This window comes from Acanthochromis polyacanthus, chromosome 16 (assembly GCF_021347895.1).
Source record: "Acanthochromis polyacanthus isolate Apoly-LR-REF ecotype Palm Island chromosome 16, KAUST_Apoly_ChrSc, whole genome shotgun sequence".
Taxonomy (NCBI): domain Eukaryota; kingdom Metazoa; phylum Chordata; class Actinopteri; family Pomacentridae; genus Acanthochromis; species Acanthochromis polyacanthus.
Window position 1 is genome coordinate 24,521,761 of NC_067128.1, and position 52,570 is coordinate 24,574,330.

Consider the following 52,570-nt stretch of genomic DNA (forward strand, 5'->3'; position numbering starts at 1 on the left):
TCACTGAAAAAAAATCCCTTTGAAGAGAAAACATTAATTAATTTGAAATATCAGGGGGGGGGGGGCTTTTTCAGCTTTATTTGACAGGCTAAGTGAAAGAGTGACAGGAAACAGGGGAGAAGACATCCAGCGAAGGGCCACGAGTGGGAATCAAACCCGGGCCGCTGCGTCGGAGACCAGCTCCTATACGTGGTTCACCTGCTTAACCCATTGAGCTATACAGGCACCGTGACCAAGTAATTGTGATCCAAAACATGTCGATATTTAGGATGATAATAGGCACTACTATAGTAATGACTCTCATGTTTCACCTCAAAGTGTTCACTGTATCAAATATCCTTGTTAAGACTGTAATGAACATACTTTACAGATGGGACCACGTTAAATCTGTCTCTCTGCATCTTAAAAATATAATATGCTTTTAATGTCAGTTTAGGGCTGCACAGTGGCGTAGTGGTTAGCACTTTCGCCTTGCAGCAAGAAGTTCAAATCCCGGGGTGGGCCTGGGATCTTTCTGCATGGAGTTTGCATGTTCTCCCTGTGCATGCGTGGGTTTTCTCCAGGTATTCTGGCTTCCTCCCACAGTCCAAAAATATGCTGAGGTTAATTGGTTACTCTAAATTGCCCATAGGTGTGAATGTGAGTGTGATTGTTTGTTTGTATATGTAGCCCTGCAACAGACTGGCGACCTGTCCAGGGTGTCCCCTGCCTTCGCCCGAGTCAGCTGGGATAGGCTCCAGCACTCCCCGCGACCCTAATGAGGATAAAGTGATTTATAGAGAATGGATGGATGGATGTCGTTTTAACTTTTGCATCAAGATCACTGCGTTAATCTCCTGCGAAACGTATTTTCAACTACGTTCAAACACAGCCTTTGCTAACGCAAAAATCCAATTCTGAACATCTTGCATTTCTCCCCATTTTAAGACATGCAAATACATAATGTACAATGACCTAGCTAACTAGAATAGAAATATCAAATCTGGTGTATATATTTAGTTAGCGTTAGCTTGCTATGAACAAGTGAACAAGAAAACAAATAAAGAAATATAGCAGCCCATACCTTGTAATTGTTGTGAGCCAATCCCCGCGTTTTGCAATGAAAAAAATCATGTTTTCAGTTGTTTTCTAACTTATGACAGTTTTCATGTCGCTTTTTTTTTTTTTTTAGCAGGATCAATGTATGAACCTACAGTGCGAAGCTAACGTCAACGGGCCTTGATGCTAACGTCTTGGGTTTTGAATTTAGCCGCCTACACGCTTGCGCAGTAGAGTTCTGTGAAGAAATGTCTTGTCTTTTCTCAATTTTTTCGATTTCTTTGCTTATTTCGGTGACTGGAGTATGTCTAAGTCGGTGCATATTTCTTCACTTTATTAAATGAAGAAACAAAAACACTCTGAGGGCCAGAAATACCAAAAAGTAGTGTAACGTACACAGGAAAAAACGTAGGCAAACAGGAAGTGACTGCGGAGGGCAGGACGGTTTTTGAAATTGTTGTGGCTGCATTTGTTTGACCGTTGGCAAATCTCATTTTCAACGTGCCCATAAAGGTAGGAATTAATGTAGTTTTCTTGAATGAAGTCACACATAGTTGTATGTGTCGGTTATGTTAAACGCTTGACTCTTAGCTCTTAGTGGAGATCATAGCTTCACCCAAAGAAGCATGAGCTCCGTCAAAAGAAAAAAATGTACAAAAATGCATGAAATTACACGGCAGCCATTGTTTTTTTTTTTTAATCTGTCAGTGTGTCTACCTTTATGCTATGCCAATAAGATGTGTAATTTCACTGATATGGAAATGTGTAAGGTGTTTCTTTTTTTTTTCTTCTTCAAAATACACTACTCACAAAAAGTTAGGGATATTCGGCTTTTGGGTGAAATTTCAGGACGAACCTAAAATGCATTCAAACCTTTACAGGTGAACTTAATGTGACCTTCTCTAAGCTTTTGAATGCACATGTCCAACTATATTTCAGTAGTTTTTGCACAAGTTGCTGTTCTCTAACGAGGAGCTTAACGGCAAAAATCACAGCAGGTGTTTCATCCTTGAATTGACCAATAAATGTCCTGGTTCAATTAGAGCAGGTGTTTAAACAGTCGTCCTCATCATGCTGTTCACATTTTGACATCATGAGACCAAGACGACACCTAACAATGGATGAACAGTCCCTTGCCATTGCGATGCTTCAAAAAGGATGTTCTCAGACGGAAGTAGCCACTGAGCTTGGAGTGTCACAGAGTGTCATCAACAGGTTGCAACAGAGATATCGAGAGACTGGAAGAGTCACAGAAAGGTGTAGAAGTGGACGTCCTTTGGCCACATCCCGTGCTGATGACCGCTACATTGTGAACACTGCCCTGAGAAACCGGATGATGAATGCCACTCAACTCCAGGCATGTTTAAGGGAGGTGAGAGGCACCCAAGTGTCACATCAGACCATTCGAAACTGTTTACATCAGCGTGGTCTGCACGCTAGACGACCTGCACGGGTACCTGACCACACCACCAGGCACAGGCATCATCGTCTTGCATGGGCCAGGGAGCATTTACGCTGGACGAGGGACCAGCGGGCTTCAGTGCTGTTCTCTGATGAAAGTCGATTCATGCTGAGCAGAAATGATGGCCGGCAACGATGTTGGAGACGTCAGGGAGAGCGCTATGCATCAGCCACTGTTGTCACCAGGCGAGCTTTTGGTGGTGGCGGTGTTACAGTGTGGGCAGAGGTGTCCAGTTGGTACAGAACTGCCCTACACTTTGTGAATGGTACAGTGACAAGCCCATACTACCTGAATAACATAATTAATCCAGTGATTGTGCCCCAACATGAACAACACAGGCCTAATTTCATCTTCATGGACGACAATGCTCCTGCTCATCGAGGTCGCATCATCAGGGAACGGCTGCTGGAGACTGGTGTACCTCAAATGGAATGGCCTGCACTTTCTCCAGACCTGAATTCCATTGAAAACCTGTGCTGAGTCACCATGTAGAGGCTCGAAACTCTGCACCCCAGAACCTCAATGACCTGAGGGCTGCCCTTGAAGAAGAGTGGGATGCCATGCCTCAGCAGACAATAAGTTGCCTTAGAACAGCATGAGACGTCGTTGTCAAGCTGTAATTGATGCTCAAGGGCACATGACGAGATACTGAGACGTTGAAATTTTTTGTTGTGGTGTAACTACCATTGTTGTTACCTTTTGTTTCAATACATTTTTTGAGATGAGAAATCACCAGTGCATCCTTCTACTTAAATGTCTTACTTTCATGATATATCATTGTAGCATGAACTTATTACATTTTCCATAAATTTCACCTGAAAGCCAAATATCCCTAACTTTTTGTGAGTAGTGTATCTGCATCCATGTTTTGACTTGTGTGTGTGCACACTACCAGAATGTGTATTTGATTATTTTTGTTCTGCATTTAAGCTAAATATCCCCTCTGTCCATCAGCAAGCAGTACAACTGAATGTTTGATGAAAAGGTCTAATTGCAAAAGAATTGGACAAACATCTCAATTCGAGCTGCAATTAACAATTGTTTTTTTGTTGTTATTCACTTTACTGTCATAGAGGAGCAAGGAAACCTGGAAGCTGGAATCCAATACATTAGACTTTATTCTTCTTGAAAAAATGCTTAAACTGATAAGTTGATTATGAAAATAGTTGGCAGTTCTTCAATAGTTGAAATAAGTTACTTGTTGCAGCTTTAATTGTAACTTGATTTGCAATGTAATTCCTTTAAATCCCACATGACTATCACAAGGAGCGAAACATGAACTTGTAACTCCATTTACCCAACAATTTAAACTCTGGGTTAGACAAGCTGCATGTTGTATATCCTAAATTGCTGCCTTGATGATTATTTTAAAACTTCAATCTCAATTTAAAAATTAATTAATCTTTCAGCCCCAGCAAACAGGGCAAAATGCATGCCTTTGTGAAGCAAGTTTACTCTTTACAAAAATAAGATTTAAGAACAACATCATAAATAAATGTAGCTCTGAACATTTATTTCAGAAAATAGTAATCAGACAACTTGATCTGTCAGGGGTGTGGGGTGTGGAGAACCCAGGCGCAGACATAGTAGACAGGCAACCGGGCATGACAATAAATAAAAGGTTTATTTAATCAATAAAACGTTACAACTAAAGACGGGACTGAAATGGCAGAAATCAAAACTAAACTGTGGCAAACAACAAGGCTACAAAAGGTACTTGCACACAAGGAAACTATAACTGAAGGCGGAAGCAAACTGAAGTCCAAATCCAAAAACTACTGAGTCCAAAAGGTGTAAATCCATAACCAGGAGGAAAAGCAGAGCGATCCAGTGAGCAGGTGTAGTCCAACGGTAAGGAGGGAACAGAGACTGAAGCAGAGTGAGTCCAAGACGATAAGCTAGCGACAACTGAGAGAAATGGCAGGGCTTAAATACAGAGGGAAGGACCAGGTGAAATGAGTCTGAGCTTGATTGCATCAGGTGACAACAATCAGAGGCCAGGTGCAGAGTAGGCAGGGAGCAGCAGATAGAGGGAGCCAAAGGGACAAAACAACAAAAGGGAAGACTGGAGCAGAATCCTGACATGATCGTAAAATTAGAAACACTTAAAGGAAATATTTGGGTTTTTTATACGGTAATAGCTTTATCAACTTTCTCTGTGTCTTGCTTTCATATCTATATACTGTTTATGGATGCATTTGTTTATCCATCTAGGGACCTATCACTGCTGGCATTATATCCATTGTGGAAATAGCCATGTCACAAATTCCAAAAGGTGAGTTGAATCAATTATTCTTTCACTTTGCTAGTGGTTTTAATTTATGTACATGATTTAAACGAAGGTGTTAAATGAATAACAATAACCTTTCTTCCGGCGCTCCACTTACCTGCAGAAACAAAAAATACAGGTCATAGACATGAACCCAAAGACAAAGCCACTGTATCCACAGCAGCAAATACTGTCCAGAAATCATATGGTATCCTTAAACCTCAAAAAGAAAATATAGCAAGGTAAGAACAACAACTAAAAAAAAACCCATGTGTTTCCAACATCCCTAGTGACGTAAGAGGGCAAAAGGAGGCACAAAACATAGAGTGAAATGAACTCTTAGACAATCTCTTCTCTTGTCCATTTGTGTAACATTTGGTGTAAAGCAAACAAGCATGCCTGCAAACTTAACTTTGTTCACCTTTTGTCTTGCAGGAAAAATGTTGCTCCTAAAGTTTACAAAAGGTAAGTCATTTATTATAATATACATGCTCAACATGCAGTAAGCTTCAGCCATTTTTTCCACACCACTTTACTGCACTTATTAACAGGGTATCCACCAGGTACGGCCAACAGGCAGAGCTCAAGGAGCAATGTCAACATTTGATGGTTGCAAATGAGGAGCTGCAGAAAAACCTGTCAGAGACACAGGTACAGAAATCATTTACTCGGACAGAATGTAACTAATTTATACTAAAGTTCTATTTTTTAAAAGCTCCTGTCTCTTCATAAAATGCATGTCATATCTGTTGTATAGCATTTATTTATATTTTAACCATGTTATAGAAAATCTAAAATTATTTTTATGTCACAGCAAAGAGTAGCTGAGCTGGAGCTGCAGTTCAGTGACCTCGAAAAGGAGAATGCAGAGGTTCAAAAACACCTGAAGGACTGTCATGTTCTCCTAGTTTCTGCCAAAATGGACCCAGGTGAATTTATTTATGTCCCCACTTTGTTCTTTCATTTTGTCAGCCACATTACTTGTTAGAAATTAACATGTCTGATTTTTAGTTTTAGGAGAAAGAGTCGGAGATGCAGCACAAAAGAATGAGAATCAAAGGAAAGACGTTATGGTACTTTTATTTTATTTAGGTTTATGGTATATGTACAGTCATGCTGAATTTGTTGTAAAAAACTTAAAATCAAATTCACAGAAATAACTTTAGATTGAATATAAGTAGAACTAAAAACATGTTCTTACGAAATGGTTCCATGCTATGCAACCACACAAATGAAGACAAAATATTGTAAATACACAGTTTACTTGTACCTAAACACACACACACACACACAGTTAGCGTAGACGTCCAATTAAACATCTTTACTGTCTTTATTTCAGATTATTTCCTCTGACCTGCTGAGTGAATTAAAGGCCTTTGGTGATATTGCATCACAGCAGCGTGTTCAGCTAGAGGTGAGCCGTATTATGTTCCCAGTTTTTACTGTCCTGTTACTTTAATTTGGCCAATGTAATGTTAATATTTGCCATAGCTGATTTTTGGGTTCACTGTGAATTCATTTTCAATGTGTTTTTTTTACAACCTTTCAGGAGATCCAAACAACAATGACAGACCTCACGGAAGTACGAGAACATATGATGCAGGAAAGGGAAGATTTCTCTCTGCAGGCAACTGAAATGGAAAAAGCTCTCAAAGAAGCAGAAGCCCTCTTTGTGTAAAAGTGTTAAATAATATTCCTCAATTAATTTTTTTTACAAAAGCTTTCTATATATTGGCATGTATGATATTGCTACTGTAACTGAAACTAAACTAAAACAAAAAAAATCTTATTTCCTCATGTTTCTCATTCCTTCATATTTCAAACAGTGAAAACATGGTTTTGCCCTTACCAAGTATTTATGGGTAGAATATGAAACACAGTATTTTAAATAACATCTCATTTAGCATCGCTTATGTGTCATTTCAGAAGAACCTTTTTATTTTTGCAATATATACCCAAAGACAATACAACCCCTGGCAAAAATTATGGAATCACCAGTCTTGGAGGATGTTCATTCAGTTGTTTAAGATAGTAGGAAAAAAGCAGATCACAGACATGCCACAAAACTAAAGTCATTTAAAATGGTAACTTTCTGGCTTTGAGAAACACCATAAGAATCATTAAAGTTTGAGGAAAAAAATCACCCTGTAAATTTGCATTTCCAAAATTAACACTTGCATCAGATTAAATGTGCTTATTAGTCTGCAGTCAAAAAAGAGTCTGGTGCGGGGAGGTATGCAGGGTGCCTCCCCTGTCGACGTCGCTGGGCCTCACCGCTCTGTCCATTTTTCAAGGTTCTGGTGGGGGCTGGGCTTGGGTGGCGGATAGGTCCTCGTGCCCCGGGCTTCCTGGGTCAGTTTTGGCGCACTGGAGGTGTCGGTAGCCGTTCCCTCTTGTTCTTGGGGTCCGTGTGGTACAGGGTGGCCCTGGCGGCTCTCTGGGGGTGCCGCCCTGTGGCTCCTGCGGCCCGGGAGGGAGGGGCACCCTGTCAGCTTGGCCCTGCATTGCCGTGATAGCTGTTCTGGGCTTCGGGGTCCTTCACACTTGGATGTTTGACCAGGTCTGGCCAGCTCCTGTGGAGTTCCATTGTTGAGCATTGATGGGACCCACCAGAATGTGCTGAGACTCTCTTCAGAGTCTCTACGCTAAACTCATTCTCTCTTTCTCTGGTATTTTCTTCTGGCGTAGTCTATGCTATACTGTCAAGACATTCACAATTATGGTGTTCAATACTGTTTCTTTATTTCTTTATTTATTTTCTTTGTTTTGTTGTTTGTTTGTTTTTATTGACGGGCAATTAGTAGTCAGGAATAACACAGCACCTGACACTATTCAGTTGTAATAGCACCACTTGCTAGTTGCTATCCCTGTTGGTCCTGTTTCGTCCTGTCCGCCCTTTGTTTCCCCTGCACATCACTGAGGTGTAGCACTGCCCTCCCTCGCTCCTTAATAGGGAATTCTAATAAAGAATGTCAGCTTAGCTCTCAGGGAGGGCTGGTGATGGTCACACACATGCACTAAATATTAAAATATTTGGCTGCAAGGCAAAAATATGCATTAATATCATAAAATGTTGACACCCCTTCTGTGGAGTTAAACAATGAGAATAAATGCAGACAAAAAAAGGAGTCTGATACCTTGGAGATCTGTTGCACCAAGTGGATTGACACGAATCATGGCTCCAACATGAGAGATGTCAATTGAAACAAAGGATAGGATTATCAAATTTCTTAAAGAAGGTAAATCATCATGTTGTTTCAAAAGATGTTGGTTGTTCACAGTCAGCTGTGTCTAAAATCTGGACCATGTACAAACAACATAGGAAGGTTGTAAAAGGCAAGCATATACTGGTAGACCAAAGAAGACATCAAAGCGTCAAGACAGAAAACTTAAAGCAAGATGTCTTAAAAACAGAAAAACAAAGAAGGAACAAATGGGTGGAAACTGGAGTCAATGTCTGTGACCGCACTGTAAGAAACCGCCTAAAGGAAATGGGATTTACATACAGAAAAGCAAAACAAAAGCCATCCTTAACACCCAAACAGGAAAAAAAACAAGGGTACAATGGCCTAAAGAAAAGCAATCATGGTTTGTGGATGACTGGATAAAAGTCACAAATCTGCATTGGGAAGGTGATGATGCTGGAACTTTAGTTTGGTGCCATTCCAATCAGATTTATGACAATGACTGCCTGAAGAAAACATGCAAATTTCCACAGTCAATGATGCTATGGGGCTGCATGTCAGGTAAAAGGCACTGGGGAGATGGCTGTCATTACATCTTCAATAAATGCACAAGTTAACGTTGACATTTTGGACACTTTTCTTACTCCATCAGTTGAAAGGATGTTTGGGGATGATGACATCATTTTCAAGATGATAATGCATCTTGCCATAGAGCAAAAACTGTGAAAACTTTCCTTGAAGAAAGACACACAAGGTCAATGTCACGGACTGCAAATAGTTCGGATCTCAATCCAATTGAAAATCCATCCATCCATCCTCTATACACCGCTTTATCCTTATTAGGGTCGCGGGGGGTGCTGGAGCCTATCCCAGCTGACTTGAGCGAAGGCAGGGGACACCCTGGACAGGTCGCCGGTCTGTCACAGGGCTACATATACAGACAGACAAGCACACTCACATTCACACCTACGGGCAATTTAGAGTAATCAATTAACCTCAGCATATTTTTGGACTGTGGGAGGAAGCCGGAGTACCCGGAGAAAACCCACGCATGCACAGAGAGAACATGCAAACTCCATGCAGAAAGATCCCAGGCCCAACCCGGGATTCGAACCGGGATCTTCTTGCTGCAAGGCGAAAGTGCTAACCACTACGCCGCTGTGCAGCCCCCAATTGAAAATCTATGGTGTAAATTGAAGAAAATGGTCTATGACAAGGCTCCATCCTGCAAAGCTGATCTGGCAACAGCAATCAGAGAAAGTTGGAGCCAGATTGATGAAGATTACTGTTTGTCACTCATTAAGTCCTCAGAGACTGCAAAGCTGTTATAAAAGCCAGAGGTGGTGCAACAAAGTACTAGTGGTGTGTTGCAGTGTTTTTTCGTTTGTTTGTTTTTCATGATTCCATATTTTTTCCCTTTGCTTGATCTAAAAAAAGCAATTGTTATTGACTTCCACAAATTTTTTTCTTGATTTCTTTTAGTGTTTCTTAAAGCCAGAAGGTTGCCATTTTAAATGACTTTAGTTTTGTGGCATGTCTGTGATCTGCTTTTTTTCTACAAAATTAAACAACTGAATGAACATCCTCCGAGACTGGTGATTCCATAATTTTTGCCAGGGGTTGTATTTTATATAAAAGCTGAAGATTCATTACATAAAATTGCTCAAAACTTATATTGGTTTTAAGATAAACGGAAGCTTTATTCCTACTTATTAATAATCATATGATAGGAAAGATTCCTCTTACCATAGCACGAGATAACAAAACTGTACATCTTGTTGACTTTCAATTGCATTTCTTGCACTTAGAGCTGGCCATGAACTCTTCATCGCTCCTCATTCCCTGATCATTTTTTTGGCCTGGCATATTAATGTAAGGATTTTCTTCACTGTTAAAGCTGTTCTTTAGGGTGATGGTGCTGCCCAGGGGTGTAGTCTACGTGATACGCACGTATACGCCGTATACCCACTAGAAAACTTTCCAAATTTCCGTATACCCACTTAAAAATGGGCAAAGATACACATACCCAGGGGTGTAAACACACAGGTATACGCCATATACCCACTACCAAAGGTCCCAAATTTCCATATAACCACTTAAAAATGTGCAAACATATGTATCAGTATGTTTTTTGACATAACGTTCACTTTCCCGTTCATAAATTCATCTTCTCTGTGTTAGGAAGCGGTGAAGTTGTATGGGACGGGGGGAGGTGTATGGCTGAGAACAGGGCTAACTAAAAGGCGGACCATGGTCCGGGTCCGGACCCACAGATCGCGTCTATTTTACCGGTGCAGCTTTCCAGTGTTTATCATTGGTCTAGGTAGTTGCTAGAGGTACGGACTCATACTTTCCATTTCCCAATCAGATACGCGAGATCTGGTCACATGACTCCTGGTAGACGCTGGAGGTACGGACCGTAGCATCGGTACTACAAAGTAGGGACCCTAAACCTGACCCTAACACTAACCCTAACCTTAACCTTTGCTTACCTTTCAACAGTTTGCAGTGGTTAACAGCTTCTTGACTCGCGAGACTCGCGTACGGGTCCGTATCTGTCTGGCAAATGGAAAGTGCCGTATCCGTAGCCCACAGGCTACGGGTACGGGTCCGTATCTGTAGACACTACCATGGAAGTTCGGCTCTTTTCGGAGAGCTTTTGGCATGGCTTCCAAAGAAAAGCCGGTTCTTTCGGCTCCCAAACGGCTCCTAATTTATTATTCTTTGTAGCCTCATGTTTTATAACTGGCAAATATGAATCATTTGTGTTTTGACAAACTCTTTTTCATTCATTGTTTTTATGAGAAGCCTTATAATTGAATCATTTTGTGCATTTGTTTTGTTACAAAAACAGGCATTCTTACTTTTGTTTAATATTTCAATTAAACTTTTTTTGCACAAAAAACAAATGAACAAAACTCTGCACATGAACCCACAGTACCAGAACAGAAACAGAACCAGACTCGGTATTCAAACAGTATAAATGTCCTCAGTCCAGGTTGACATTCAGAAAAATCAGAAGCCTGAACTTGGATGGGCTGATACCATTTCTTCTTTCAGTGAATATCTGTCTAGAGGACAGACTGTGGTCACCTGCTGACCATGTTTGGCTCAGCATACAGCTGTAAGGCAGCTTTCTCAACTACGAACATAATCAAAACTAAATATTGTTCCAGACTCACCAATGAGCTCCTCTGTTTGAGAATGGCTCTGACACCATTCAGGCCATGATTCAAAACACTGGCCAGACAAGCAGCAGCTCAGTTCTAAGAAACAGAGATATAAAGGGAGTGATATAAGACAAGAAAACAATGTGAAAGGGTTCAAATGTTTACATTTATGAGAGTTAGGTATTGTTAAAGATGTTAATAAGTTGGTTCAGGTTGTTCAGCCACATTTTTTTTGTTCTACACTTTATTTTAAGATATACAGTTACATAAAAAGTTATTTATTAATAAATGTTGAAATGTTTTTGAGCCGTACTGAATTTATTTGACGGTCAGTTTTTGATTACATGCAGACCCTAATGTAACTACCAGGTTACATCAACATATATCACACTAACTCAAGTTAGACATTATGATGTTCTGGACCTTTGCTTCAATACATTTTCTCTGACTGGACCTCTCTGAATTTTAGCTGAATACCCCTGGCTTAGAAGACGCACGTGAGTCAACAACCTCTAATGATCCAACACCAGTCAGTGGAGAAAAAATATGAAAAAGAAAGCAAAGCCAAATGATTCTATTTCAGTGTTTTAATAAGTCTGTTGCTTGTCCTGTGAATACTGCCACTTTAGGAAACACTACAGCTGGAGATAAGGTTAACGTTTAGGAAAGGGAGCCTGATGAAGAGGAAACATCAGCTCTACCTGATGGCAGGAGGAAGAGCTACTGATGCTATAACGTCTATAAGTATCAATAAGCTAAAACTTTTGGGTGGCCACATTTCTGATTAATATTATCATTAACACATATATTGAAATATTTGGAAAATAAAAAATCTTATTGCACCAAAAAAAATCTTTGTGTTCATTTCGCTTGCATTTTGCAAGTGTAACAGAACTTTTGCAAAGCCTGGTAACTGGTAGTTTGAAATAAAGGAGCTGCTGTGCGTGTGCATGAGAACCTGACCTGGCTTTGTTTATGAGGCTGGAGTATACCCACTAAAAAAAAAAAAAACTAGACTACACCACTGGTGCTGCCAGTACTGTAGGAAGAGGTCTTCAAGACCCAAAGTCACAACAGAATCAGAAGACAAGTTTCTGAGAGTCAACAGCTTACGTGATAGGTGACTCACAGGACCACAGCTTCAAACACAGCTTAATAGCGGTCATAGTGAGCAGGTCTCAGTTCCAACTGTGAAAAGAAGACTGAACAGGAGTTGCAGGTTTGACAAGTTAAGTTGAAGCAAGAAAACCATTGCTAAGATGTCAGAGTAAGAAAAAGAGGCTTACCTGGGCCATAAAACACCGTCAATGGACAACTGGAGACTGGAAGAAGGTATTATGGACTGATGAATCAAAATTTGAAATTTTTGGTTCCTCAAGCAAGATTTTTGTAGACTGTCAAGTAGGAGAAAGGATGGTTCCACAGTGTGTGATGTCAACTGTCAAACATGGAGGAAGCATCATGGTCAAGGGTTGTTTTGCTGGATCCAGGGTCAGCGACTTGTACAGAGATGTACCCTGAACCAAAATGGCTACCACAGCATTCTGCAGCCCCATGCTGCAACCTCTGGTATGTTCCAAGGTGGTCAGGGGTTCATCCTACAGCAAGATAATGACCTAAAACATAAGTCCAAGCTATGCCAAAGCTACCTTAGGAAAAAAGAACACAAGCTTGAAAATGACTGGCCAGCAGTCTTCAGACTTAAACCCCATGGAGCTATATGAGATGAACTGGCAGAAGAGTGAAAGCAAAGCAACCTACAAGTGCCACACATTTATGGGAACTTCTGCAACAGAGTTGGGAAGAACTTTCTCAAGGATATTTGATTTCCATTGTGGAAAGAATGCCACGAGTGTGTTCACATGTTATATCTGCCAAAGGTGGCTACTTTGAGTCAAAAGTTTAGAATACATTTTAGGTTTGAAACTGTTTTTTTTTATTCGCTTATTTGTTCTATACTTTCATTACAGAGCACAATGAGACATTAACAAGCATAATTTCCAATAAAAACTGGAAAAATTGGGGTGTTCTAAAACTAGTGTTGACAGGTAGCTTTATAAAAGCTTATCAAACTGGAAATCAAGCTAATGCTGAGGACCCATTCTCAATGCTGCCACATCTGTTATGCAGTTTTCTAATATTGCTAAATCCCCAAAGAAAATAAATTTTGCAAAAAAAAAAAAGGCTAATGTAGCATAGAAAGACTCAGAGTTCTTTAAATAGAAAACACCACCACATAATTTACAGTTCCTGCTCTTTAATAATAAAAAACCTAAAATGCTGCTTAACAAGGGACTGAAGGATTAAAAGAGGTTATATATTTACGGTTAGACTAAAGTACAGGATATTTAGTTTAACACTGCACAAAGCTGCAATAACCCGAGTCAGTCCACCATCTGGAAACTGCACCAGACTAAAGAAAACATTACTGTACTGTTTAATGTGTGAACTGGCCATCATAATCACTAAGAAGATGTAAATTAGCCCTTTAATTGTTGAACAAAAAGTATTCGACTCAACTGTACAACAAATAATCAGAAAATAATTTTTGGTTTATATTTAAAAATATTGACTTCTAGAAGCTTCACTGATGTAGACAAGTTGAAATTGATCTGATTTGATGCATTTCACGGTTAGAAAGTTAATGTCACTTATATTGGTACATTGAAGAATTTTTAACAAAATTCAATACCAGTTTTTCACACTGCTGTATGAGTATTGAGTACACAAACTACAATAAGCAACCATTATGTATTTCAACTTGCGAAAAAAAAAGACTAGAAAATGGCACACTGTACTTTATTTTCCTTTTTTGTTTTTTTAAAAAAAAAGCAAAAAACCCCAAAAACAAACAAATTTTTAACATGAATCGTGTACAACAGAGTATAATTACAAACACCTTGAATCAAAATGCGATAGACGTTATTTCTGGTCTCAACAGAGCAGAGTGGTGTGAATCTTTTTGACAATCTTCGTCAAGAGGTTCCGAGCTGGAATGAACCATGCCACAATATCTTCAATCTGCTGGATCCTGCAATTACAGACAAACGTCAATTATACTTCTGTTTTTTGGATATGTCCTCCCCTGAAAGAAATTGTACAGTATCCTAATGTGCAGTCATAACACATTGCTTTAAGAAACACTTGCTGCATTACCTAGCCGCGCTACAACCAGTTCTTAAAACACAAGGATCTAGGAACGCTCGACACGGAGTGAGGCGGGCTAAAAGGTTGTCTTTCAAATCACTCTGCAGTTAATCAATTAGTTTCTCCTCGATTTCCTGCTGCCGGATTTTCCATCTCAGCCTTTGTTTCCTCCTCCTCCTTCCTTTGCTTCTCGTCCAGGGACAACCAGTCAGCGCAACGAATAGGCTGACGTAGTTCCTAGAGCGCCGGATTGTCCAAATACATCTTTCTTCTCAATGAAACACTTCAGTGCCGTCCTTTGTTTATCTTTCAAGTTGAATTTTAGCTTCAAATCTTTAAGGGCTGTGGCCAAAGCTGAGTCGAAAGACAGCTGTTTATTGTGCGCCGGTTGTTTCTGTCAGAATCGTCACGCCTCTGCCGTCACTTAGTTACGCCCGCCTTCTGACTGTACACTTCATGGTGATTTGTCCGGCCAGTTTTAGGAGCATCCAACCTCGAGCCTTATGGAGGGTAACTAGACCCACCCTGGCAGAGAATTAAATTTGTTGCCGTGGGTTGTCTAGCGCGGCTAGGCTATTGCTGCATTGCTTTTCACCTGAATGACCCAAGAGTCTTCTTCTTTTCATTTTGGCTTTTCCCTTCAGGGGTCGCCACAGCAAATCAATTGCCTCCATCTAACCCTTTCTGCTGCATCATCTTCTCTCACACCAACTACCTTCATGTCCTCATCCATGAACCTCCTCTTTGGTCGTCCTCTAGGCCTCCTGCCTGGCAGTGGGAAACTCAGCATCCTTCTACCAATATATTCACTCTCTCTCCTCTGGACATGTCCAAACCATCTCAGTCTGGCCTCTCTGACTTTATCTCCAAAGCCTCTAACATGTGCTGTCCCTCTGATGTACTCATTCCTGGTCCTATCCATCCTGGTCACTCCCATCTTCAGTTCTGCTACCTCCAGCTCTGCCTCCTGTCTTTTCCTCAGGGACACTGTCTCCAGACCAAACAACATGGCTGGTCTCACCACAGTTTTGTAAACCTTTCCTTTCATTTTACCTGAAACTCTTCTATCACACATCACACCTGACACTTTTCTCCAGCCGTTCCAGCCTGCCTGTAAACGCTTCTTCACCTATTTTCCACACTCTCCATTGTTCTGTACTGTTGACCTTAAGTACTTAAAATCATCCACCTTCTTGATCTCTTCTCCCTGTAACCTCACTCTTCCATTTGGGTCCCTCTCATTCACACACAGACACTCCGTCTTGCTGCGGCTAACCTTCATTCCTCTTCATGCCTCTAGCTTCTCCTCCACCTGTTCCCTGCTCTCACTACAGATCACAATGTCATCTGCAAACATCATAGTCCATGGAGACTCCTGCCTAACCTCATCTGTCATCCTGTCCATCACCATAGCAAACAAGAAGGGGCTCAGAGCTGATCCCTGATGTAGTCCCACCTCCACCTTGAACTCCTCTGTTACACCTTACCACTGTCTTACAGTCCTCATACATGTCCTGCACCACTCTAACATACTTCTCTGTCACTCCAGACTTCCTCATACAAAACCACAGTTCCTCTCTGGGCACCCTGTCATAAGCTTTCTCCAGATCTACAAAGACACAATGCAGCTCCTTCTGACCTTCTCTGTACTTCTCTATCAACATCCTAAAAGCAAATATTGCATCTGTTGTACTCTTTCTTGGCATGAAACCATACTGCTGCTCACAGATGTTCACCTCTGCCCTTAGTCTAGCTTCAACTACTCTTTCCCATAGCTTCTTCGTGTGGCTCATCAGCTTTATTCCTCTGTAGTTGCCACAACTCTGCACATCTCCCTTGTTTTTAAAGATGGGCACCAGCACACTTCTCCTCCACTCCTCGGGCATCTTCTCACTATCAAAGATCCTGTTGAACAACCCAGTCAAAAACTCGACTGCTACCTCTCCGAGACACTTCCATACCTCCACAGGTATATCATCAGGACCAAGTGCCTTTCCACTCTTCATCCTCTTCAATGCCCTCCTCACTTCATCCTTACTAATCTTTGCTACTTCCTGGTCCACAACAGTCACCTCTTCTACTCTTCGTTCTCTCTTATTTTCCTCATTCATCAACTTTTCAAAGTACTCTTTCCATCTTCCCATCACACTTTTGGCACCTGTCAACACACTTCCATCCTTATCCTTTATCACCCTAACCTGCTGCACGTCCTTCCCATCTCTGTCTCTCTGCCTTGCCAACCTGTACAGGTCAGTCTCTCCCTCCTTACTGTCCAACCTAGCATACAAGTCATCGTAAGCCCCTTGTTTGACCTTTGCCACCTCTACTTTCACCTTACGCTGCATCTCCCTGTACTCCTGTCTACTCTCTTCAGTCCTCAGTGTCCCACCTCTTCTTAGCTAACCTCTTTCTCTGGATCCACTCCTGTACCTCCTCATTCCACCACCAAGTCTCCTTATCTCCTTTCCTTCCAGATGACACACCAAGTACTCTCCGACCCGTCTCCCTGATCACATTTGCTGTAGTTGTCCAGTAATCTGGAAGCACCTCCGGACCATCCAAAGCCTGCCTCAACTCTTTCCTGAAAGTCATACAACACTCTTCCTTTTTCAGCTTCCACCATTTGGTCCTCTGCTCTGCCTTTGCCCTCTTCATCTTCTTCACCACCAGGGTCATCCTATACACCACCATCCTATGCTGTTTGGCTACACTCTCATTTACCACTACTTTGCAGTCACTGATCTCCTTCAGATTACACCGTCTACACAAGATGTAGTCTACCTGTGTGCTCCTATCTCCACTCTTATAGATCACCCTATGTCCCTGCCTCTTCTGGAAGAAAGTACACACGTGGACAAAATTGTTGGTACCCCTCAGTTAAAGAAGGAAAACCCCACAATTCTCACTGAAATCACTTGAAACTCACAAAAGTAACAATAAATAAAAATTTATTGAGAATTAAATAATCAAAATCAGCCATCACTTTTGAATTGTTGATTAACATAATTATTTAAAAAAACAAACTAATGAAATAGGGCTGGACAAAAATGATGGTACCCATAACTTAATATTTTGTTGCACAACCTTTTGAGGCAATCACTGCAATTAAACGATTTCTGTATTTGTCAATGAGCGTTCTGCAGCTGTCAACAGGTATTTTGGCCCACTCCTCATGAGCAAACAGCTCCAGTTGTCTCAGGTTTGATGGGTGTCTTCTCCAAATGGCATGTTTCAGCTCCTTCCACATATGTTCAATGGGATTCAGATCTGGGCTCATAGAAGGCCACTTTAGAATAGTCCAACGCTTTTCTCTCAGCCATTCTTGGGTGTTTTTGGCTGTGTGTTTTGGATCGTTGTCCGGTTGGAAGACCCATGACCTGCGACTGAGACCAAGCTTTCTGACACTAGGCAGCACATTTCTCTCCAGAATGCCTTGATAGTCTTCAGATTTCATCGTACCTTGCACACTTTCAAGACACCCTGTGCCAGATGCAGCAAAGCAGCCCCAAAACATTACTGAGCCTCCTCCATGTTTCACCGTCGGGACAGTGTTCTTTTCTTCGTATGCTTGGTTTTTGAGTCTATGAACATAGAGTTGATGTGCCTTACCAAAAAGCTCCAGTTTGGTCTCATCTGTCCAAAGGACATTCTCCCAGAAGCTTTGTGGCTTGTCAACATGCATTTTTGCAAATTCCAGTCTCGCTTTTTTATGAGTTTTTTTCAGCAGTGGTGTCCTCCTTGGTCGTCTCCCATGAAGTCCACTTTGGCTCAAACAACGACGAATGGTGCGATCTGACACTGATGTACCTTGGCCTTGGAGTTCACCTTTAATTTCTTTGGAGGTTGCTCTGGGCTCTTTGGATACAATTCCAACGATCCGTCTCTTCAATTTGTCATCAATTTTCCTCTTGCGGCCACGTCCAGGGAGGTTGGCTACTGTCCCGTGGGTCTTGAACTTCTGAATAATATGAGCCACTGTTGTCACAGGAACTTCAAGCTGTTTAGAGATGGTCTTATAGCCTTTACCTTTAAGATGTTTGTCTATATTTTTTTTTTCGGATGTCCTGGGACAATTCTCTCCTTCGCTTTCTGTTGTCCATGTTCACCTTTTCACCAAACAGCAGGGTGACTACTTGTCTCCCTTTAAATAGGCAGACTGACTGATTATGAGTTTGGAAACACCTGTGATGTCAATTAAATGACACACCTGAGTTAATCATGTCACTCTGGTCAAATAGTTTTCAATCTTTTATAGAGGTACCATCATTTTTGTCCAGGCCTGTTTCATTAGCTTGTTTTTTTAAATAATTATGTTAATCAACAATTCAAAAGTAATGGCTGTTTTTGATTATTTAATTTTCAATAAATTTTTATTTATTGTTACGTTTGTGAGTTTCAAGTGATTTCAGTGAGAATTGTGGGTTTTTCCTTCTTTAACTGAGGGGTACCAACAATTTTGTCCACGTGTGTATTCACTACAGCCATTTCCATCCTTTTTGCAAAGTCAACCACCATCGTTCCTCTCCTGGATACCAAACCTGCCCATGACCTCCTCATCATCTCTGTTTCCTGCACCAACATGTCCATTGAAGTTTGCACCAATGACAACTCTCTCACTTATAGGGATGCTCTGCATCACTTCATCAAAGTCCAACCAGAATTTCTGCTTCTCCTCCAGCTCACATCCTACCTGTGGAGCATACCCACTAACAACATTGAACATCACACCTTTGATTTCTAGCTTCAGGCTCATCACTCGATCTGACACTCTTTTTACCTCCAGGACATTCCTAACAAACTCCTCCTTCAAGATAACTACTCCATTTCTCTTCCTATCTACACCATGATAGAACAACTTGAACCCTGCTCCTAAACTTCTAGTTTTACTACCTTTCCACCTGGTCTCCTGGACACACAGTATGTCCACCTTCCTCCTCTGCATCATGTCAACCAGCTCTCTATCTTTTCCTGCCATAGTTCCAACATTCAAAGTCCCTACTCTCAGTCCTGGACTCTTGGTGTTCCTCTTCTCTCTCTTCCTATGAACACACCTTCCTCCTCTCCTTCTTCGACCAACAGTCGTCCATTTTCCACCGGCACCCTGTAGGTCGACAGCACCGATGGCGGTCGTTGTAAACCCGGGCCTCGACCGATCCGGTATGGAAGTCATACATTTGATTCGTATGATTGATTTGGCCAAAGTTTTACGTCGGATGCCCTTCCTGACACAACCCTCTGTATTTATCCGGGCTTGGGACCGGCACAATAAGACACTGGCTTGTGTCCCCTTGCGGCTACACTGAATGACCCAAGAGTACAAGTTCAAAAATTATTCTAATTCAAAACTCCTAAATCTATTGATTCACATTTGATCTCTACTCACGTTACACTTCCAGTCATATTTTTGAAGCTCTCTACTTGGAGGACATAGAGGTAGTTGGTCAAACTGACGGCAAAGACCACCTCAAACTTGGACAACTTCTTGAGACTGCTGAAGACAATGTGCACTCTGAAAGAAGAAAACAGGGTATTGCTAACATAGCTTTGTTTTTGATTAAATGTCAACTTTCTTCAACTTTTAAGTCCCAACAGGCAACTTCAGTAATACAACAGAGGTGGATCTGACTGGAGAACTCGAGGACATTATACATGTTGATACAGTAACAGCTGGTCGCACAAGGCAACCCCACCCTAAAATATACTCCATTTTATTACTGTTTTACTCTAAATGGGACCATAACTTACAAAATTATATCATGTTGTATTTAAAAAGTGTTGAAACTAGCAGCTGAGACCATAAATTCAATTGGAAAATGCTTACTGAAATAATAGCTCAAGTGTGAAGTAGACATTTAGCCATGAAATTTTATACAATTTTTTTGCCATCACAGGACTCACCCCTTGCTGGCAGTTAAAAAGAAGGCAGGTTTAAGACACTTTCACTGTGGCTTCACTTCGGTCCTAAAGGTTACGTCCATCTTTTATGTATAGTCAGACTGTGGTTCAGAACCCTCTCAAGTCATGGACCTCTCTTCATTGAGTAAATGTCGGTTCACATTCAAGGTTTACTCTTGTTTTACCTCTCTTTTAATTACTGTCATCTTCACCTTCTTTGCTTCCTCAGACAACATTAGTAGTTTCCACTGTTCTGTTGCTTCTGCCACCAGTCCTCTCAGTGGCAGAGAGAACTAGTAGACTAAGCTTACAGGGAACCAGTTTAACTGCAGATTCCAAAACCATGACATTGTTTAATGTACATTTACTTCATAATGGTAAGTTAAAGCAGAAATATTGTAAACTGTTATTTTAAATGACTTAGGGCTGAGCAGGTATCTTTCTTGATGTGATTCTGAGTAAATGTTTGAGACAAAATGTTCCATAGCTGCTGCTGGAATAGGATTACATTACAATATATTCAAGCTCCACTGTCAATTCCAAGGCTGTTTGAATGGTTTTAAGACTGACAACCCCACAAATTCAACATTATCACAGCGGAAGTGATAAGCATGTGCAGTGTATTACAGTTTTGGATTGATATGTACATGATTATTTGATTGAAGGAGAGAAGCATTAGTTATGTTCTGTGTAGGAGATGTCTTACCGAGTGTCCACGCAGCTGATGTCTAGTACATCGAGCTGAAGGCCTCCCCACATTTTCAGCAGACGCAATTCCTCACCCAGCAGACGACAGTGACTCACCACCAAGCTAATGTCATGGAGCAGCTGAACACAGCAGACAAAATAATTTAGTGCAAGTTATTCCAAAAGAATTTGAACTATGATTTGATAACTACGATCAGCTGTTTGTAATGTCTGACACAACAGATTTGCAACTATTTAAATTATCATGATGTCTGGTGACGTAATGGCTTGTGTTTTAGTAATGCTGTAAAATAATAAACAAAAAGCTAAAACTTTTCTCTCTGTGTTTAAGTACAATCACTGTGTACTGGGCTGTGAGTGCTTCCAACACGTGATTTGCAGCTCTTTGCTGCACTGAAACATATCTTGTGTGAGGGAGCACTGGAGCTGCCACTGCTGTGATGTGCTGTGCTTATGTGTGACACTGTTTAACTTTATCTATTTCCAACATGGTGAGCACATAGCTTCGGCGATTAGTCTGCTTCCTTAAAAACAACTTTAAGTACAACATGCGGATGCAACATGCGGATGCAAATGTGCTCATCTCTAAATCAACAAAACAACTCTCCATTCACACCAACCTTTGGAACACGACTGCTTGTTGGGTATTTCTCCACCCAGGCAGATTCTCCCTCAGTGTACTGGGAGAGCAGTTTGTGAACAATGCGGGCATGGAACTGCGATTTCTCATCTGGTTAGAAAACAACAAGTGGAAAATTGTTTTCACACCAACAAAAATGCTCAATATACTCAAAGTACTAAAGAATAGTAAATGTACCCAAAGTGTAAAGAATCATGATTTCTGATCCACTTCCAAAGATTGAAGTTTTAACATGATGTATTCAAGTAGATGACAAGAACTGAGATTTGAACCCAAACAAATGCAACAGATTTAGATAAACCATTACAAATGATAACTCTTGACTGATGAATCTTATTTATTTTCTCACCATCAAGTTCAAATTTGAAAGCGATGTGGGTGATTTTCCGCTCAGACCCGTACTCAGCATCAGTTCCTTCAAAATCAGAAAATATAGTAAAAGATATTAGTGCTACTTAACCCAAATTTACCCTAATACCCCGATTTTAAAATATTGCTAAAGTTTCGGAAGGGCGCAATACTACTGACCAAAATACAAGACTAGACGATGGTAACTGAGGTCTGGTTGAAAGTGCCAACTAGCCAGTTTTTAGCCTTTAGAGAGTGACATTTTGTTTTATTTGCCTCCAAGCAAAAACTATTATGGAAACAGTATTGATGCGGAGTTTATTATGTACCATACATACATACTTGTATTTCTCTGAAATGTAAATGTGTTAAATGGAGGTGGTGTTAGTTCATTAGGAGTTATATATATTAAATTTCAAACCTAATGTTTGACAAGAACATTTCTCATTTACCACATTCATATTTCAGAGAAATGTTGGGAATATACTGACCAGGTACAGAATTAGAAATGACGTTGAAGTCCCAAGGAGGAAATCATCCTTTCGTAAGACAGGCTTAACTATAGGAGTCTCCTAGTTCTCGAACATAGTCATTAAAAATACAATAAAGTGATTCGTACTAAATTTAGCATGCAATCTAAAAACCAGTCTGCCATCAGACCTGCCATGATACATAGTCGTTGCATACTTCTCTTGCCTGCTCTCACTTGTGTTTTGTCTGTTTCAGATTGTGTCCAATTTGGCTTTATGTTTGCTATCTGTAAGGTCATTTTAGAATATTATGCTTTAGCTACCTGTGCTGTCTGGTGTTCACTAGTGTGTTAAACAACTTATTTGAGCGAGCCAGCCAGCAGCAGATGGGTCGCCCTATACGAGCCGGGTTCTGCTCAAGGTTTTTTTCCCATTAAAAGGGTGATTTTTCTTGCCAACGTCGCCTTAGGACTTGCTCTGGGGGTTCAGGCATACGGGCTGTGTAAAGCGTCTTGAGACTATTTGAATTGTAATTGGCACCATACAAATGAAATTGAATTGAATTAAATTTAAATTTGCATTGCTTGTTATACGATACTTTCCATTTTGCTGGCTTATTACTTTGAAGCTTTTTACCAGTTTGTGTTTGCCTTAAACTTTACTGGCTCTACAGTGCTGTTGTTTAATTGTTGATTGAACACTATTAAGACCAAAACTGCAGGTTTGAAAGGTATGTTGTCGGGAAAAAAGGGGGGGCAAAATTCTAGATTAGACCGAAAACTAATATATATATATATATATATATATATATATATATATATAAAATCAAATCTAAAAATTCAGGTAGTATTGAAGCTGTGTTTACACAGAGCTGAGAGGAGACAAGTATAAAAACAAATTAGAGAGCCTGAGATGGAGAAAAAAAAAAGAATTAAATGCAAGGTGTCACAACAGGCTGTTACAAGTTGTCAGCATTTAATGAGTCCCCTCTACTTCTAGCCATGGTTTTTTCCATAGAGGTGCAGGACTTTATGTCGCAGTGAAAAACAAGCCCACAGTGAGTAAAAATGTAATGAGGGCAAAAAAATGCTCAGAAACTTCTTGAGGTTCAGAACGTTAAAGGCTAGTTTAACATCTGCCCAGGGGACAACAGTTGAAAATCTGGTTGAGAATGGCATAATTACAGTGACAGTGACAGTCCATTACAATAAAATCCTTTTACAGTCACCTATTCACTTCATACTGTTTGAGATAATGTGGAAACAGCCTTACCATTGGGCTTTTCGTATGCCAAATGTAGATACACGGTCTCATTGAGAAAAGTGTAGATGGTGCTGTTGTCCCTCCTCCCTTTGAACCTCCATTCATTTACCCTGAAGCAAAGAATATACAAAAAGCTTTCAGTTTCATATCGTTGCGCAATTATTTGGCCCGAAGATGCAAAACCCCACAGAAAATAGGGACTGACATATTTAGTACATCAATGTGACTCTCCAGGTTCCTCGTCTCAGCTTTCAGTCTGCCAAGTTTACTTGAATTCTGCTTCTTCTCCATCTCCAGTTCAGATATTTGTCTGTGTTAGGAGAAAAAGAAAACTTTAAACAAAAAGAGACATTTATGCATTTATAAAAGTTTAACATAGTACCTATAGTAGCTACAGGCTCCTATCAAACTCTCTATGAACAAAAGAAAAAGTAAATAATCTTAACGCACCTGTCATTATCAGCCAAAGTCTCAGTGACTTTCTTCATCTCTGTTAAAGAACAAACAAAGCACACAGACCATTTCACATGAAGCAAAAATACAAAAACAACTGAAATAATCAAGCAGACCCACAAGTTACCTTTCTGTAGTGAATTCAGGCTTGGTTTATCTTCAAAGCCGTTTTCCTCAACTGCAGCAAGTTCTAAAGGAAACAAAAACAGTTGAGGCTGTAGCAGCACATCCAACACCATCTTGTCCCTTTCTCGGACTTATTGTAGTGTCGCTTTCACTCTCAATCATTTATGTCAATTCGACAAAATGCACAAAGTCGATGTATCACAAATTGGCATTTGTCCACTATGGCTATACCCGTTTCCAATTCACGAATGCAGTCATCCAAGCTTTGTATCATCTTGTCTGCTTGCTCAATTGCTTCTCTCAATTTCTGCTGCTCCTCCTGGGAAGATAAAAATGGTAATTATATTTCATCTTTAAAACTTTTTCCAATCTTGTAGCTCAGTATTTCTGTCAAGGTTCTTACCAAATTAGCCTGCACTAGATTTGAGTACAGGACCTCCTTCATTTCATGTGACTGAACTTTGCTCGTTTTCCTGAAGAAGTTATTTCTCTCCTTTAGTTTAGCACCAAATGACTTGAGCTGTTGAACAATGCAGCGTGGGTTAGGAATGAGAGTATATTCAAAGTTTGTTGTCATTCATATTAGATACACATCGAAAATGACACTAGCTAAAGGAAAAAAAACAAAACACATTTTTCAAAAAGTGACAAATACTGAATAATGCAAATTGTTACTTGTGGGACTGCAATAGGAGACATATGCACTTTGTTTTTTTGCAGAGTTCACACCACCCATAAGATGCCATAAAAATGCCACATGTAAAAAACAGGAAAACAAACAGCAGCATGAGAAGGGTCTTGAATTATCCTTTAATACCTGATTTTCTGAAGAATGTTTCATCTCTTCCCACAAAGGTCTATTAACAGTCTTAAGAGGCTTGTCGAGATCCCACATACGGACCTTCAATCTGGAAAGTGGACAAAACAAACATGTGTGCAAGTTTCAATAATAATATTGAAGTTTCAACAGGCAAGTTTACCTTACTAGAAAAGTGTGTGTATGCTACTTCAAGTTCTATTTTGTTAATTCTGAGTTTTAAAGGGATATTTAGAATTAAAGGTGCTTATACCGCCAGAAAGTCAAACTATTCTCATGTAAACAAAACCAAAAATTAAGACAGTTAAATGTGCTAAATGTATCGTTTTAGTCTTATTAATCCTACATATGTTAAATAACATGAATTGTATTTACCTTTCCACCTCTTCTGTGAGAGTCAGGACGTCTGCCTCATAGACCACCTGTTTTGGACGACTGATATGCCTGTCCTTCAATAAATCCATCGATGTTGCATCTGTGTCTGACAAAAGCTGCAACACCAAATGAAATGTCACAAACGTACAGCTGGCCAATGTTTTTTATATATGTATTATTCAACATAAGTGAAGATTAACCTACTCTGTCCGGAAGCACACTTTGTCGAGGATTATGGATGACAAAGTCTATATTGAAGAGTTTGAAGAAATCTAACACTGTAATGCTGCCATCTTCAAGTTTCTGTAATGAAAACATTGAATGCACTTAATAATGAGCTTGGGAAACAATATTTTTGAGATTTTTAAAAGCATAACTAAAAACAACAAACCTTCTGTGCATCACTGGTATAGTCTTCAAGCTGGGATTCAAACAGGCTGTGCTTAATAGCTGAAAAAGTAAATCAAACAGAAAAGAAGCACAATACTTTCAGTAAACATAAAGTTCAAGAAAGAAAAATATTAATTATCTCACCAATTTGAAACCATAAGAACTTACTCGACTCAGATGCAGCCTCACATCTGATGCTGGCTGTGTGACTATTGTTGCAGTAATTCATGGTCTCACACTCTACACCACCAGACTGCAATGCCTGGGAAGAAATAAAACAAACAAAACAATAGAAGATAATTTTTTAAAAACTGCACAAACAAAACTGTAAAAAGAGAAAATTCCCAAATAAAAGCCGCATTATATAACCTTCCACTACTTTCATTTACAAAATAAGTATGTTACAGTACCATCCGTGAAACTACTAATTAACATGAAATTTAAAAACTACTGTAATAAAATTGTTTGGGGCATTGAGGGACCTTTAAATATTAAACTAAAACTTTGCCACAGCTGAAAAATGGATGGTATTATAGTTGGAGAAATGTACATTGCTCTGACTTAATAATACAAGTACACATGGAAGAGGTTTTGTGTTGGCATATGCATTCTTATACTGATAACACAAAGCCATTTTGAATTTTAAGAATCATCTCCGGTATAAATCTGACTTTCTTGTAAGATCAGGTATAATAAGCTAAAAAAAGACATATGCAATTTTAATATTTACAGAACTCCACATCTTCCTTCATTCAGCAGTCAGATCTGACCTACCATTTCAGTAGTCTCTGGAGAAGCCTTCATTCTCTTCTCATCCTCCATATTATTTTCACCTTCAGGCAAAGGTCTCTTTTGTCCATGGCTGGTACTAATAATGTCTTCCTCAAACACATCTTCCTCTAAAGGCTCAATCGCGTTGAACTCACGAGAAGGACTTGCTATTTCAGAGATATTCTCAGGACTCCTGGTATTCAGCGTTTCTGACACATCTTCATAACTACCCAGCTCTTCATCGAAGATGTCACTCACATCATTGTCAAAGTTGCTCAGCTTATGGGCAACATTGCTATAAATTGTCACTATATGTTCCCCAGCAGAACTTCCCTTCTTTGCCTCATCAGGTTTGCTTCTTTGCGGGAGTTTCGGCTTGAACCCTCCCACTGAGAGTCTTGACATAAGTTTAGTCTTCAAACTGAAAGGAGTTGTAGTAGCACTTACAGAAGGTTGCTCTTCTTGTGTAAAACTCTGAACTTTATCTTCAGTGTTTACCAAACCCATTTTGAGTGCTGGCTCCGTCTTCAATTCTGGTAGGGGGATAGTTTTATCTCTTGAGTTTTTGTCCAGGTTGGTGTCCAGCTGTGGGAAAGGTGCTATACAGCTATCAATGGCAACAGCATCAGGGCCTGCATTTATCAGGCGGCTTAAACGCCTTACTCTTGACTGCAGATCGGCTAAACTCTTTCGTCTCGACGTTTGATAACACAATGCATCATCATCTTGGTCAGCAGCACTGGGTGGACTTTCCATCTTCTTTGCTACAAGACAAGTTGCACTTCTTGGTTCAGGTTCTTTATTGGTCTCCGTTTCATTTAAGTATGGAGAATGTGTTAGTTTTGTGATTTCCACATCATCAGGGTTGGATGATCCCTCTTTGCTTGGTGGTAAAGTCACCTCAATTTTTTTCAGGAGTTCAGAACTGTGGTTTTGTCTTGAAGAAGGAAACTGAGGGGGCTCATCTGTGCATGTTTGTTGCAAAATGTAGCCTGTTGGAGCTTCAGTCATATCTATACTTGCTTTGACATCTGGACAGCCCGTCATATTTTTATTTACTGGTTTCTCTGTGAAAGCTGAAACCAAAACTGGTGCTTCATTTTTATCATTCACGTCAGGCTCCTGTGTTTTAAGGTGGACCAGAAAGCCATTTGCATCAATAGTTTCTTGAGGAAATTGTGCATTAGTGTCCTCTTCTTCAGAACAAGCTGAGGGCCCACTCGTCTTTAACTGGGATTTTGTAAATTTTGGATCTGAAGCTTGTACTGATGATCTGTTTCTTTGCGGGCCAGAGGTCTCACTTTTTCTCTCATTTACAGCAGAAGGAAAATCCACGTTTTGGGGGGGAGGCAGAACATGTTGCGACAAAATGGACTCTGATGCCACATTACTGGTGACATTAACAGTGAGGCACTGGGTCAAATCCATGATGGCATCGTTTGTGGTGAATCTCACTGTTTTCTCTCCATTTGTCGGGAGGAAGTCCACATTTTCATGTTTTGGTTTAAAATCAGTGGCAATGTTCACAGTGTGACTTTGTGTTACATCCATACAGGCTTCATTAGTAGGAAACTTCACTGTCTTCTCTCCATTAGTAGGTAATATGGCTCCACTTTGGCGTGACAACCTATTGAGATCAGTGGCGATATTTACAGTGTGACTTTTTGTCACATCCATAGACACTTCATTTGCAGTAAACCTCACTGTTTCCTCTCCATTTTCAGGTAAGTCGACATTTTGGTAAGGTTGTAGGTTGAGATCAGTGGCGATATTTACAGTGTGACTTCGTGTCACGTCCACTGCTGCTTCATTTGCAGTGAACCTCACGGTTTTCTCTGCACTTGTAGGCAGAAAGTCCACATTGTGACTTGACTTTGGATGAAAATCAGTGGCAATGTTTACAGTGTGACTTTTTGTCACATCCATATTTGCATCAGTAGCAGTGAACCTCATTATTTTCTCTCCATTTGCAGGTAAGTCCATTTTTTGCTGTGAGATCATACTGAAGTCAGTGGCAATATTTACAGTGTGACTTTGTGTCACGTCCATACAGGCTTCATTTGCAGTAAACCTCACTGTGTTCTCTTTGCAGTCAAATTCCACATCACTCTCGACCTTAGGAAGACAGTATTACAGAAAAAATTAATCCCCTTCTTAAAAAATGTTTTAATTTACAATCTAATTTCATTAATGTTGAAATATTTTACCCCATCTATAAAAAGACCAAATAAAACAAAAGCCTAGTCAAAAACAGCAATATCATCAGCTACAAAGTATAAAACAAATAAGCAGTCATTTGATCCATTAACAAAATGCAAAAATTGGTGCAGCTATTTTTTCATTGGAAAAAAATACCAAAGTAAGTACATGTTCAAGCTCACCTGATGTATTTGCATCTCAGTCTTTAAAGAAGTCTTCAATGAGGCTACTATACCTAAAATGCAGATGGAAAAATGCAGGTCAAATTTGTACAAAACAGTTATCTCACAAAATTCTCCTATTGTTGCCTTTGCTGTTCATTGTCCATTTCTCATATTAGAAAAAACATTGTATAAAGCAACATCTTAGTTAGTTGTAGTTGTCCTCATATCATCCAAATATATATTTTTTTTTAACTTTTTGTCAAATTTAGTTTGTTTAGAGGTTTGTGTTCTCAGTTTCGTCATTGTCCCGAAAGTGTAATTTTAGATTTGTGACAAGTCTCATTCCAGAGTTTATAGTCTACAGTTAAGTCAACAATTGGGAAGATTTCCATACCTGTACTGTTAGATGGTCCAAGTGCCTCACTGTTCTGCTGAGTTGAAGTCGTCTTTGCCTTCTTCAGATTACCACTTTGGGGGGATGTGTCTTTGGTGGGAAAAAGACACTCAAGAGGATCATCTGTGCCTAGAATTCCTATAATTTGGCCTGTCTGAGTTTCTGTCATATCCATGAATGCATCACCTTCCAAAATGCATCCTACATGAGCTTCAGTCATATCCATGTTTAGGTCATCCGCAGGAAAGATTGTGCTTCCAGACAATGTCGCTGCAGTTGGCATCATTCTTGTCACCTTTACACTGAAGCTGGGGTCACTGAGTTTTGAGTACGGTGGCAGGACGCTATTAGATGCTGAATTCAAACCGTGCGCTGATGAAGACCTGCTTTTAGGTGGACCAAATGTCTCACCTTCTTGTTTCTTCAGAGGAAGACCTGAATTTGATACTAAATTACTGGCAATATCTACAGTGAGGCACTGGGTCATGTCCATAGTTGCGTCATTGGTAGCGAACCTCAAAGTTTTCTCACCACATGTGGGTAAAAAGTCAAAATTTTGGTGCGCCTGCAAGTTGAAATCAGTGGCAATGTGTACAGTGTGACTTTGTGTCACATCCATACAAGCTTCATCAGCAGTAAACCCCACTGTTTTCTCTCTGTAGTTGTCCTCAGTGTCAAGTTTCTGCTGTAGAAAGAAAAGGAAAAAAAAACACAATCACACATATTAATTAATTCAGTGTGTGTGTGTGTGTGTGTGTGTATGCACACACACAATTTCTTGTTTTCCATGAAAACTCACTTTTATTTGTGTTAACATAATTGCACAAGGGTTTTTTAATCATCAATTAGCCTTTCAAAGACCATTAGCTAACACAATGTACCATTAGAATATAAGAGTGATGGTGGCTGGAAAAGGCCCTCTGTACCCCATGTAGACATTCCATTAAAAATCAGCCATTTCCACCTAGAATAGTCATTTACCACATTAATCATGTCTAGACTGTATTTCTGATTAGTTTAATGTTATCATCATTGAAAAAACGCTTTTCTTTCAAAAATAAGGACATTTCTAAGTGCCCCCAAACTTTTGAACGGTAGTGTATATATAACCATTTCACCATAAAGAGACAGTGTTACAGTACAGACCAGGATCAAGGATATTTATTGTCATTGCACTTCTACAACAAAATTTTATTGGCACTTTTAAAACACAACAGTGTAACCAACCACAACAAACAGCTTTATAAAAACAACAACAAAAATAAGAACAACTATTCAGCTTTAAGATTTTAACTTTGTGATTTAGCATTATTCTGTGAGAATACATTAATGTACACTGAAGTACTTTTACATTGATATAAGCATATTATTGTACAAAATTGTTGTAAAGGAATATTTATCTCACCTGATGTCTTTGCGCTTTTGCCTTGAAAGATGGCTTCAATGAAGTTTTCATACCTAAATGTGAAGATATAGAATTACAGAAAAAGAAATCTGGCAAAAGAAATCTCATTTAAAATAAAAAATAAATAAAAATCAAGTGAGCTGTAACAATTAGTTACCTGATCAGTTTCCTGGCAGAACATATTCAGCAACTACTTAGACAATCAAGTTATTGGGTTGATCATTTTTTATGCAAAAACTTAAAATATTTCAAGCTTCTGAAATGTGAAGATGCAGTGTTTTTCTGTTTAAGAGTGAACTTAATATCTAAAGGTTTCAGACTGTTGACTGGACATCACAAAACATTTTAAGATGCAATCTTATATTAGGTTTTAGACATTTCGTAATTTTCCCCCATTTTTTGATATTTTATACACAATGCTCAGTTATATCATTAAATATTATTATAGACAATAGTCTGCCAATGAACATAAATAAAATCCTACATAATTAGTTGCAACCTTAAAAAAAATTGATAAACTTAATTTATCAATTTCTTAAGTAGTTCTTATTACTAATGTTTTGTCAGATTTCTGACATTCATTTTTATCACTCTTTTTGGTCCTCAGTTGACTTGAGTCATGATAATCTTGTGGTTTCCTTACCTTTATGGGTAGGTGATCCCAGTGCCTCACTGCTCAGCAGTACTGGAGTAATATCTGCCATCTTCAGGTGACCACAGTGGGGGTACATGTCTTGTGTGGGAAAAAGAAACTGAAAAGGGTCATCGCAACCAGTGGTGCCTGTAATGCATCCTGTTTGAACTTCTGTCATATCCATGTTCGCGTCATCTTCAGGAAAGATGGTGCTTAGCAACTGATATTCAACATCAGCCCTTGGTGTGTTAAGCTGGAACGGGGAGCTGTTTGTGTTGGTAGTTTCTGCTGAAGACGGTGCAGCAGTAGATGTCATTCTGGCACTCACACAATTACTACTGGGGCCACTTGGTTGAATGCAGCCTGTTTGAGCTTCAGTTATATCCATGCTAATGTCATCTTTTGGACACAGTGCACTTCCATAAGAGGACTCTCTGATTTTCCTGCTGTTATCTAGCGACTTTTCAAGCACAGCGTAAACACAAGTGGGAGCCTGATTTTCTTTATCCACATCAGTCCTTTGTGTTTTAATCTGGGCCAGGGAGCCGCTGGTTTCCTCTGAGGATGTTTCAACCGAAGGTGTCATTCTGGTGATCATGGCAATAGTACTGGGACCACTTGGTTTAGACAGACTTGAAAGGAAGTTTTCAAATCTAGGATCCAGACAAGGCATTGATGCAAGAGAGTTTCTCTTCTCTCCACTTACATCCATATTTCTGCGTGTAGATAGGAACCCATCGGTCATGTTAACAGTATGACTTAGAGTCATATCTGTCAATCCATCACCCACAATGAACATGCCATCTTTCTCTTTGACAGTAGGTAAGATGTCATAGTTTTGAAGGGAAATATCTCCAAGAATTTCTGCATCATTAGCAATGTTTATAGTGTGACTGTGGGTCATGTCCATGAATGCATCATCTGTAGAAAACATAATTGTTTTCTCCCCAAAGTCATCCACAGTGTCAAAGTTGACCTAGAAAAGTTAAATAACTTTGTGTGAATAAACAGAATGTGAAATTGTGATAATGTAATATGTTAGTTTAACAATTTGCAGGCTGTGACAGTGGTGAGAAACACAAAATTAGCAAATTATAAAGTAAAACAACAAAGAGGTCAATATTTACCTTATCCCTTTGTTGAGAAGTATGCAGTGGGGCCTTCAAAAGATTTTCCATACCTACATTTGGAGATCTGAATTTAGTAATAGTCATCTTAGACTATAAAAGATTACGTGAGTATCTGCTGTTTGAAGTAAGTACAAACACAAAACTAAACAAAATAAAACAAAAACAATATCCTCACCCAGGATTTGTTGGCTCCCATCTTCAGCGACAGCCACCTGAATCCTAACGTAGGAAAACAGAGTATCTATATTAAAACAGATTATTCAACTGGATTCACAAGACTGTAATCTGAATTGGCAGACCCTGAAGGGTCATATCACCTACCTGTTTTGTGTGGTGTCTGTTGCTGTGGAATAGCACAGCACAAACATTACAAAGTTGCTTAAAATGTTTTAATTGCATGTGTATACATATTACTTTGTTGCATACCTGCTGTTACTAACTCTTGTGAAGGAGTGTGGCCAGGGGAGGCATTTTTGGCATCCCTTTGAAGAGAAAACATTAATTAATTTGAAATATCAGCATCCAAGTGTAAAAATAAAGTCTGGGCTTCTTTTGAGCAACTCACTTGGAAAACAGGAGAACATCATTGGCAGGGGCAAAGCTGACTCTCCTTGAACTCCTCTTTTCCAATGGCTTGGCACATGCCACCTTAGTTAAAACAAAAACAATATAGATGGTAAGGTAAATAACCACAAATACAGTTAATATCACCCAGTTTTTTTAAATTATTTTTTGCTTAAAAGGATGAGTGTTGCCACAGCCTTGTTCAAATCAGAAAACAATTCTTTTACCACATTTTCCTGTTGCTCTTGGTCAGGGAATCTGGTTGATTTCCGTGGTGCTTTTAAAATCTAAAAAAATCCCAGTATGCAAACAACAGATCAGGTCAGTCATGGTCATTGTTCACAACAGGTTATAAAAGTACTGTGTCTGTGAAATCAGTTGTAACACTTACTGAGGAAATGCGTCTTTTGGAAAATCCACTGACGTCACTGTAACACATTTTAACACAATATGTAAAGAGGTAAATGTATGTTGCTTTGAAATTCAGACACAAAGCACAAATGACTGCTTTCTTTCAATATCAGAATTTCCACTCACACATTCTTGGGAGGATCCAGAGGCTCCATCTTCAACTGTAAGAATGTAAAAATAGCATTTTAAATAGCAGTTTATACAAATAATAGCTTTTGCAGTAACTGAATACTCAAGTCACTACATTCTCAGGTACATATTGGCAAATTTCAGTTGACTTCCATTGACATAACCATGATTGGCCATATTTACCAGGAGAAATACAAAAGCATTGTTTTTTTAGGATTGCAGGTAGATCAGATGTACAAGAGTAAAAAACAGATGTTGTGTAATATCAAAAGGGCGTCTTTGTAAAAGTTTGATATTTCTCGTAACCAAGTAATTTTGATCCAAAACATGTCGATATTTAGGATGATAATAGGCAATACTATAGTAATGATTCTCATGTTTCAGCTAAAAGTGTTCGCTGTGTCAAATATCCTTGTTAAGACTGTAATGAACATACTTTACAGATGGGACCACGTTAAATCTGTCTCTCTGCGTCGTAAAAAGATTATATGCTTTTAATGTCGGTTTAACTTTTGCATCAAGATCACTGCGTTAATCTCCTGCGAAACGTATTTTCAACTACGTTCAACGTTATGCATTTTCTTTTGTCAACAAACACAGCCTTTGCTAACGCAAAAATCCAATTCCGAACATCTTGCATTTCTCTCCATTTTAAGACATACAAATACATAATGTACAATGACCTAGTTAACTAGAATAGAAATATCAACTCTGGTGTACATATTTAGTTAGCGTTAGCTTGCTATTAACAAGTGAACAAGAAAACAATTAAACACAGAAATATAGCAGCCCATACCTTGTAATTGTCGTGAGCCGATCCCCACGCTTTGCAACGAAAAAAAACCCGTGTTTTCAGTTGTTTTCTAACTTAGGACAGTTTTCATGTCGCTTACTTTTTTTTTTAGCAGGATCGATGTATGAACCTACAGTGCGACGCTAACGTCAACGAGCCTTGATGCTAACGTCTTAGGTTTTGAATTTAGCCGCCTACACGCTTGCGCAGTAGAGTCCTGTGAAGAAATGTCTTGTCTTTTCTCAATTTTTTCGATTTCTTTGCTTATTTCGGTGACTGGAGTATGTCTAAGTCGGTGCAAATTTCTTCAATTTATTTAATGAAGAAACAAAAACACTCTGAGGGCCAGAAATACCAAAAAGTAGTGTAACGTACACAGGAAAAAACGTAGGCAAACAGGAAGTGACTGCAGAGGGCGGAACGGTTTTTGAAATTGTTGTGGCTCCATTTGTTTGACTGTTGGCAAATCTCATTTTCAACGTGCCCATAAAGGTAGGCATCAATGTAGTTTTCTTGAATAAAGTCACACATAGTTGTATGTGTCGGTTATGTTAAACGCTTGACTCTTACCAAAACGAAGCAAGCTCGATTATGCTGCAACGATTGTTGTTTGAGGACAGCTAACCGAAATCCACTCAAACTCAGTCGATGTTTATGCTCCAGGTAATACCTAATGTTTATGGCCTTGTGATTTCTAACCTAACTATTAAATCTTTAGAAGCAGTAGTTGTACTAAAGCTCTTAGTGGAGATCATAGCTTCACCAAAAGAAACCTGAGCTCCGTCAGAAAAAATGTACAAAAGTGCATGAAATTACACGGCAGCCATTGTTTTTTTTGTTTTTTTTAATCTGTCAGTGTGTCTACCTTTATGTTTTATCAATAAGATGTGAAATTTCACTGATCTGGAAATGTGTAAGATGTTTCTTTATTTTTTTCCAAATATCTGCCTTCATGTTTTGATTTGTGTGTGTGCACTACCAGAATGTGTATTTGATTATTTTTGTTCTGCATTTAAGCTAAATATCCCCTCTGTCCATCAGCAAGCAGTATGACTGAATGTTTTGATGAAAAGGTCTAATTGCAAAAGAATTGGACAAACATCTCGATTCGGGCTGCAATTAGCAATTGTTTTTTTTTTTTTTGGTTGTTATTCACTTTACTGTCATAGAGGAGCAAGGAAACCTGGAAGCTGGAATCCAATACATTAGACTTTATTCTTCTTGAAAAATGCTTAAACTGATAAGTTGATTATGAAAATAGTTGGCAGTTCTTCAATAGTTGAAATAAGTTGCTTGTTGTAGCTCTAATTGTAATTTGATTTGCAATGTAATTCCTTTAAATCCCACATGACTATCACAAGGAGTGAAACATGAATTTGTAACGCCATTTACCCAACAGTTTAAACTCTGGGTTAGACAAGCTGCATGTCGTATATCCTAAATTGCTGCCTTGATGATTATTTTAAAACTTCAATCTCAGTTTAAAAATTAATTAATCTTTCAGCCCCAGCAAACAGGGCAAAATGCATGCCTTTGTGAAGCAAGTTTGCTCTTTACAAAATGAGATTTAAGAATGACATCATATATAAATGTGGCTCTGAGCATTTATTTCAGATAATAGTAATTAGACAACTTGAGCATGAAATTAGAAACACTTAAAGGAAATATTTGTTTTTTTTATGCGGTAATAGCTTTATCAACTTTCTCTGTGTCTTGCTTTCATATCTATATACTGTTTATGGATGCATTTGTTTATCCATCTAGGGACCTATCACTGCTGGCATTGTATCCATTGTGGAAATAGCCATGTCACAAATTCCAAGAGGTGAGTTGAATCAATTATTCTTTCACTTTGCTAGTGGTTTTAATTTATGTACATGATTTAAACGAAGGTGTTAAATGAATAACAATAACCTTTCTTCCAGCCCTCCACTTACCTGCAGAAACAAAGAATACAGGTCATAGACATGAACCCAAAGACAAAGCCACTGTATCCACAGCAGCAAATACTGTCCAGAAATCATATGGTATCCTTAAACCTCAAAAAGAAAATATAGCAAGGTAAGAATAACAACTTTAAAAAAAAACATGTTTCCAACATCCCTAGTGAGGTAAGAGGGCAAAAGGAGGCACAAAACATAGAGTGAAATGAACTCTTAGACAATCTCTTCTCTTGTCCATTTGTGTAACATTTGGTGTAAAGCAAACAAGCATGCCTGCAAACTTAACTGTGTCCCCTGATACCTGCTGGGCTCTGCTTCTTTGCAACTGAATTCTGTCATTTTGTTCACCTTTTGTCTTGCAGGAAAAATGTTGCTCCTAAAGTTTACAAAGGGTAAGTCATTTATTATAATATACATGCTCAACATGCAGTAAGCTTCAGCCATTTTTCCCCACCACTTTACTGCACTTATTAACAGGGTATCCACCAGGTACGGCCAACAGGCAGAGCTCAAGGAGCAATGTCAACATCTGATGGTTGCAAATGAGGAGCTGCAGAAAAACCTGTCAGAGACACAGGTACAGAAATTATTTACTCGGACAGAATGTAACTAATTTATATTAAAGTTCTTTTTTTTTTTTTTTTTTAAAGCGCCTGTCTCTTCATAAAATGCATGTCATATCTGTTGTATAGCATTTATTTATATTTTAACCATGTTATAGAAAATCTAAAATTATTTTTATGTCACAGCAAAGAGTAGCTGAGCTGGAGCTGCAGTTCAGTGACCTCGAAAAGGAGAATGCAGAGGTTCAAAAACACCTGAAGGACTGTCATGTTCTCCTAGTTTCTGCCAAAATGGACCCAGGTGAATTTATTTATGTCCCCACTTTGTTCTTTCATTTCGTCAGCCACATTACTTGTTAGAAATTAACATGTTTGATTTTTAGTTTTAGGAGAAAGAGTCGGAGATGCAGCACAAAAGAATGAGGATCAAAGGAAAGACGTTATGGTACTTTTATTTTATTTAGGTTTATGGTATATGCTGAATCATATACATATCAGTCATGCTGAATTTGTTGTAAAAAACTTAAAATCAAATTCACAGAAATAACTTTAGATTGAATATAAGTTGAATATAAGTTGAATATAAGTAGAACTAAAAACATGTTCTTACGAAATGGTTCCATGCTATGCAACCACACAAATGAAGACAAAATATTGTAAATACACAGTTTACTTGTACCTAAACACACACACACACACAGTTAGCGTAGACGAACGTCTACGCTAACTGTGTGACAGTAAAGATTAAACATCTTTACTGTCTTTATTTCAGAGTATTTCCTCTGACCTGCTGAGTGAATTAAAGGCATTTGGTGATATTGCATCACAGCAGCGTGTTCAGCTAGAGGTGAGCCGTATTCTGTTCCCAGTTTTTACTGTCCTGTTACTTTAATTTGGCCAATGTAATGTTAATATTTGCTATAGCCGATTTTTGGGTTCACTGTGAATTCATTTTCAATGTGTGTTTTTTTTTTACAACCTTTCAGGAGATCCAAACAACAATGACAGACCTCACGGAAGTACGAGAACATATGATGCAGGAAAGGGAAGATTTCTCTCTGCAGGCGGCTGAAATGGAAAAAGCTCTCAAAGAAGCAGAAGCCCTCTTAGTGTAAAAGTGTTAAATAATATTCCTCAATTAATTTTTTTACAAAAGCTTTCTATATATTGGCATGTATGATATTGCTACTGTAACCGAAACTAAATTTTAAAAAAAAATCTTATTTCCTCATGTTTCTCATTCCTTCATATTTCAAACAGTGAAAACATGGTTTTGCCCTTACCAAGTATTTATGGGTAGAATATGAAACACAGTATTTTAAATAACATCTCATTTAGCATCGCTTATGTGTCATTTCAGAAGAACCTTTTTATTTTTGCAATATATACCCAAAGACAATACAACCCCTGGCAAAAGGCTTTCCCACTCTTGTTTTTTATCTTCAGAAAGAATAAGTCAGTTAAAGAATGATATATTGTGATGATCAGGCACTTGTTCTTATCAGGCATTAGTACTTGAAGATTAAGTCTACTTACAAACAGGACAAATCCACAGAAGGCCCACCAACAAAACCCAGTTCACGCAAGTTCTGCTGTTTCATGTTGTTTCCATGGCATTAAGTCTTGGTCAGGATGTGTGGTCTATTGATTGATATAGTAAATAAATTATATATTTATTCCAAAGTACTTCATCTGCAAAGCCTCTGCCAACACTGCCCTAGTATTTCAAATCTTTCTTTTCTCTGGCTGAAGTCAAATAACCTCGCCAGCAAGTTGATTTCTCGCGATATTTGTGTGTTCACAAATCTCTCAAGAAACCATCTTGCACCGCTCCCGCATTCACTGTTCGTACCAATGACGTATATATAGAGCTCTATATATACGTCATTGGTTCGTACAGAGCCAAGTTGGCACGGGCCAATCACGCAGCAGTATTCGTGTGTGGGGCGGGATATCCGGGTGTGAAGACGACACCAAGCGCCAGTAGACCAAAACAAACATGGCAACGGAGGACAACGGTCGTGTAGATGCTGCTATTAAGTCAGTTTTAGCTGAATCTCCTAAGGAGGAAGAACAACGAGAGGCGCTTTGCGCATTTCTGGATGGTAAAGATGTTTGTGCTTTTTTACCTACGGGTTTTGGTAAGAGTTTAATCTACCAATTGGCTCCGCTCGTTGTGAAGATCCCGCGATTGGCTAAAAACAAACCTGTCAGAGGTGGGACATACTGTTGCATTGTCCAATCCGTGCCTCTTTCCTCCGAACGGATTTACATGGAGCGGTCCCAGATTGATATTGTGGAGTACTATCAAGTACTACACAATTATTAGTCTGGCTATTGCCAGGTTAGAAGTCAAAGCAGTAGTCTACAAGAGGAATAGAAGCGTGTCGCCAGAGGATTATATAGCTGCCTGTAGCAGATATTTTGTCTTACAAATTCACATCTCCTGAATATGTATGACACTAAATGTGGTACTCATCCATGCAAAATAGAAATCCTGTTATGTTTGAAAACATCCTTTGTGTGCTGATAGTGATATTCAAGGAATGAATAGTTGGTTTTTATAAAATGCAATTACATTAGCACATGAAATTGCCTGGGTGACCCCAAACTTTAGAACGATAGTGTATTATTTCACGTTTATGCATCTGAAAACATCATCAGTGATGGCTTTTTTGAGAGTCATCATGTGGTTTCTGTTTTGAAACATCTCACACCATCCCCCAGGTCACCAAGCCACACAGCATGTGTCAAGGAAGTCACCACCCATGGATATCTGTCAAAATAAAGTCAGTAATGTGACTCAGACAGATCCAAATGTGTTTGATTACTGTGTCAGCCTTACTGTAATGTTCTTCAGCAACAAACAAGAACTGAAAGAGGCTGCAGTAAAGGCCTGGAACAGCATTTCTAATGAAAAATGCAACAGCCTGGTGAAGTCAATGGGTTGCAGGCTCGATGCAGTTATTGCAAGTAAGGGTTATGCCACCAAATATTAAATATTATTCACTTTAAGTTAATTTAATAATGTCTGTTCCAATACTTTTGCTCACTTGAAAAGTGAGTGGGTTCAAAGAAAAAGTAATCTTTCCTGGGTTGTTTAACACATCCAGATGTAAATACCACGAAATAAAAGCTGAAATTCTGAACTTTTGTGTCATATTCATCTTTTTATCTGAAACCCAGATGTCTTCAGTATGCTACAAAAACAAAGGAATTTCACTTGCTGTTCCAATACTTTTGGAGGTGACTGTATATATAATGATGTATTTAATTTATAGATGTGTTCTCTTGATTTTTCTGTCACTTTGCCTCTGTGACATTGAAAATTTCCTCTTGTAGGACTAATAAATTATATTCTATTCTATAATAATAATAATAGTAATAAATTAGATATTATTATATTTATTCATTAATCCTTATCCCAAATAACTAGAAGAAATCTAAAATGCAAGCCCAACCATAGCTTGGGTCTGAGAAGGCTGCATGAGTTGTAGTTTTGTCAGACTGTCCACAGGAGGGCAGCACTGGGCTTTTTGCTGCATCGTGTGAAGCCCAATCAAATGAAGAAGATGGTGGCGGAAGTAGATCCACAATAACCCTGCGGCAGACACACTAACGTACGACATTGAGTTTCAGTGAGTCAACTTGCATGTTGGAGGACTAACTTGGGGATTTATTTACTGTAGAGATTAGTCTGTTTCTCTAGTTGTTCCTCATTGATGTTTCTAAGCTGCTGCCTCTAACTGGACAGTTGAAAGTTGCTGTTGATAACCAAACCCAGTGTGTCTATCAAGTCCGTAAACATCCCTGTCAGTTCCAGATTGTCATTTAAAATGTTGTTGTTTAATGTTTGTGTGTTTATTCCACACCCAGACAAACATTATCTACACTCGAAGGTGTTTCATGATTAAGTTAAGTGTTTGTCATTGATTCGGCATTACCTTAATGATGAAATTTCTATTGTGTTGTAGCTTTTACAGTGATGTTACAGAGGTAGTGCTTTCAGTAAAACATCCGAAACCAGGCAATGAAGAAACCCCTAGTATATCCCGATTAACAAAGTAGACATTGACAATACGGAGAAATGTTTTTGCTTAGGGCATGTATGCTTTGCGAAGTGACACACGAGTTAGGGATCTTTTAATTTGACGATTTTTGAATGGAGGATGGTCTGGTGGGGATGGTGAAGAAACTGGAGAATGTTCTCACAGTTGTTTGAACCTGCTGATGATAGACTGTTATCAGTTTGAGGGAATGCAACTAATGATAAAATTAAGTTGGATTCTATTGGAAAAGGTAAAAACATTTTAAAAAAATAACAGCTTATTTGAAAATTAAACTAAAGTAGAATTGAGAAAGGTTTGAAACTAAAACTATGTTTTCAGAGGATACTGTAGTCAAAAGTGATCATTGAGTCAGCTGACTTGATTTCCTCTGGCAAATCTCGACTGTATTTCTGACTTGCAAACTCTCCCCTTTAAGAGGAAAAATTCTACGTAGCCTACAAATAATCACATCTTTTGTCTTCCTCTAGGACATGTCTGCAGGTTGTGTGAGGTTTGTGCTAAGTCACGCAGTGAGAGCTATGTGTATTGGCAGCCCTGTCTACTGGACATCTGCATCAAGATTTACAATATGTCGTGGAAGATACAACATTGCTGCTGCCTCCTGGAGATGGTCTCAGTTCTCCACAGAAGGGCACGATGCAGAAGAGACTGCAGAACAGACTCCTGCACCTAATAAAAAAAAGCAGGAGTCTCGAGCTCGTAACTCAATCAGCAGTGTTGGCCGTAAGATCCCTCACCGTCAGATCCAGGTGATAAGTGAGGCTGGTGAGAACTTGGGCACCATGCACCGTGCAGATGTGATCAGGATGATGGATGAGGATGGTCTCAAACTGGTGCTACTCAGTGAAAACAAAGACCCTCCAGTGTACCGCTTGATGAGTGGCAAACAGGTCCATGAAGAACAGCTGAAACTGCGCGAGAAAAAGAAAGCAAAAGCAGGTATGTGGAGTGCTGGTAGGGAACCAAGTCAGTTTAATGCACTGATTCCTTCCTTGAGGCCACAAGGTGATTATCAAGGAAGAAGCCCATGTTATTTCTTATATATTTGCTACTTGCTTGTTAAATTCAAGGAAGTTTTGTATCACTAGCTCTCTAAGCATATTAGGATTCAGTGACTTTTCAAGGTAGAAATCAATTCATGTTCAACATGCTCAAAGTTCATAGAAATAGATAATCTGTTTGTCAGTTTGTCCGATATACAGTATAGTCCTTTTGTAAAAAAAATTAAAAAAATAGTCAGGGAATCTTTCCCTTTTGTTTGGCAGATTTTTTTCAATGTTTTTTAAAATACACAAAAATATCAAGAAAATTATTCAAAATCCAGTAAAGTCACGTGTAATCTAAATAACATCAAAAACTTCTAAATTTAGGATAACATTTCTAAACAAAACATCAAATAAAATGTATTTCAAGCAAATGTAGTTTTTGCCATCAAAAGACTGCTGAAATGCATTTGCAAGTTTAGCATAATGTCACAAATATTTATTTTTTTTATGGAATAGATAAAACTACTAATACAAGTTTATCACTTCAAACATATTTCTAAAAGTATATGTGGTTAGGAACAATTAACAGAAAAATGCATGTAAATATCATTTATCTAAACATCAAAAAGAAAAAGAAAATTATTTCATTTAAAATAAAGACAAGAAAATGTGTTTCAGTCGTGGAAAATGACTGTATTGCTGGAGATGGTTGATGTCCAGTGAAGACCAGACCAAACCCACGCTGACATGAAGCCACACTTCCTTAATATACAGAGTGTCTTTGGGCAGATGAGCGGTGTGGGGGGTGTATATTCATTGCTTAGTCAATTATTCAGGATTGCATGTTGGAAAAGTTTTTAAAAAATGGCACCTTTTTATTTTGACAGTATTTTATTTGTTCCAGCTGCCACTATATTACAGTTTTTTTTTAGTTTATTGTCTAGTTTTTTTCTGACAGTGTTCGATGATAGTTTAGTTTTTGTTTTTTAGCTTTAAACTATAGCATATTTAATTAGGATCTCGTCCAGAGTCTTCTCAACACAACACCCCATTACTCTATTAGTCAATATTACCTTTATGAGTTTCATCTCAGGAATGTCATTAATAGTGTATTAACTTCTATATATAAGATATAGTATTAAATGGAGCTGACTGCATTGCTTCACAGCTCCTGTGCAGGTGAAGGAGCTCACCTTTTCATGTGGCATTGCATCTCATGACCTGAGCACCAAGCTGAAACAAGCGGAGAGCTGGCTGGAGAAGAACCACCATGTGAGGATTACTCTACGGTCAGGACGTGCACCTGCAGTCAACCTGGTGAGGAAGACTGATGTCACACTGTTCTATTACTCAAATCAGAATGGGAGTGAGTCTAAACAAAGTATGTGTACAAATGCAACAGACTCATGTAAATTACATCATTTATAGACAATGTTGATAGAATTTCTCTCAGTGTCGGGAAAGTATATTTAAAAATGGCAAGTAATACCACTTTGTATTAATGTAAAAGCAGATTTTGTTGCCTCAGTTACTGGTTCAGAGATGTTCACTTAGAAATATCCTTGTTTTTGAAGGAAGCGGTTTTTTGAATGAAGATAACATTAAGTTAATCAGAAATCCAGTCTCAAAATTGTTAATGTGGTAAATGACTATTCTAGCTGGAAACAGGTGATTTTTAATGGAATGTCTACATAGGGGTACAGAGGCCCATTTCCAGCAACCATCACTCCTGTGTTCTAATGGTACATTGTGTTAGCTAATGGTGTTGAAAGGCTAATTAATGATTAGAGAACCTTTGTGCAGTTATGTTAGCACATGAATAAAAGTGTGAGTTTTCATGGAAAACATGAAATTGCTGAGGAGACTCGCATCATTTGGTGTGAACAGGCCACTGCTGAGGTTGCCTGGAAAATCCAGACTGACTTTATTTATGTATTAATATAAATACAAATAAAGGCAGTCTGGCATTGTGATGATAGGAGATGATTTCAAAAAGGAGGGGCTAACGAATGCAGCTTGAACGAGAAAGACCCAATCAGCGTAACACGGATGTGACGCACAAACAAATCGACCTTGAAGTCCATGTAGTCCAAACAACAATGGCATGCAGCCGAGAAAGCGTCGCGGTGAATGATTACTGCCGTTTTTGTCACAAAAATCTGCGAATACATGGGGTACTCTCAAGTACAACACTTATTTTTGAAAAGGCTATGCAACAAAAGACTCCTTCCGAACAATTAGCGGTGTTAGGAATAACTTTGTTAATGTTTGTGTTTGGTTACGGGAGGTGCGCAGGTGTTTTATGGGTAATCCAGGCGCTGAAGATGACGCAGCATTAACTCCCGCCTCCCGTGCTATGATTGGTCGTACCAAACTTTCCCGGGAGGGAAACGCGATTCAATTCGCCCAATGCCAAACTGATTCTCCTGTATCTCCTAACAAGGAGATAGGAGATTACATGGAGATTCAGTTTGGATTTTCCAAGCTACTGCTGAGGACCTTTTATGAAACTGGTGGTATCGGTGGTCTCCTATGCAGTGGTTTGCTGGGGAGGGGGGTGCACTGTGCGTAATAAGAACAGATTCAACAGACTGATTAAAAGAGCCATATCAGTTTGTGGCTGCCGCTGGACTCCATTGAGGTGGTGGGAGAGAGGAGAGCTCTGGCCAAACTGTCTACTATGATAGGAAACTTCCCACCCTCTGCATCAGACTGTGAACTCCTTAAGAAGTGCCTTCAGCGACAGACTGTTACACCCTAAGTGTAAGAAGGGCCGTTTCTGCAGGTCCTTTCTTCCAAAATCTGTTAGACTTTACAATGCCACCTTATAAACTGGTCTACCTCTGTTACTGCTGCACTTTTTTCGCCCTTACATACGAATACCACTTATGTGCAATAATGGTTTCAACCTTATCCTCGTGTAAATGGTTTTCTTAAAAAAAGCTCCAGTATGGGATCAATAAACTTTGTCTTGTCTTGTCTTGTATTGCCTGGGTGACCCCAAACCTTTAAACAGCAGGGTACGTAGTGACAAACTGGTCATTTCATTTCATTCACTTCACATCTGCCTCAATGAACAACGAAACATCAGTGGACGGCTCCTATCCCTGTGCTGCAAGACCGAAAGATTTAGGAAATCTTTCTTGCCATCAGCAGTCAGGCTATTCAATTGAAAATTAAACCGATAAGAACCCTGACAATTGAATTTCCCTTCAGGGATGAATAAAGTGATTCTGATTCTGATTTCTGGCCTTTCTATTTTTTTAATACCTCAGCAAGAGTCAAAATGGACTCTAAAGTGTTTATTAGGCCATTTTTTGCCAGTGTTATATGTCTACAAATATGCTAGAGTCTAAATTTTGTCATGTGCTCAAGTCTGCAAAAGTCAGTAGTGTGCATGTTCACCAAAAGTGTGAATACATGTAATACACAGACATGATTTTGTGCACATGATGTAGCAGGGTCCTCCAAGCAGACTCCAAATGGAGTAGAAATTTGTGTAATAACTACACATTGGTCGAGTCTGCAGCTGTCTGTTTTAGTTCTTATTGCTCAGTTTAGACATCTACAGCCAAGATACTACTGTCTGGATTTAGTATAACTTTCTTGGCATATTCAGGTAGATCAGCCGTTATAAGAAACTACTATGCAGAAATTCAGAGTTAAATGACTGTTAGATATTGACTGTAAAATGTATAATCTGTACATATGCTGGTCTTAGTTCTTTGCTTCTTTGAATAGTAAGAAGTAAAGAATATCATAAACATAATGTGTGTTTTTTTCCACAGGACACAACTCTAGAGGAAATGGTGGAACAAATGAAGGTAATGGTGGGATTTGTCTCCAAGCCAAAAGTCATCCGTGATGGTCAAGCAGCCATGTGCATCCTCCGTCCGCCTTCAGGAAAGGAACTAAAAGAAAAGAACAAGGCCTCAGAGTCACCGTCTTTCAGCTCCACTTCAAAGGCTTCTCAGAGCAAAACGCCCCCTGTTACCAGCACAGACACAACAGAAGGATCAATACAGCAGTGATTTGAGGGAAATAAAACTTTTTCACAAAAACAAGTTGAAGTCTGTGCCTACATGTCACTCTCTATTTGTAGTGTGAACATATTAAACAGATGCCGTGTATGGATTACTGTATGGGCCTGCTGAGCACAAGACCAGGGACTGAAGGGGCCATGCTGCATCTGGATCAAAAGAAGCTCACTAGTTGTAAAGTCAATCAGAAGACTGCAAAATGATGACAAAAAAAAGGCACAGCAACCAGAGATGCAACACAACTACACACGTGGACAAAATTGTTGGTACCCCTCAGTTAAAGAAGGAAAAACCCACAATTCTCACTGAAATCACTTGAAACTCACAAAAGTAACAATAAATAAAAATTTATTGAAAATTAAATAATCAAACTCAGCCATCACTTTTGAATTGTTGATTAACATAATTATTTAAAAAAACAAACTAATGAAATAGGGCTGGACAAAAATGATGGTACCCATAACTTAATATTTTGTTGCACAACCTTTTGAGGCAATCACTGCAATTAAACGATTTCTGTATTTGTCAATGAGCGTTCTGCAGCTGTCAACAGGTATTTTGGCCCACTCCTCATGAGCAAACAGCTCCAGTTGTCTCAGGTTTGATGGGTGTCTTCTCCAAATGGCATGTTTCAGCTCCTTCCACATATGTTCAATGGGATTCAGATCTGGGCTCATAGAAGGCCACTTTAGAATAGTCCAACGCTTTTCTCTCAGCCATTCTTGGGTGTTTTTGGCTGTGTGTTTTGGATCATTGTCCGGTTGGAAGACCCATGACCTGCGACTGAGACCAAGCTTTCTGACACTAGGCAGCACATTTCTCTCCAGAATGCCTTGATAGTCTTCAGATTTCATCGTACCTTGCACACTTTCAAGACACCCTGTGCCAGATGCAGCAAAGCATTACTGAGCCTCCTCCATGTTTCACCGTCGGGACAGTGTTCTTTTCTTCGTATGCTTGGTTTTTGAGTCTATGAACATAGAGTTGATGTGCCTTACCAAAAAGCTCCAGTTTGGTCTCATCTGTCCAAAGGACATTCTCCCAGAAGCTTTGTGGCTTGTCAACATGCATTTTTGCAAATTCCAGTCTCGCTTTTTTATGAGTTTTTTTCAGCAGTGGTGTCCTCCTTGGTCGTCTCCCATGAAGTCCACTTTGGCTCAAACAACGACGAATGGTGCGATCTGACACTGATGTACCTTGGCCTTGGAGTTCACCTTTAATTTCTTTGGAGGTTGCTCTGGGCTCTTTGGATACAATTCGAACGCTCCGTCTCTTCAATTTGTCATCAATTTTCCTCTTGCGGCCACGTCCAGGGAGGTTGGCTACTGTCCCGTGGGTCTTGAACTTCTGAATAATATGAGCCACTGTTGTCACAGGAACTTCAAGCTGTTTAGAGATGGTCTTATAGCCTTTACCTTTAAGATGTTTGTCTATAATTTTTTTTCGGATGTCCTGGGACAATTCTCTCCTTCGCTTTCTGTTGTCCATGTTCAGTGTGGTACACACCTTTTCACCAAACAGCAGGGTGACTACTTGTCTCCCTTTAAATAGGCAGACTGACTGATTATGAGTTTGGAAACACCTGTGATGTCAATTAAATGACACACCTGAGTTAATCATGTCACTCTGGTCAAATAGTTTTCAATCTTCTATAGAGGTACCATCATTTTTGTCCAGGCCTGTTTCATTAGTTTGTTTTTTTAAATAATTATGTTAATCAACAATTCAAAAATAATGGCTGTTTTTGATTATTTAATTTTCAATAAATTTTTATTTATTGTTACTTTTGTGAGTTTCAAGTGATTTCAGTGAGAATTGTGGGTTTTTCCTTCTTTAACTGAGGGGTACCAACAATTTTGTCCACGTGTGTACATACAGCCATGGCCATAAGTTTGGACACAAGTACCACGACGCTTGTGAATCTTAGAAAATACCACAAAATTGTCACTTACAATACAGTTCACAACTCCTGAGAACTATATTAAGTTTCATATTTCAAAAAAACATCAAAAGAGTTTGGTGTCATTTTGTTATTCTTACCAAATTCGGTTGTGAAAGTACTGCATTTTTTTGTTATTTTCTTCTAATATTATGTTTTGGGAACAAAGTTGTTCCAATTGTTGGAATTCATTGATAATATTATATCCCTTGTTGATTTGTTGACTAAGTAAACTGGTGCTGTCAAAAAATATTAGTTATGTTCTGTAATAGACATCAAAACAGACATAGTAAGTCATGCTGTGTCCAAACTTATGGCCATGGCTGTACATGGGCAAAATAATCGCATAAACAACTACAAACCGATGCAAAGCAGCTACACATGGATACTGCACTGCCAGAAAAAGTCACAAAATGACCACACAGACAGTTACAAAGAGGTGGAATGACTACAAAAAGACAAAATTATCTGAAAAAGACGTAAATTAACCATACTGGTAACTACAAAATGTAAGACATCTACAGACATTAAAAATAATTAGAAGAGAACCACAAAGCGACACAATGTGCCATCTGCAAAGGTCCAAGTCTAATGTAGCTGGGATGTTTGCATTGTGCCACATTGTGTTCCAACACTACTTTTATGCAGACAGAGGGGATGTAAGTAATCAAGAAAAGTTGGGATAACTGCAGAATTTGGTAGCACCAATTTTCCAGGCTTGATCAACCTTCATTGGTGCAAAACAGCTTAAAATTGTTAACCCATTTCTTGTTCATTGCAAAAAAAAAAAAAAAAAGAAAGGCGTTTTTGGAGAATTCTGAAACGTACATTATTTTTCAGTCTTGGGTAACTTTGCCTTTTTTTATATATATAAACACCTTTGGCAGTTCACCACTTACCTTTGCATCATTTCAGGCTATTCATCGGACCTGAACTACTTGAATAAATAAAAACTACTTGAATAAAAAAATGGAAAAATTGGGGCTTTCTAAAACTTTTGACCGGTAGTGTATATAGTATATTATAGAATCATAATTAATATTATTTCCCCTGACTAAAAATGATTTTTAAAGTCTACCAGCTTGTTTGTATTGCCAGTATTTAGTCTTTTCTTTTTTCATGTCTGCATGTTATCACTGTTTTTTCCCTGTGACAATAACCTTGTTCTTTATTACAGGCTTACTGATTTATGGTACATTTATTTCGCTCATCAGTGGATATACTCCTGTGAAGGGAAGTTCTGAACATCATTTCAAACTTTCCATATGTAAATGTAGTGACATATGAATGACCAAGCTCTTTAGGTCTTTGTTAACTTGTAGTAATGTACTAAAAACAGAGAGTTTGTACATTACAGAATATATAAAATTAAACATGAATTGAGTTTCTGTGCCATTTTGTGCATTCATTTACAGAATAGACTGCAAACTAGACATTAAACAAAATGCATCTTCTGCTGCACCTGCTGTACTGTGGTTAGACTTCAGAGGGCACTGTGGGCCTGTAAATTATGTCATGTATTCCGATAGCAAATGCCTCTCAGAATAAGAATGTCTGGTGTTTCTTTGCCACATTGTATTACTAATGTTTACTTTTAAATACAAGAAGCTTTATATGAATGAAAAGTTGTATCTCTACACTGTTTATTAGTGTGTTTAAAACATATTGAGTCTTATATAGATATGAAGATTACACACAGTTGGTTATAGACCACATAAATATAAAATGAGAAGCTTAAATTTATGAGCTGGAGCAACAAATTATGTTGGCTCATTCAGAAAAAATAGAAAAATGTGTATCAGACTTAGGCTAAAGTTTACTACTTTTCACTGATATTTGATGCATGTTTGTCATAGACAGCATGTCATTCTTCAACCTACTTGAGTACAATTTGATCAAGAACATGACTGTTTCATCTCCTCAGTGAGCAGCTGCATCACTGAAGCAAACAAAACAGACTTAGTACCTTCTAAAAAGTGGAAGATGTGAAAATGTGCATCAGAAAGGTCAAACAGCCAGAGACGACCCTCTAAGAGGGTGCATGGGGGGAGGGCAGTGACTGTCAACTCATCAAGCCCCGACATCAAGGGTCAGAGTGGACTTTCCAAACCGTCACCCTGGAGTGAGTGATCAGAGGAGATGAGTTCCTCCCTCCATCCCCCAGGAACAACGGCTGTTGTCAAACCAAATAGAGGACGGCAGTATTTGGGTGTCCTGACCTCCTGAGGGTCAACTCAATTTGATTTTTATCGATCTGCTTAAGGATTTTTCATTATTTATTGAGAAGTGAAAGTGACTCATTCGTTTCATTATCACAAAACAGTGCAAATACGAAGCATGCTTTTTTAAAATCCTGTTTAGTCAAATTGTACCGAAGGTCACAGTTTTCTGTTTAAACAAAGCTCAATCTAATGTACTTACCCTTTTATAATATGATTATTATATTTTACAACTTTACACATTTTTTAAGTAGGCAAAAGTTATTCCATGAAAAATATAAAATCACATTTATGTTTTTAATCTTTGTAGCAACTGCTGTATTCAGTGTGCAGGATTTATTGTTGAATAATGGAAAGTACATCACCAATCATGCACACTGCAAAATGATCTGTGATAATTATCTCTGCCTGCTATCACTGTAATTTCAGTGTTGTCCCAGTAGATACAGCTAAACGGGTCTCTAGCATAATGCCAAATTGGGTTGAAAAGCATCTGAATGTTGACTGAACATGTGAGAGAAAAGAAATAAAAATCCAAATCATCGGGCTTTGCAAAAAAGAAACACAAATTCAAGAGACTGCAGACATGCTAGCAGCTCATGATGTTGAGCTAGTATGTTGCTCATTATGTTTACCATGCAGATCACTTATTAAAGGACACCGAAATCATACTCATATATTATATTTCATGACCAAATACCAATGTTCTGCCCTGATGTTGTTGCAAGACAAAGTTATAGATTCACCAAAGTTATCACATTTCATCCTTTGAAAATTTTATGGCGATCCATTTAATCAATAGCTGAGGCACTTATCTCAAAACCACAAATGTCACCCTGGCAATAGTGGTAGAGAAGAAGTCACTGAAGTCAGTCCAATACATTCTCTGAGGCATGTGAAGGTCTTTTCAGCCATGGAAATCCATCCCGTTATATTTCACCCTGCCCATATCTCTGAAAACAACAAACATGTTTTTTCCATGAAGCTTAGACCTGTACAACATCTATGTTCTCATCATTATAATTACCTCATGAAATTACAAAGAATCGTATAGAATTAATTGATAAATTATGTTGTGCATGTTGGATTGGAATGGTGGATACAAGTAGGTTAAACTACAAACAAAAAAACTGAAGAATGCACCTTTACAGAGTGAAAAATCAAGCAAAATTGATACATTCAAGTTCAATGGTTTCATGTGTTCACGTATACCTTGTATTTTTCCTCATTGCTCAGCACAAATTACATCATCACGTGGGAGGTGTGATGAAACACATTTTCTTTCAAGAAGATAAATAAACAATTTTATTGTGATTTAGATTAAATTAGGTGACAACACATTGTCACTGCACCAAAGGCCTAATTCTATAAAGTGGAACATTTGGCCTCCAGTAACCTGGTTCAAATCTGTTTATCCTCAGATCCAAGGGCAGTATTTCACCTCAATAACCTCATCAGTGTCCTCCATTGACATCAAAAAGAAGGAAGGTTTGAGGTAATGCAATTAGTTTTGGATGATGGAAAACTACAGTGCAATTTAATTTGTATTTAGGTTTAAATGCAGCCCCTTGCCAGGCACACCACAGTTGTATTCCAGAGAGAAAGAAATATAAATGAAAATAGACACTTTATTATACTGCAAAGAACAGTTTTTAAAGGTGGAATGTGTGATTGATTCTAGACAAAGATTGTTAAATGTTTAGCTATTTAGCATATCTAGAGTGCAAAGAGCAGATTTACTCATACAGGCTATGGTTTTACCACCTGCTCCTCTTGCTCTTTTTTTTTTCTTCTAAGAATTCCCTTCCACCTCACTTTCCTGCTGCCATGTGTATGAGCACTTACATGTCAAGGGCATGTTGGAATAGTGTGGTGTGGATCAGTCCCAGCCACCTAGTTTGTTTATGTAAAGTGTATGACAAGGTGAACATATTCATTAAATTAACAAAAAGTGTATCAGCTTTTTGTCTTATCAAGGTACGGTATCTGTATGTGATGGTCTAAGATTGAGCTGGCAAAGGGATCTACAATCTGAGATTAATGAAGAGGCTTGGAAGAATATCATTTCAAAAATAGGATGGGCAACTACAGATGCGAGAAGCAAATCTATCCACTATAAAACCGTACATAGATATTATTTTAGACCTTCAACGTTATTTAAAATGGGCTTGTTATAAATTGATATTTGCTGGAAATGTGGAACCGACACTGGTACATATCTCCATTGTTTCTGTGAATGTCCTTTTGTTTTTCCATTTTGGACTGAAGTTATCAAAAACTTGGAAAAATGGACAGGCCTGTCTATCCCAATTGTGCCTCAGTTGTGCTTGCTGGGAGACACATCTTTCATGCCCTCCGAGTGTACGAAAGAAATGTCCCGCTTGGTGGTCGCTCCATTTGTGGTTGCTGCCAGACTAATCCTATGGATTTGGAAGAGCCCTCACAGACCCAAAATTGAGG

General features: G+C 38.8%; 2 protein-coding genes across 11 annotated transcripts; one reads left to right on the forward strand and one right to left on the reverse strand.

Annotated features, from left to right (window-relative positions):
* Positions 1–1,498: 1,498 nt before the first annotated feature.
* On the forward strand, positions 1,499–49,275 carry knstrn (kinetochore localized astrin (SPAG5) binding protein). Of its 8 annotated transcripts, none has more exons than XM_051960935.1 (9): positions 1,499–1,551; positions 36,115–36,175; positions 36,276–36,411; positions 36,656–36,685; positions 36,771–36,870; positions 37,043–37,157; positions 37,240–37,301; positions 37,629–37,703; positions 37,843–38,542. In XM_051960935.1, exons 2-9 carry the CDS (start codon positions 36,157–36,159, stop codon positions 37,969–37,971), a joined length of 666 nt encoding a protein of 221 aa, XP_051816895.1. In that variant the 5' UTR covers positions 1,499–1,551; positions 36,115–36,156; the 3' UTR covers positions 37,972–38,542. The 8 variants fall into 8 exon arrangements, with proteins under 8 accessions (XP_051816895.1, XP_051816891.1, XP_051816894.1 ...); XM_051960934.1 differs by lacking the exon at positions 1,499–1,551 and adding an exon at positions 34,760–34,842; XM_051960933.1 differs by lacking the exon at positions 1,499–1,551 and adding an exon at positions 34,854–35,013 and having other exon boundaries at positions 36,783–36,870.
* knl1 (kinetochore scaffold 1) lies at positions 13,908–34,613 on the reverse strand. Of its 3 annotated transcripts, none has more exons than XM_051960893.1 (30): positions 34,354–34,510; positions 33,555–33,589; positions 33,409–33,445; positions 33,245–33,304; positions 33,019–33,101; positions 32,880–32,935; positions 32,775–32,796; positions 32,629–32,672; positions 32,451–32,503; positions 31,333–32,299; positions 30,690–30,742; positions 29,285–29,966; positions 28,909–28,961; positions 26,531–28,642; positions 25,925–26,018; positions 25,758–25,816; positions 25,571–25,669; positions 25,367–25,482; positions 24,992–25,082; positions 24,578–24,694; positions 24,406–24,493; positions 24,176–24,238; positions 24,046–24,085; positions 23,801–23,905; positions 23,605–23,705; positions 21,864–21,929; positions 21,495–21,604; positions 20,873–20,994; positions 19,655–19,780; positions 13,908–14,155 (listed from the first exon to the last, which is right to left on the reverse strand). In XM_051960893.1, the coding sequence occupies exons 2-30, from the start codon at positions 33,581–33,583 to the stop codon at positions 14,059–14,061; spliced, it is 5,745 nt and encodes a 1,914-aa protein (XP_051816853.1). In that variant the 5' UTR covers positions 33,584–33,589; positions 34,354–34,510; the 3' UTR covers positions 13,908–14,058. The 3 variants fall into 3 exon arrangements, with proteins under 3 accessions (XP_051816853.1, XP_022068079.1, XP_051816854.1); XM_022212387.2 differs by having other exon boundaries at positions 29,285–29,969; positions 34,354–34,509; XM_051960894.1 differs by lacking the exons at positions 13,908–14,155; positions 19,655–19,780; positions 20,873–20,994; ... (15 more) ...; positions 29,285–29,966; positions 30,690–30,742 and having other exon boundaries at positions 31,066–32,299; positions 34,354–34,613.
* Positions 49,276–52,570: the final 3,295 nt, after the last annotated feature.

Excerpts from the sequence above, each read along its gene's own strand:
- knl1 (XM_022212387.2), bottom strand. The coding sequence starts at position 33,583 with ATGGAGCCTCTGGATCCTCCCAAGAATGT. Across the intron at positions 33,446-33,554 it reads CTGGATCCTCCCAAGAATGT|TGACGTCAGTGGATTTTCCA; the intron begins GTGAGTGGAAAT and ends AATGTGTTACAG. Across the intron at positions 24,086-24,175 it reads CCTGAATTCACTACAGAAAG|AGATGAAGAAAGTCACTGAG; the intron begins GTAACTTGTGGG and ends GTTCTTTAACAG.
- knstrn (XM_051960930.1), top strand. The coding sequence starts at position 41,087 with ATGATAGACTGTTATCAGTTTGAGGGAATGCAACTAATGATAAAATTA. Across the intron at positions 41,156-41,393 it reads GTTGGATTCTATTGGAAAAG|GACATGTCTGCAGGTTGTGT; the intron begins GTAAAAACATTT and ends GTCTTCCTCTAG. Across the intron at positions 43,230-45,700 it reads GTGCACCTGCAGTCAACCTG|GACACAACTCTAGAGGAAAT; the intron begins GTGAGGAAGACT and ends TTTTTTCCACAG.